Raw genomic sequence first — 72,089 nt, 5'->3', positions numbered from 1 at the left:
GGTTTCTTTCCTTCCCACCTCCAAACCGCCTTGGGATTTAGTGGAGGCTTCGGCCAGCCCACTAAGGGCTGGTCCACGTCCTCCCATAGCTCATGAGACCCTTTGGGGTGGGTGGGCCCACCTGGTGGCCCCCGGAACCCAGTCATCACTCCCGATAGAGTGCCGGAAATGCCCAAAACTTTTCCGGAGTTCAAAACCCACTTTTCTATAAATCAATATTTACCTCTGGACCATTACGGAGCTTCTCATGATGTCCGGGATCTCATCCGGGGCTCGGAACAACTTTCGGTTACCAAACACACATAACTCAATAATACCGAAACGTCACCGAACCTTAAGTGTGTAGGCCCTGCGGGTTCGAGAACTATGCAGACATGACCTGAGACACTCCCCGGACAATAACCAATAGCGGGACCTGGATGTATATATTGGCACCTACATATTCTACGAATATCTCTATCGGTTAAACCTCTATGTCAAGGATTCACTTAATCCCGTATGTTGTTCCCTTTGTCCTTCAGTATGTTACTTGCCCGAGATTCGATTGTGGGTATCTCCATACCTAGTTCAATCTCGTTACCGGCAAGTCTCTTTACTCGTTCCGTAATACAAGATCCCGTAACTAACTCCTTAGTCACATTGCTTGCAAGGCTTGTTGTGATGTTGTATTACTCAGTGGGCCCTGAGATAGCTCTCCGTCACACGGAGTGACAAATCCCAGTCTTGATCCATGCCAACCCAACAGACAACTTTGGAGATACATGTAGAGCAACTTTATAGTCACCCAGTAACGTTGTGATGTTTTATACATACAAGGTATTCCTCCATTGTCCGGGAGTTGCATGATCTCATGGTCATATGAACAGATACATTGACATGCAGAAAACAGTAGCAATAAACTAATATGATCATATGCTACGTTTACAGTTTGGGTCTTGTCCAGCACATCATTCTCATAATGATGTGATCCCGTTATCAAGTGACAACACTTGCCTATGGCTAGGAAACATTGACCATCTTTGATCAACGAGCTAGTCAAATAGAGGCTCACTAGGGACAGTGTGTTGTCTATGTAACCACACATGTATTTAAGTTTCCAATCAATACAATTCTAGAATGCATAATAAACGATTATCATGAACAAGGAAATATAATAATAACCAATTTATTATTTCCTCTAGGGCATATTTCCAACAAGTCTTCACCGAGTCCTAGTGAGCTAAAGAATTTACGAACAAAATCTTCAAAATGACTTATCAAAATTTTCCGTTGTTGCTGCTCAAACCGCTCCCACTACCCACGCGTGGATAACCACGATCTCCCAATAACTCCACCTCTTAATATGTGGGTGACACATGTCGAGCAGAGAGGAAGAGTCAGGGGCAGTTTGGTCCAAAATCTTTGGGTCGGAACATTTTCACCTTGGTTATAAATACCCCTTTCACTCCCCTTAGTTACTCTCTTCCTCTCAATCTCACTTCTCACCTCTCGAAGCCCAGACCTAGCGCCACCGTTGGAAATCATCATCGCCGGTGAGGAAGAGCTTCACTGCCTCGACCTCCTAGTCGCCATACTCACGTAGGCCGTGGACATCCTCCCTCCTCCGTCGTCGTAGTTGTCTTATGTCGCCAAGTTAAGGCGGTGAAGATCTAACCCGATGAACGTATCCCCCACTTCTTCATGTTCATAGTGTTCTTAGGCAAGGGTAATTAAGATATAATTTTACTGCCCTTCTAGATCTTTGTGTTTCCACAAAATCTTCAAAAAGTGTTTATTCATCAACAAATTCATCATATGAACACTTCATATGATTAGATCACTTGATCAATTTCACTGAGTTCTATTATTATTCAAATGATTTCTCAATTGTGTGAATTCATATACGCACAACTCTAGAACCTACGTCAAGAATAGTTAGTGAAATTCTTCAACACATATTTGGTCAAATTCCTCAACTTGATTTACTTTTGAAAAATCTTCTGAGAATGCATATGACCTCTTCAAATTCTTCGGACCTATACTTTCTTCACAGGTACAAAATGTGTGCTGATGAATCTCTAGGTTCTCATCAACTTAACTCATTTGCAACATTTCTTGAAGAAAATTTGCACACCTCGTGAGAGCCCTCAAAAGTTCAAATTCCTGAAGTGGAGAAAATGGCTGAAGGGAAGAAACATCAGAAGGGTGGAAAAAAAACAGAGACAATCACCCTTTTGAAATCCGTGAAGAAATATATGATGAATATTGCACACCAGATGAAGAAGTATATAGGAAGGAAACCAAGGAAATCACAAAGATGCGCATACAGAAAATTGAGAGGAGATGGGACAAAGAATGGAAGGAGTACAGATATGTGACTCGTAATTACGTGAAGAAATTCACAATGAAACCTCCAGGCCCAAGACCTCCTCTTGCTGAAGGCCAAGTCTCTAATCCCATTAGCCTTGTCACTGGTGAGGAATTTCCTACCGAATGGGCTAAACATCAGGAAAAAATGCACATGACTGCAAAAGATGCCATGAGGAGATTCAATTTGGAGACTGTTGCTGCAGTTGTTGTTGCCACCTCATGTGTTGCTTAAGCATTTGGCACAGAAACATATCCACAGCAAGCTTTGGTGAAGAAATGGGTTGTGAAGACAAAATCTTCAAATTCACATTCCTCGCAGCAAATTGCTCAACCACCTCCAACTGTGGCTGCAATGTCCTTAGTGACTTCAATAGAGTCCTCAACACAAGTGAATCTGGAAACAAGTCAGCGAACTATGGGAACTGCAATTCCTTCAGGACCCTCGACTTCTGGCTCTACACACACTTCTTCAAGTGCAACCATGAAGAAAAACATGACCGCTCGACGAGGGAAAAGAACAAGCCCTAACAAGGTGGCCTTCAACATTCCCTCTGGATCTGAGGAAGAAGAGGTTGATGATGAAGAATTAGCTCAAATCATCACAAACAAACAAGAGAGGGTTGCTCAAGCTAAAGGCACAAATATTTCTCTGATGTTGGATCCCAAGGTGGTGTTAGACTTCACCGACCTATGGTATCAAAATCCTCGGACTCCGATTGACGATTTGCAGCTTCCACATGGGCCAAGCCATGTGTTAACTGCATTCATTGCCGAAGAAAAATGGAAAGTTGAGAATGCCAAAAGGGCCAGAAAGGAACACACTCAGAAGGAGAGGTTTCTGAAGAACAACATCTTCTCCTTGACCCTAGACCAGCTTGTTTCCCTCCAGACTCGGATCAAAAACCTGAGTGAAGAATACAGTCGCTATCACGCCGATTGGAAAGGAGCAAAGGTCAGACTCGTCAATGTGGCGACCAAAGCCATCGCGGATCACAACACGAGGGTTGCATCTCCAACGCAAACACTAATTCCTCAAGTCAGCTCCTCCGCACACCCGCCTGAAGAAACTATCGGGGCTGAAGAAATTCAATTGCCTGAAAAAATTGCCCATGAAGAACCTGCCAGGCCAGTTGAAGAAACTGTTGCGCCTGAAGTAAATGCTCCGGCTAGGAAGACTGCATCAGTCGTGCCTGAAGAATCTTCTCCAACAACAAAATCTTCAAAAGTGAAGAATCCCACTCGTCCTTGTTCATCAGAAGTGAAGAAAACAAAGGCCACTGAAAAGGAAGCCGCTAATAAGCGGAAGGCGTCAACAAGCACACATTCCTCAGAAGCCAAAGGCTTGAGGACTTTGTCAAGTTCCTCAAGTGCACTAATTGATGCTACTTCAATCAGCATGGTACCCTCTTACGAGATAGTGCCATTTGACATTGAACATGACATCCCAGAAGGGGATGAAGAAATGAATATAATTGATCTGCTGCTTCCACAGAGCAAATTGATGAAGAAATTGAAGTGGAACCAAATACTTCAATTCCTCAAGCATCATCACCTTCGTCTTAGCAAAGAACATAGGCGGGCGTTGAAGAAATGGATGAAGACATGGACATTAGCTGCCAAACACCAGTTATCAACGATGATTATTGGGAAGAAGCTCATCCCAACTCACCGCTAGCCACTCCACTTCCTGAAATCCTGAGTCCCCAGTTGTTACTGAAGAAATTCATATTGGATCTCATGATAACCACACTCCAATGAAATCTATCTCGGAGGAAGAAACAACTGCATCAGCTGAAGAAACTGTGAATCAAACCGCCATTAAGGATATTTCTACACATGTCATTGACGAATCTGCAAAGCACATTCCTCACTCTAAAGAAATTGTGGCTGAAGAAACTGCTCGTCAAGGTCAGGGTACTGCTGCCGAGCCTCATGTTCAGAATCCTCAGTCAACAGTAGTTATGGCTCGAGTTACTCAGTCTGAAGAAGAACTTCAAAGACATGTGGGAAGATACAAGACAAATCTTCAACCCAAGACTCCTCAACCCTTCAGAGGTACAAACAGACCCAAATTCCTCAAGGAGACTTTATTTGATGCACATCATTTATTATTTGGTGTGAATTCGTATGACTCTGCGAGGATAAGGCACAACATGTTCTCGACTGCCACTCAAATGAACTTCTATGGTGTTGTGCTCTTTGGTAAGAACAAGCTTTTTCACCATCAACAAATTCCTCATGGAGACATGGAGTTCATTCCCTCCTCACGACAGTCCTAAATGTTCTTCATCATGCTAGCCTACTATCATTCTCCATGTATATATGCGACAGGAAAGAAGAGCTAATTCTTAAATTCTATGCCACTTTGCATCTTTCTGATGAAGCACAAGACATAAACACTTGGGTTCTTGACTAGACGATGAAAGACACACATTACACTGCTCCTGCAATGGAATTGCTTCGTGTGGTCCCAGTTGGAATCCGTTAGAAGGAGCCAGACACATCTATGTTGAACCTGAGTTACCCAATCACCTCATGCAAGTGTTGATGAAGCCTTTGGCTCCTAGCAAGCCACCAAGGACAACATACCTTGTCAATGATCTGTTGTATGTGCCAAGGACTGTGTACCGCATCTTGACCAAAACCCTTAGCCCTATCAAGGGTCACAACACTGAAGAAGAAGATGTTGTGGGAATCATGAAGAATTTGCTATTCAACATCATTCATGGGATTACCATAAATCTTCATGATTTCTTCATGAGAACTTTGTCCAATATTATTATGTCACCTTTTGAAGTGAAGCCTTATGCATCGTGGATTATGAAATTCATTAGGGAGAGATGATCAATACCTTACAAAGAAGATCTCCAGAATCACTTCAGCTATCTGCCCCCACTTAAAGTCATCAAGAAATCCTTTGAGATGATTGAAGGCAAGGGCAAAACTGTCATTGATGAAGGATCTCGTCCCCTTGATGGACAATTTCACAAGGCATCATCCTACTCAACCAATGATGACACCGCATCACAAGGCTCTGTTGCAAAAGCCTCAGGTAAAATTCCTCGTGAGTCTACCCGTGCATGAAGACTGACTGTGAGCTGCTGCTAAGTCTTCATCAAAAGGTCGATCACAATCACAAGTGGGTAAAGCGTCACTTTGGTACCATTGTGCTTGATATGTGTGTGGCGCATAATGCGGTGAGGAAGAATCATTATTATCTTCAAGAAATCTTCGACTGTACATGGGCCATTCCGTCTCATCTCAAGACTCCTGAAGAACTTAGAGAAATGAATTTTAGCAAGAATTTGATTGGTCGTGGCCACCCAAGAAGAAATTCAAGAAAGTTCAAGTTCCTCTGTTGGTGACTAGTTCATTTTCTTCATCGTGCTCAACGGATGAAGCTGAGGATCTTGACGACACTGTTGTTGGCCATACAACAACAAACGACCCCGACAAAGCCGACGCCCCTCCTCCACCAACAAGTTAAATTCTTTAGGGGGGTTAGTCCTCAGATTCGTCCCTTTTGATCACTTGATGACAAAGGGGTAGAAATCTGAGTTAGTCTCCAAGCGGGTCTATCTTACGGGCTATATTTTTTTTAAGTTGCAACTCTCGTTTTCCTGAAGTGTTTGGTTGTATGAGTTGTAAACTTAAGTCCGGTGGTGGTTTGACACTTTTGAAATGTTTTCTTCGCATGTTTATTCCTCACGTTGATTAAAGCACGCATGCTGAGTTTAGTCAGACACCACTTTACATCATGCATTTCAATTTCCTCATGATATATGTTAAATACATGCATGGATTACAAGATATAGGGGGAGATCTCCATGGTATAAACCTACAATGTGCATTTCCAGTCCAAAGCAAATTCTTAAAATATGCACATCTTCACGGGAAGTTTCTCTATATCTTGAAATCAGCTTCCTCAAACTCTGTACTTACTTCATACAGAGGCGGACCACGATTTTTTTAAGGTGGGGCGAAGTCTCACTAAGATTTTCTTATGCAAATCAAAAGAGTTAATACACATTAACAATGCACACTACAAACGAATACCATGGCGACGGCGGTCCTGGCGACGAACTAGCCACCGCCGTCGCCCCAGAACCCGCATGCCGCCGTCGCGCCACTTCGTAGGGTTTGCATTCTGTTGCATGGTTCTGCATTACATCGTATGGGTCGAGTGCATCGCGTGGTTGTGGCTGTGAATCGCGTTGCGTCGTGTGGTTGTGGTCGTTGTCTTCTCCATTGCGTCACGTGCGTGCCTCTGCTTGGGTTAATTAGCTCTGCCTCACCGTTGGCCCATTAGTATTATTATTTTTCTGCAAATCAAGGTATGGCAGGTGCCATACCCTGCCCAATGGGGAGCTCCGCCGGTGACTTCATATATTTATCCTTGTTGAAAACTTAACCTATTTGTCATCAAACACCAAAAAGGGGGAGATCATAAGTGCATCTAGTGCCCCTTAGTGATTTTGGTGTATTGAAGACTTATAGGTTAAGAGACTAATATGTTTGTGAGTGTATACATCGCTCAGGAGTTTGAGTTATTCGAAGAATATCAACCGCTAAAAATGAATGTCTTTGGTTGAAGACTTTGATAATTCCTCGAAGACTTTGAAAGCGAGGAAATTGGTATGTCCTTGAAGATATTGATGCGAGGACTTTGAAGCGCAAAGACTTTTGTTTTTGTAGTTTCATTTCCTTTCTTTTGAGTCATAGGAACACTGTACTTTTAAAGGGGTCCAACAAAAACTAAGGAAAAGTTTCCAAGTGATTATCATCTGAAAGCCTACACACACCCAATCCGTTGAGTGAAGCCTTTGGAAATCTTTTACAGTTTAGTCAATCTCCTTAGTGGCAGATACGAAGATCTTCTGGTGTCTGAGGAAATTACTCTAACCAAGGATTTAGGTTTGCGCTAGTGCAAAGTACCTACAAGTGAGGAATATGAGAGACATCGGGACCTTCACAGTTTGAAAGTTCCGACTGTTGTTGCGTTGCACGCCAGTTGTCCCCAAACCTTACCCACATAACGGTCATATCATTGGGTCTTTTATGTCACATCATGTCAGGATTGCTCCGAGGCTATAAATAGTCGCCCCCCATAACCACTAGCTGGTTGGTTGCTCCGCGAGAGAAGATGACACTTGTCATTTGAGAGGAACCCATTCCTCTAAGACTCGGAGATAAAATCATCAGCGAGGAAAAACCCTGAACATCCAAACCAAAGCCCCAAAACCCAAAGTGATTGAGCATCACTGAAGAGATTGTTCCTGTGTGGAATCGACGCTTGTTACCATCGAAGATTGTGCATCTTCCTGACGGTTAGGCGTCACTAGTCTAGAGCATCCAACAATAAATTATGGATTGTTGGGTGATCGAATTTGTGAGGGTTTGGTAGTCTGTCCTGAAGACTTACCACGAGTGTTGGGTGAGGACTGCGTGTCCTTAGCTCAAGGATAATAGGGTAAGGGCTAAGTGTTCTGGGACTGTGTTTCCTTTGGTTTAAATACCAAGCCGCTCCAAACCAGGCATACGACTGTCACAACAGTTGGAACTAGGTCATCAAATCACTGTCTTCACCAAGTACCTGGTTTTATTTCCTCAACCCTTTTATTCACAAATTTATGTGTTGATGAAATTGACCGCTACTGTTCGAAGAATTTGAACTGAAGACTTTCACAATTTCCTCAACTCAAATTCTTCACTTCACTTGTTCTTCACCTGTGTATCCTGATCATGCTATTCGCACTAAGTATCTACTTCATTTAATCATGAAGACTATCCTTTTGTTGTATTGCGCTTACACGTGAGTACTTATTTCGCTGCAAGTTGTTTGTGATTGAGCAATTTCCTCACAAGGAAATTCCTCAGTGACGAATTCATAAAAATCGCCTATTCACCCCCCCTTTGTCGCTATAACGCACTTTGAAAAATTATATTCAGCTTGTAAACCTTGTAGCCTTCAAATTTCGCCAACACTCCATTAGTTAGATCTTGAAGTGTCTTAGGGCTCACACAATGTGTCACAGATTGCAATGAGTTGAAAAACCCAAGGTCGAGCGCATTCAACTCAGGACTGTTGGCAGGTTGTTCTTTTATTTTGACGTCCATTCTAGTTCTTCAAACAATTTATAAGAATTCCGGGTCAGTAGGCCATATGTGGGGCTTAGCATTGTCTTGTTGTATATAGATTGTCTACCTAGCATCACTTTCAGGCCAAACAACTTATATTGCTCGCAATACTTTCTCTATCAAGAACTCCCTCATCACCTTCCCATCGACTTTTATTGACATTGTCTCTATTGTACCTCTAGGTCTGTTGTCACTTCTCCTCTCAGTAGGAGCTTCTTTCACGAATGGCCAAATACCAATTTTTCAGAGACCATCACATTTCCTTCATCATCCCACCTTGGCCTAGTAATTTTCATCAAGAACATGGTCTTTCTAATATAAGTCATGCTTTGTATAGTTCTTGCAGGCTCTTCCTCCTCATCTAGTAGATAACAATTCTTGTTTTTCTTTGCCATATAAAACCATTTCTCGTCAATATGCACAATGTTGTGCATAGTTTTGAATTTTGGCCTTGTTGTTTCTATTGTTGTCTCATCGAGCCTTAACAAGCAAAATTTTATCCTATCAATCTTATTCTTGTCGTTCAGAACATTTTTCCTGGAATTTGTATGTCTATTTATTTGCTTCAGCTTGAACTTCCTGTAGAGTGTGCTAGGGAATCATCCGAGCTAGAGATCTTATAGCCGATCTCTTCTTCAGTGGTATTGTTGGGTTTTGTAGGTTGATGTTCTTTGGCTTTCTTCCACATGTTCCCTTCTCCTGATTGGAAACATCCACCTCCAAACCATCTCCAATTTGCTTCATCGCCTTTTGCCGTACTCTCTGTATACTCCTCAAATTTACCTTCATAAATTGTACAATGTCTTTCTTATCATTTCTCTTGAACTTTCCTCCTCTACTCATACAAAATGTATGCAATGCTAGATAAGCAGCCTAATTTTCCTGGTCACTTAGAGTTTTCCTTTTTTTAACTCCTTGCTCAATAACCACAACAACGAACAAAAAATATTAGTCCCACTGAAATGATCAAATGATCAAATGAAATACTACAACAAGAAAATACTCCAAATATATGATCAAATTATCAAAGTTAAATGATGAAATGATGAAATGATCAAAGTTAAGTATCATATGATCAAATGAAATGATCAAAGTTAAATGATGAAATGATCGAATGATCAATTCAGTCTGGTTAACTTTAACTAAAAATATTTAACTGGAAATATTTAGTTAACTTCAGTTAACTTTAACTTGATATTTTTATTATTCGCTTAATGCAAACTGGAAATATCCAGTTAATGCAAACCAAAAATATTCAGTTAATGAAACTGGAAATATTCAGTTTGATTGCCCGTGTTTCTCTATAGTTTGTTATTTCTTGCTAGGTTTCTTTCCTACTGATTGGTGGAGTATTGAACATGTTCAATACTCCTCATAAAATCGAGTTAACTGTTTCCAAATATTTCTCTTTTAGTTAACTTGCAGTATTTTCTGTTACCGTGTAATGGAGTATTGGAGTATTGGAGTAATGAAAATGTTTTAATTATTTTTAGTCATGATAACTGTTTCACTTAATTTTTTGTCATGAAAATGAATTCAGTTAACTTGGAGTATTTTCTTCAAGTGTTAACTTGGATTAGTTCACTACTGTTTCCGTTAAATTGGAGTAGTTCGTTGCTGATTCAATTTACAAATGAACTATTGATTGTTCATGAGAGGAGTACTCAAGCTCACCAACTGCATTTTGACACGGATCGATGCCATCTTCTTATTTTTCTTCCATGTTCATATCATCTTGGAGTATGCCTTCTTCTTCAGCTAGAGTACAATTGAGATCAAAATCCATGCATTTCCCTGACTATGTCTCTATCCTTTTCCAGCTGCTACCTCTTCTGGAGCATGGAGTTGGACCTGCTGGAGCTCGAGCCTATTCAGGTACTGCCACAATGTAAGTTCATGCAACATCAAGAACTATAATACTCCAACATCATGCAACCGTACTCCTGTCATGAAAATGATCTTGCATGATGTTGTAAAAGAGATTTTGTCCCTGTATCACTGCATCATGCAACTGTACTCTACATCATGTTATTTTGTTAATGATATTGCCCATGGAGTCGTAATGCATTGAATTTTTTCATGCTCCAACATCATCAAACATCATGCAACTACTCCAACATCATGCTCGAGTACTGGTTATTTTCCATGCTATATTTTGTTGATACAACATCAACATCATGCAACTAAATTGCCCGTTTCTGGACCTATTGAACGAGCATGATCTAGAGCCCATGGTAATCTGCAGTACCTAGAGTTGGAGTTGGCAAGGCCCTGGGAGGGTGGAGGCGATCTACAATAGCGTGTTGGCCAAGAAACCTCCAAGGACAGGGGTGGCTCGTCGTTGGCCAGGCCCCCTCTAGCATAGGCGAGTGACCTTGGGATGACGACGAGAGGGTGGGTGTGCTGGCCCAGGACGATGAGGGGGTCTGCTGGGCGAGACGAGAGAGGGTCTATTGGGTGGATCGAGAGGTGGGGACAATGGAGGTGGGCGATGGAGGTGGGGCGGATCTAGAAGACGGTCTGGGAGACTTTTAAATTTTGCTCGCTTCTTGTAATGATTCGCTTTGCTCGCCCCCTCAACCCAGGAGGGACAAACATGTCTTTTGGGCGATTTTAGGGGGTTGTCAGACAACTCCTTAGCATCATATAATTCAGGACGAAGGGACTATACCTTTTCATCCTCAACTCTTTGCTTATAAGCTCTGAATATTTTTTTCTTGCTTAGAACTCTTCTTTGCTCTTCTCTTCCTTTCCACTATTCTTTTGAGCCTCAACCAAATATATGAGACAAGTATCACAAGATATGCATGGGAGCAAGCAATTGCACTAGATGATATTTCAAATGATGTAACAATATTATATCGTATCACTATGTGTCGGTGTCAAAACCGACAGATCTAGGGTAGGGGGTCCCGAACTGTGGACCTTGGATCCATGGGTTGCGGGAAGAGAGGGGAGACAACAGTTTACCCACATTTGGGCCCTCCTATGGAGGTAATACCCAATGTCCTTCTTGATTGTATTGATGAAGATGATTACATAGTTGATCTACCTCGACATCCTATGCGCTTAACCCTAGATGATTCAGCCTCCTCTCTACGGACAGGGGTCCCTCATTTATATAGACACCAGGGTCCATAGGGTTTACAAGATACATACTATAATCAGAAATATATGAGCCGACCTTGTCCTTCTAAGCTTGGAGTCCACGTCAATCCTCGGTGCCTTCATTCCTTCGTACGAAGTCATCAACCATCCAGACTCTGATGATCCGGTCCATGGGTCGGCGCCCCGAGGACCCCCTTAGTCCAGGACTCCCTCAGTAGCCCCCGAACTAGCCTTCCATGCCCTTATGTAGAGTCTTCGGCAGCTTCTCACATGCTTGGTAATCAGCTTGAAAGGCGAGTTCCTTTCCCGATTTGTAACACGATGAAGTAGTCTTCGGCAAATTTTTGAATATCGAAGTGTCACGGGACCCATAACCTTCGATCATGTCTGTGAACTTTAATATCCTATCGAGCATCATGTGTCTTAAAGTTGGCATGCATTCCAGTGATTCAGCAGAACTGTCACTTACATACGTGGGGGGAAGGTGTCCTTCTTCACAAGTAAACAAGGGCCCAGGTCCAAGGCCATACCTCCATTCCTCCCCCCATAAGTGAAGCCAAGGAAACCCTAGAATCCTAGCATCCAGATTGATGGCGAGTTCCTCCTCTCATCCCTTCGACCCTCAACTGGGTGACTGGGCCGGTTGCTCCGTTTCTCAGCTTCGGTTGCGGGACCTTGAAATCCAAGGATATCTTCCCTCCTCCGACCTCGCACTCACGCGTGCCAGCTTAACCGCCTACAATGGTGAGGCCTTCGCAAAAAATCCCCCATTCCACAAAAAGGCGAAAGGGTCTGCTTTACCTCCTTCCTACTTTGTGGACTGGGATTTCCCATACATCCTTTTTTGATAGGTTTGTTGGAGTTTTAAGGTTGCAGCTCCACAACCTATCCCCGGGTTCCATCCTACACATCTCAGGTTCTATAGCCCTCTGCGAGATGTTCTTAGGCTGTGAACCTCATTTCGATTTACGGAGTAAGTACTTTTGCATTATTCCCCGGACTAATGGAGCCTCCATCCGAGAAGTAGGCGGCGTCGAGGTGTGGTGCATAGCGGCCACCGGATACCCAGTCGGTGCATCGAATGAAGAGACCGACGAATGGTCTTTGGAGTGGTTCTATATCAATGACGCACCTTTATTAGAGCCAGTTAGGCGAGGACTTCCCGAATACTCAGCAGCTCCCTTGAAGAAGAGATTCAGCTCGCGTCCGAATAGTAAGTCCGAAGAAGAGAGCTCGGAAGTGCGGTGCCTAGTCGCCAAGGTAAAAATACTAGCTCACGATGGTCTGACCACCGTACAAATGATGGCCACAGCTATCACTAGGTGTGTTCAACCACTCGAGTAGCGCATTCATCCTTTATGGGAGTACAGCGGGACAGATGACTCGACACGTTGCAAGCGGAAAGGTCCGGACCACCGTGATGACTTGGCGACCATTCTGGTTGACTTTTTCAAGGGGGAAAAGGAAGACTTCGCCTGTCTCGCCTTCCAAGAAAGCTTCGCATCGTACAACCCCATCCCATGGGTAAGTACAGACACATCTGTGACTACCTTTCCTGACCGTGTCAGCAATAAACGTAAAAACTCATGATCCTTTGTTATAGGATTGGAAACGCAAGATCGATACAGTGAGTTGCCCTGCTCCCGAGCCCAAGAACTACACTGGAGACGACGACCCTCAATCCCACGAAGATCAAGAAGTCTCAATCATCTTTGAAGATGGGGTATTTTATGAGGAGAGTCTCAACGGACATGTAGTGGCCCTTTTGGCCGATAACCCAAGATCTGTTCCAGCTTCGACGAGCAATCGAAAGGTGGCCACTCGCCATGGGACTGCTCCACAACGTCGTCGGAGCACTAGCCGAACAGCATCCCGCGTTCCCCCAACTGAGGTCATGTCGACTGAGGAACAACTTCCCGCACAAGCGGCGGTAGGCAATATTGCATCCGTCCTTTCATCCAGGTCCCGATATCCACCAGTTATTTTACCATAAGAGTGGCTTCCTTGGTGTATTTACAATACCTTTTTGTTGGTAACTCCAGGAAACAAACGCGAACCTCCTTTTCTAGAAATGGGGCTCAGGGATAGGAGGACGAGCCGAACCCACAATCTTCACCCAACGCGGGGGCTCCGAACACTTGCCCGGTGCCCGGTCCTACCGAAGATGTTTGAGCGACAAATTCCAAAATCGATAGTGCTATGAACCACCGACATTGCAAGGAGTCATTACGACACCCTGTCTTCTCCGAGCAGCAGTTTAATGCTCTCAATTCGGCGGATGCCTATATTGGCGCTCCACGGAATAGTATGAAAGAAGTAGCTTTGCGAATGTTGGCCCAACTACACGTTTTTACCGCTCTTTTGGTAATTTGAACCCAAGTTCAAGTCTAGTATCCCCCGAGGCTTAATTTGGTCGGAACGGTCGAGTTAAGGCTCGACCTGACTATTGCTTTTGTTTTTTCCAGACTTTGAAGGAGGAAAATAACAAATTGTGCGAAAACGTGCGGCGAATGCAAACTGAACTTCAAGCAAGTAAGGCAGAGCTCGAGGATGTAAAGAAGTTTACAAGTGAAGCTCATGGTAAGGTTAAAATGGTTGATGGTGTAATGTACTACAAAAGGCCGATTACTCATCAGAGGACCTTGTGATGTATGAGGCAAATCCATAAACCATACGCAGAGGGATCTAGACGCAGCTCATGAATCTCGAAGATATGCCAAATCCCATCTTGAAGTTGGTCGTCGAGTATTACCAAAGTGTCGTAAAGAAAACAACCAGCTCACGGAGGAGAAGACAAATTAAGCCAAGGAAATTGAAGCTTTAAAAGCTCAACTGGCGCAGAGCAATGAAGAGAAGCAACAGCTAAAGAGCGGTTTATTTGGTAAGCAAGGAATCCCTCACATGTTTGTTTCATACATCATTTAAATGACGACGGATACTGAAAGACTTCCGTTGGTTCATTTTGCTTTTAATAGGTCTTTTGACCGAGCGTCCTATGACAGGAGCTGATTCCATTGGCGATAACATGCTACAAGAGCTTTCTGTTGTTCATGAGCAGGCTCGAAAAGCCATGCAGAATATGATCCGAGCTCTATGGCCGGACCAGACTCCTCCGCAAGGGATGGACGAACTATCTGAACTCTTCAAAAGAGCCCAGAGCCGTTTCGATCTATGGAAAACTTTAGCCTGTCGAGAAGGAGCTCGGGAAGCATGGGCCATGGTGAATACCCGCTTCACTCGTCTTGATACCAAGCACATGGCCCAAGTTGGTCCGGCAGGCCCTCATGGCACGGGGGTTCCTATACATCTAGTGTACGATCAAGTGATGCCGGTTGACCGCTTATCGCATGAAGACTGCACTCTGGACACTATAATAGAGGACCTCGACCAACCGAGGGTGTAACCATGTGTAATGTTTTATATTATGCGTGCCAAGACACTTCCCATCAAATTTTGTAACATTTGTCATAATCGGCCATCGGCTTCTACCTCCCGTGGTGTAAAAGAACTCGGGAGTGTTTCGTACTTTATTCCTGATGATATTAGGAATCAATCTTCGAGAACAAGGAAATCTGGCCACATGGTACGAATATACAAATACGGTATGAGGGGAGTATGTTATATCATGATGAAACATAAGAAACATCTTCCGGAAAAAATAGTTCCTTTATGGGTTCCTTTTTCCGGGTTGGTACATAACCTATAAGTGTTTAATATGTGTCTCCGATTAGCTAGGGTGTGCAATAGCTAGTACTGCCAATCGTTTGGCCCCGTTCGCTCCAGACCAAGTTATATATTAAGAACGCTAGCTTTCGGCTTCACCCGTCTAAGGTATGAATCCACGCAAACTGGTCGTATCAGTCACATAGGTGCTCCCTTTACTCTCTAGCCGAATAGATCGGTAACGTAGGGAATAAGCATAGGGGCGAGGCAACCCAACTTTGCAAAGATCTTAAGTCCAATTGATGCATAACATGGCGTGAATTTACTATAAGTCGAGGTTTATGCCGGATAGTTATGTTTAAACATGTATGGTTGCTTCATTACGAATCCCCCAGGTGTTGTGCTGGGATATATGAATTTACATGAGTATTCAAAAAAACACAGTGTTTGGTTAAGCCGAACTCACCTAGGGGTAATCTTAGGAAGATACTACAAAGAAAGAAGAAACAAAAAATGTTTGAAAAAGAAAGGGAAAGGAAGAGAAAAAATGCTAGCCTAGCCGTAGAAACGCCGAATGAGCCGCGTTCCATGGGTTTGGCTCGAGCCGATTGTCTCCTGGATTGCGCAGACGATGAGCCCCTCCCGTTACACTGCATTGATTATGAAGGGGCCTTCCCATTCTGTGTGAAGTTTATGCTTCTGTTTTTCTAGGAGGCGAAGCACTAGTTCACCCGCGTTGTACGCCTTGGCCCAAACTTCTCTGCTTTGATAGCATTGAGTTGCTGCTCGTAGAATGTTGATCGAGCCCTTCTAGGGCGTCCTGTTGGAAATATGCCCTAGAGGCAATAATAAAGTTGTTATTATTATATTTATAGTTCATGATAATTGTCTATTATCCATGCTATAAATGTATTAACCAGAAACCATAATACATGTGTGAATATATAGATCACAATGTGTCCCTAGTGAGCCTCGTTGTCTAGCTCGTTGATCAATAGATGATCATGGTTTCTTGATCATGGCCATTGGATGTCATTGATAACGGGATCACATCATTGGGAATGATGTGATGGACAAGACCCAATCCTAAGCATAGCACTAGATCGTGTTGTTCGTGTGCTAAAGCTTTTTAGTGTCAAGTATCGTTTCCTTACACCATGAGATTGTGCAACTCCCGAATACCATAGGAGTGCTTTGGGGTACCAAACATCACAACGTAACTGGGTGATTATAAAGGTGCACTACAGGTATCTCCGAAAGTGTTTGTTGGGTTGTACGAATCGAGACTGGGATTTGTCACTCCATGTGACGGAGAGGTATCTCTGAGCCCACTCGGTAATCCATCATCATATTGAGCTCAGTGTGACTAAGGAGTTAGACACGGGATGATGTGTTACGGAACGATTAAAGAGACTTGTCGGTAACGCGATTGAACAAGGTATAGGGATACCGATGATCAAATCTCGGGCAAGTATCATACCGGTAGACAAAGGGAACTGCATACGGGATTGATTGAATCCCTGACATCGTGGTTCCTCTGATGAGATCATCGAGGAACATGCGGGAACCAACATGGATATCCAGACCCCACTATTGTTTATTGACCGGAGAGGTGTCTGGGTCATGTCTGCATGTCTCCCGAACCCGCAGGATCTACACACTTAAGGTTCGATGACGCTAGGGTTATAGGGAAATAGTGTACGTGATCACCGAAGGTTGTTCGCAGTCCCGGATGAGATCCCGGATGTCACAAGGAGTTCTGGAATGGTCCGAGGTAAATAATTATATATAGGAAGTAAGGATTTGGTCACCAGAATTGTTTTGGGCGACACTGGTAAAGTACCGGGACCAGCGGAAGTGTTCCGGGGGTCCACCCGCAAGGGCCACCAGCCCCAAGTTGCTACATGGGATAAGAGTGCGTGGGAACCAGCCCATATGTGGGCTGGTGCGCCTCCACAACCAGCCCAAGGTGCGCAAGGGGTGGAGAGAGGGGAAACCCTAGGCGTGGGAGGCCACCTTGGGCCTCAAAGGCGCACCCTAGGGCCCTCCACCCTTGGCCGCTGCCCTCCTTGGCCTCTAGGGTTGCCGCACCCTTTAGGGTTGGCACCTCCACCCTCTCCTCCTATAAATAGTGGAGGGTTTGGGGCTGATTTGAGACAACAATTGCCTCTCTCTTGGCACAGCCCTACACCTCCTCCTCCTCCTCCTCCATAGTGCTTGGCGAAGCTCTGTCGGAGTACCACGTAGCTCCAGTGTCACCACGCCGTTGTGCTACTGGAGCTCTCCCTCAACCTCTCCTCCATCCTTGCTGGATCAAGGCGTTGGAGACGTCACCGGGTTGCACGTGTGTTGAACGCGGAGGCGTTGACGTTCGGCGCATAGATCGGAATCCACCGCGATCTGAATTGCTGTGAGTACGACTCCGTCAACCGTGTTCTAGCAACGCTTCCGCTTAGCAATCTTCAAAGGTATGAAGATGCTCTACAACCTCTCTCGTTGTTGGTTTCTCCATAGATAGATCCTTGTATTGCGTAGGATTTTTTTTTAAATTACTACGATCCCCAACACGTCCAGATCGTCGTGCCGATCTAGCTCGGCTTCCTTTCCCTCTTACATACGCACACGAGGTGCATCATCGAAGATATCACACGGAAGGACCGCTTCGTCCCCGTATACCATAAAAAATGTCGTGTATCGTGTGGAACATTTTGGAGTGGTACGCATGCCCCAGAGCACGAAATCGAGTTCCTCCACCCAATGGCAGTCTGATCCTATAAGAGAGCGTACCATGCGTGGTTTAATACCACCCATGATGAGTTCGTTGGCTCATTCGACTTGGCGATTGGTTTTGTGGTTGGTATACTGAGGCGTAATCGAGCTTGATGCCTAGATTTGCACACCAATCCTTCACGTCCTGGGCGGTGAAATTCGACCCATTGTTAGTTATTATGATGTGCGGGACACCATAATGGTGCACGCCACGAGATATAAAATCGATGGTGGGTTTGGCCTTGGCAGAACTGACCGGCTTTGCCTCGATCCACTTGGTGAACTTATCGACCATTACTAGGAGATATTTCTTTTTCTTGGTCCCCCCTTTAAGTGGGCCGACCATGTCCACACCCCAGACCACGGAGGTCCAGGTGATCGGAATCGTCTGAACGGCTGCAAGAGGCATATGAATTTGATTCGCAAATAGTTGGCATCCCGTGTATCATTGGACGAGTGTGTGGGTGTCCTCTCGGGATGTGGGCCAGAAGAAACCAGCTTGGAAGGCCTTGCTGACCAAGGCCCGGGCTGCTGCATGACGGCCACCCATGCGGAGTGTGCCTTGGCTAATAATTGTTTCCCCTCTTCTTCTGACATGCACCGTTGAAGTATTCTGATGGTGCTCTTTTTATATAGCTCGCCCTCATGGACCTTATAGGCTTTAGATCGGCGGATAATGTATCGTGCCTCAGTTTGGTCCTCGGGGAGCTCCTTGCATAATAGGTAGGCAAGGAATGGTTCAATCCATGTAGCGATTACTACCATGACTTCATGTGTCGAGGGTATTTCCTCAATGGAAGGTCTGCCCATGACTTCTTCATCTGGATATGCTATGGCGGGGGGATGGTTTGCTCCACCCTGTTGGTTGTTTTGCTCCCCAAATCGTCCTTCCATACCACGGATGGCTTAAAGAGCCTTTCCAGGCATATGTTATTGGGGACGAGGTCGCGTGTTCCGCCTAAACGGGCGAGGGCATCTGTGGCTCAGTTATTATCCCTTGAGACGTGGTGGAATTCTAGCCCCTCGAATCATGCTGAGGTTTTGAGGATGACATCTCTATATACTGCCATCTTTGGGTTTTTGGCATCGAATTCGCCGTTAATTTGTGATATGGCGAGGTTGGAGTCTCCTCGTACCTCAAGCCGTTGTATGCCCATTGAGACCGCCATCCGAAGACCATGCAACAGGTCTTCGTATTCGGCTGCATTATTGGAGTCGGCGTACATAATCTACAACATGTATTGCACATTGTCTCTGGTAGGAGATGTGAGGATTACTCCGGCTCTTAGGCCGGCCAGGGTTTTGGATCCGTCGAAGTACATGATCCAATGAGCATAGGTGTTGTATTATTTGGGTAGTTCGGCCTCCATCCATTCCATGATAAAGTCAGCCAACACTTGAAATTTGATGGCTCTCCGTGGCTTATAGGTGATCTCGAACGACAAAAGTTTGATGGCCCAATTAGCAATCCGTCCAGTGGCATCCTTGTTGTTGATTATGTCGTTCAGGGGTACTTTTGATGTCACCATGATTGTGCACTCCTGAAAGTAATGTCTGAGTTTGCGCAACGCCATGAACACTGTGTAAGCGATTTTCTAGTAGTGTGGGTATCTGATCTTGCATGGGGTAAGCACCTCAGATACATAGTAGATGGGTTTTTGTACCCGTAACTAGTGACCTTCAGATTCTCGTTCTATGACGAGGACCGCGCTGACCACCTGGTTAGTGGTTGCTATGTATAACAACATCGGTTCCCCTAGGTAAGGCGCAACGAGTATAGGGTTGCTCGCCAGTAGCGTTTTGATTTCCTCCAAGGCAGTCGTGGCCTCCTTGGTCCGTTGGAAGTTTTTAGTCTTCTTCAGCAACCTGTAGAGTGGGAGGGCCTTCTCGCCGATGCGAGAGATGAACCGGCTTAAAGCCGCCACGCACCGTGCCAATTTTTGGATGTGCGGTAGCTCTGTCGGGATAGCTAGTTCGGACAGTGCTCGTATTTTTGCCAGATTGGCCTCGATTCCGCGTTGCGACACAATAAACCCAAGGAGTTTACCGGCTGGGACTCCGAAGACGCATTTGTCCGGATTAAGCCTTATGTCGTATGCCCGTTGGCTGGCAAATGTTTCTCGTAGGTCCTCTACCAGTTGGATAATGTGGCGGGTCTTGACGACTACATCGTCCATGTATGCCTCCATGGTTTTGCCAATTTGTTTCTCCAGACATGTGCGCTGGTAAGTGGCGCCTGTATTTTTAACCCAGAGGGCATTGTTTTGAAGCAGAACGACCCATATGGGGTTATCAAAGCAGTTGCCGCCTGGTCGGTTTCCTTCATTTTGATCTGGTGGTATCCGGAGTAGGCATCGAGAAAACACACGGAGTCGTGTCCGGCTGTTGCATCGATGATCTGATCTATTTGAGGTAACGGGAAGGGGTCCTTTTGGCAAGCTTTATTAAGGTCTTGAAAATTGACGCATAGCCGCCAAGACTATCTTTCTTTGGTACCATGACCAAATTTGCCAGCCAGTCGGGGTGTTTAATGTTTGTGATGAATCCGGCCTCCAATAACTTGGCCAATTCACATTTAGGTTCAGAAAATCGTCGGAGGGCTTGCTTGACCGACTTAAATCCTCATATTATGTTCAGGCTATGTTCGACCAGCCCCGTGGGGATCCCTGGCATGTATGAAGGGTGCCAGGCAAATATGTCCCAGTTCTCACGTAGGAAGGCGCGTAGTGCCTCGTCTAATGCGGGTTCCACGTGGGCTCCAATGGATTTTGTTTTATTGGACTCTGTTGGGTGTACCTAGAATTTTATAGTTTCGTCTGCTGGTTTGAAATATGTAGATTTTGGTCATTTGTCGAGGATTACGTCGTCTTTGTCCAGTGCGGCCTGCAGGCTGTTAGTTCTTCTGCGGCCAGGGTTTCGGCCAATACCTCCAAGGCTAGGGATGCCGTCTTGTTTTCGGCCTGGAGCGGCCTGTGAGAATCACTTTCTATCGTGATTATACCATTTGGCCCTGGCATTTTTAGCCTCATATACCTGTAATGTGGTATTGCCTGGAATCTTGTGAAGGCCTCCCATCCCAGCAGGGCATGGTAGCCACTACGGAATGGCACGATGTGGAATAGGAGCTCCTCGGGTCGATAGTTATTGGGGGTACTGAATACGACGTCGAGTGTAACGCATCCTATGAAGTGTGCTTCTTTGCCGGGGACTATGCCTCGGAAGGTGGTTGAGATTTGGCTGATCCGAGATCGGTCGAACTGCATTTTGTCCAGCGTGCCTTCATAAATGAGGTTAAGGCCACTCACCCGTCCATGAGTACTTTGCTCAATCTGGAACCGTCTACAATGGGGCTTAGAACTAGGGCGGCGGGTGCTCGGCCGGTGTTTGTTGTCGGCTCACCATCTTGGTCGAAGGTGATAGGTATATTCGACCAGGGGTTTGCTTCCACTACATGGTTGATTTGATTGAGCTCTCGAAAGGCTCTCTTTCGCCGATTTGCCAAGGAGAATGTTTCATAGATCGTTAGGATCTCTGCACTCGTACTCAGTAGTACCTGATACGTCTCCAACGTATCTATAAGTTTTGATGGTTTCATGCTATTATCTTGTCAAACTTTGGATGTTTTGTATGCCTTTTATATCTTTTTTGGGACTAACTTATTAACTCAGTGCCAAGTGCCAGTTCCTGTTTTTTCGGATTTTTGACCGTTTTCAGAGGAGGATTTTAAATGGAGTCCAAACGGAACGAAACTTCCAAAAAGATTTTTTTTTCGAAACAGAAGACAATCGGGGGACTTGAGAACAAAGGCAGGGGCCACGAGGGACCCCACAAGCCCCCTAGCCGCGACTAGGGGGCCCACGCCTCCCAGGCTTGTGGGCTCCCTGGGCCTCCTCTGCCCTAGGTCTTTCGCCTATATATTCCCAAAAATTCCAGAAAAAATTAGGAGATCATCGAAAGAACTTTTCCACCGCCGCAAGCTTCTGTCTCCGCAAGATCCCATCTCGGCACATTCTGGTGCCCTGCTGGAGGGCGGATTCGGATACAGAGGGCTTCTTCATCAACACCATGACCTCTCCATGATGCGTGAGTAGTTCACCATAGACCTACAGGTCCATAGCTAGTAGATAGAAGGCTTCTTCTCTCTCTTGGATATTCAATACAAATTTTTCCATGATCTTCATGGAGATCTATCCGATGTAATCTTCTTTTGCGATGTGTTTGTCGAGATCCGATGAATTGTGGATTTATGATAAGATTATCTATGAATCTTATTTGAGTTTCTTCTGATCTCTTATATGCATGATTTCATATCCTTGTAATTCTCTTCGAGTTGCGGGCTTTGTTTGGCCAACTTGATCTATGATTCATGCACTGGGAGAAGTGCTTGGTTTTGGGTTCATACCGTGGGGTGACCTCACCCAGTGACAGAAGGGGTAGCGACACACGCATCGTGTTGTTGCCATCAAGGGTAAAAAGATGGGGTTTTCATCATTGGTTTGAGTTTATCCCTCTACATCATGTCATCTTGCTTAAGGTGTTACTCTTTTCGTCATGAACTCAATACACTAGATGCATGTTGGATAGCGGTCGATGTGTAGAGTAATAGTAGTTGATGCAGAAAGTATCGGTCTACTTGTCTCGGATGTGATGCCTATATGTATGATCATTGCATTAGATATCGTCATGACTTTGCGTGGTTCTATCAATTGCTCAACAGTAATTTGTTCACCCAGCGTAATATTTGCTATTTTGAGAGAAGCCTCTAGTGAACACTATGGCCCCCGGGTCTACTTCACACCATATTTTCAGCCTTACTCTTTTACTTCGTTGCACTTTCCGCCTTCAGGTCTCAGTTTGCAATCAATCTTGAAGGGATTGACAACCCCTTTATAGCGTTGGGTGCAAGCTCTTTTGTGTTTCCACAGGTACTCTGGACTTGACGAGACTCTCCTACTGGATTGATACCATGGTTCTCAAACTAAGGGAAATACTTACTGCTCCTGTGTTGCATCACCCTTTCCTCTTCAAGGGAAAAAACCAACGCAAGCTCAAGAGGCAGCAGAAGGATTTCTGGCGCCATTGCCGGGGAAGGATTTCTGTTGTCGTAGCAGAAGAATTTCTGGCGCCGTTGCCGGGGAGGATCAGGTCAAGAACTCATCCAAGTAAGTGTCGCAAACTCATATCTTGCATTTACTTTTTTGCCTCTCGTTTTCCTCTCCCCCACTTCTGAAAAACAAAAATTTACAAAAAAAATATTTGCCCTTTTCTTCGTTTGCCTTTCCTTTGCTTGTGAGCTATGTGCCTTCAATATGCTTGCATCTTCGCTTGGTGAAAATCTAGTGATATGGATCCTCATCCACTTGCTAATCTCTTTAAGAGATCCAATTATGTTGATCCAATTGCTAGTGAGTTGAGTGCACTCGACTATCTTTATGGAGTTTTGCTTGAGATGCGTGAATCTGAAAATCGCGATGAAGAAATTTATGAAGTGATTTACGAGGGCTACTTGAACGGAAAGCATGATTGCAATGGTTTCACTATAAATCCTATTAGTGACAATCATGCTAAAAATATGCAAACCCCTAAGCTTGGGGATGCTAGTTTTGCTATGTCCACTACTTGTTGCAATGATCATGATTGGGGTAATGATTTTTCTTATGATCTTGAAAATTTGTTTAAGCCTCATGATGAATATGATGTTTGCAATAATATTGAAAGTGGGTTTGGAGAAGTCATGACTTTAGTTGATGATAATCCCACTATTTTTGAAGAGCGTCAACTTTGCATGCATGTGGATCATGAAAAGAATATCCTTTGTGATAGCTATGTTGTTTAATTTGATTATGATCCCACATGTAATTGCTAAGAGAGAGGAAAATATTGTGGTAGAAACTTTCATGTCACCAAATTACCTCTCGTTATGTTGAGATTGCTATTGTCTCTTTCTTCTTCCTTGCATTTGGTAACTATTGGTTGTCTAGACAATCTATTTTCCTATAAAATGCCCATGCATAGGAAGTATGTTAGACTTAGATGTGATTTTCACATGCTTTATGATGCTCTCGTTGTGCTTCAATCCTTGTCTTTTGTGTGAGCATCATTGAATTATCAATGCCTAGCTAAGGGCGTTAAACAATAGCGCTCGTTGGGAGGCAACCTAATGAATTTATCTTTGCTTTTTTGCTTTCTGTTTTTTTTGCGTCCACACCATCATAATTCTGTTATGATTGGTTTTTGTGTTTCTTTTTGTGTTTGAGCCAAGCAAAACCTTTATGACTAGTCTTGGTGATGGTTGTTTGATCCTGCTGGAAAAAGACAGAAACTTTTCACTCACAAGATTATTTTTCATTTTTATTCAGAAAGAGCTTTTGAATAGATTCTTTTTTCTTGTGGTTGATATGCCTTTTTCCCAGGAAGTCGTAATTTTTCAGAATTTTTGAGGTACCATAAGTATACGAAGTAAACAGATTTCTACAAACTGGTCTGTTTTTGACAGATTCTGTTTTTGTTGAGTTGGTTGCTTGTTTTGATGAAACTATGGAGAGTATCGGGGGGTACTAGCCATGGAAAAGTGAGAATACAGTAATCTAACACCAATATAAATAGAAATCAAGATTTCTACAGTACCTAAAGAGGTGGTAGTTTGTTTTCTTGTGCTAATGTTATCACGAGTTTCTGTTTAAGTTTTGTGTTGTGAAGTTTTCAAGTTTTGGGTGATGTTCTCATGGACAAAGGGATAAAGAGTGGAAAGAGCTCAAGCTTGGGGATTCCCAAGGCATCCCAAGCCAAATTCGAGGACACCAAAAAGCCTAAGCTTGGGTATGCCCCGGGAAGGCATCCCCTTTTTCGTCTTCAATCCATCGATAACATTACTTGGAGCTATATTTTTATTCACCACATGATATGTGTTTTGCGTAGAGCGTCTTGTATCGTAGGAGTCTTTTCTTTTTGTTGTGTCACAATCATCCTTGCTGCACACCTTTTGAGATAGACATGTACTCATTGTGAATTTGCTAGAATGCTCATCGTGCTTCACTTATATCTTTTGAGCTAGACAATTTTGCTCTATGTGCTTCACTTAGATCTTTTAGAGCACGGCGGTGTGTGACTTGGTAGTTGGCTTGTGCTATGAAAGTAGTCCCAAAGGTGATAGGTACCCAAATAGGATACAAAAACCTCCATCTTCATGTGCATTGAGTAGAAAGAGAAGTCTTGATTTCTCTCAATTAGTTTCGAGACGTGGATTTGGTAATATTAAGAGTTATGTTAGTAGGGTGTTGTGAATCTAGAAATACTTGTGTTGAAGTTAGTGATTCCCGTAGCATGCACGTATGGTGAACCGCTATGTTAGGAAGTCGGAGCATAACTGATCTATTGATTGTCATCCTTTGTGTTGAGGTCGAGATCGCGCGATGGTTAACACCTACCAACCCTTCCCCTAGGAGTATGCGTTTAGCACTTTGTTTTGATTACTAAGAAAAACTTTCGCAACAAGTATGTGAGTTCTTCATGACTAATGTGAGTCCATGGTATAGATGCACTTTCACCTTCCACCATTGCTAGCCTCTCTAGTGCCACGCAACTTTCGCCAGTACACAAACCCACCATATGCCTTCCTCAAAACAGCCACCATACCTACCTACTACGGCATTTTCATAGCCATTCTGAGATATATTGCCATGCAACTCCCACCGTTCCGTCTCATGACTTGTGTCGTCACTCTCATATTGCCATTGCATGATCGTAAGATAGCTAGCGAGATGTTTCAACGTCATACGCCAAGCTAGATCGTTGCACATCCCGGTATACTGCCGGAGGCATTTTCTATAGAGTCATCATCATTTTGAACTTTGAGCTGTGAGTAAATAAAACTGTGATGATCATCATTATTAGAGCATTGTCCCATGTGAGGAAATAAAATAAAAAAGGCCAAAGAGCCCAAAAAAAGAGGCCCAAGAGCCCAATTAAAAAAAGGAAAGAAAATAGAGAAGGGACAATGCTACTATCTTTTTCCACACTTGTGCTTCATAATAGCACTATGTTCTTCATGATTGAGAGCCTCTCATTTCGTCACCACCATATTCTAGTGGGAATGTTTATTATATAACTTGGCTTGTATATTCCAATGATGGGCTTCCTCAAATTGCCCTAGGTCTTCGTGAGCAAGCAAGTTGGATGCACACCCACTAGTTCTCCTTTTGAGCTTTCACATACTTATAGCTCTAGTGCATCCTTTGTATGGCAATCCCTGCTCATTCAAATTGATATCTATTAATGGGAATCTCCATAGCCCTTTGATACGCCGAGTCAATGTGATCATCTCCTCCTCTTTTGTCTCACAACCACCACCACACTCTATTCCACCTACAGTGCTATATCCATGGCTCACGCTCATGTATTGTGTGATAGTTATAAAAAGTTTGAGAAAGTAAGAGTGCGAAAACAATTACTTGGCCAATACCGGGATTGTGCATGATTTAAATTAGTTGTGTGAGGATGATGGAGCATAGCCAGACTATATGATTTTGTAGGGATAACTTTCCTTGGCATTGTTATTTTGAAAGTTCATGATCACCTTGCTAGTTTGCTTGAAGTATTATTGTTTTCATGTCAATAGCAAACTATTGTTTTGAATCTTACGGATATGGACATTCATGTCACACGAAAGAAGTTACAAAGGACAACTATGCTAGGTAGCATTCCACATCAAAAATTCAGTCTTTATCACTTCCCTACTCGAGGACGAGCAGGAGTTAAGCTTGGGGATGCTTGATACATCTCCAACGTATCTATAATTTTTGATGGTTTCATGTTATTATCTTGTCAAAATTTGGATGTTTTGTATGCCTTTTATATCTTTTTTGGGACTAACTTATTAACTCAATGCCAAGTGCCAGTTCTTATTTTTTTTCGTGTTTTTGACCCGTTTTAGAGGAGGATTTTAAACGAAGTCCAAATGGAACGAAATTTCCTAAAAGATTTTTTCCGAAATAGAAGACGATCGGGGGACTTGAGAACCAAGGCAGGGGCCCACCAGGGACCCCACAAGCCCCCTAGCCGTGGTCAGGGGGCCCGCGCCTCCCAGGCTTGTGGGCTCCCTGGGCCTCCTCTGCCCTAGGTCTTTCGCCTATATATTCCCAAAAATTCCAGAAAAAATCAAGAGATCATCGAAAGTACTTTTCCGCCGCCGTAAGTTTCTGTCTCCGCAAGATCCCATCTCGGGCACGTTCTGTTGCCCTGCCGGAGGGGGGATTCGGATACGGAGGGCTTCTTCATCAACACCATGACCTCTCCGATGATGCGTGAGTAGTTCACCATAGACCTATGGGTCCATAGCTAGTAGCTAGATGGCTTGTTCTCTCTCTTGGATCTTCAATACAAAGTTCTCCATGATCTTCATGGAGGTCTATCCGATGTAATCTTCTTTTGCAGTGTGTTTGTCGAGATCCGATGAATTGTGGATTTATGATCAGATTACCTATGAATCTTATTTGAGTTTCTTCTGATCTCTTATATGCATGATTTCATATCCTTGTAATTCTCTTCGAGTTGTGGGTTTTGTTTGGACAACTTGATCTATGATTCATGCAATGGGAGAAGTGCTTGGTTTTGGGTTCATACCGTGCGGTGAGCTCACCCAGTGACAGAAGGGGTAGCGAGGCACGCATCGTGTTGTTGCCATCAAGGGTAAAAAGATGGGGGTTTCATCATTGGTTTGAGTTTATCCCTCTACATCATGTCATCTTGCTTAAGGCGTTACTCTGTTTGTCATGAACTCAATACACTAGATGCATGCTGGATAGCGGTTGATGTGTGGAGTAATAGTAGTAGATGCAGAAAGTATCGGTCTACTTATCTCGGACGTGATGCCTATATGTATGATCATTGCCTTAGATATTGTCATGACTTTGCGCGGTTTTTCAATTGCTCGACAGTAATTTGTTCAACCACCGTAATATTTGCTATTTTGAGAGAAGCCTCTAGTGAACACTATGCCCCCCGAGTCTACTTCACACCATATTTTCAGCCTTACTCTTTTACTTTGTTGCACTTCCCGCCTTCAGATCTCACTTTGCAATCAATCTTGACGAGATTCTCCTATAGCGTTGGGTGCAAGCTCTTTTGTGTCTGCGCAGGTACTTTGGACTTGACGAGATTCTCCTACTGGATTGATACCTTGGTTCTCAAACTGAGGGAAATACTTATTGCTCATGTGCTGCATCACCCTTTCCTCTTCAAGGGAAAAACCAACGCAAGCTCAAGAGGCAGCAGAAGGATTTCTGGCGCCATTGCCGGGGAAGGATTTCTGTTGCCGTAGCAGTACCCCAGTTTCTCTTTGACATGATGTCTAGAGGATATCTTCCCTGCTTTTAGCGACTTGCCGGACAACCCAACAAGCTCGAAGGTTGTGTGTGGAAAGGGTGTCGGGTGGGACAAACTGTATGGGGCATGTATTCTCTAGTAGTGTGCCGAGGATTGACTTGCCTCTTTGTCTAGACTTATTTCTGTTTTCCACGTGCGGGGAGGTGACTTTTCCCATAAACGACGGTGACTGCCTCATTGAGGTGACTTTTCCCATAAACGACGGTGACTGCCTCATCCGAATTCGCCGACCATGCTCGATGTAATTGGGCTCGACGTGCATCATGTGCATTTGCAAGGTGCTCTCCATGGCGTAGTATTTGAGTACCATGTTCGATATCTCCGTGAAGGTTTGAACCCGGTGATGGGCTAGGGCGTTAAGAATGCCTTCGTCCCAACAATGTGTCTTGAAGGTACTTATTATCTCGTGGTCGCGACTTCCTTCCCTCTTTTGAAGGAGGAGGAATCTTGCCGAAAAGTGGTGTACTGACTCGCTCGATCTTTGAGTGACCGTGGACGGGCTGGAGCCGGGGCCTGTTTTCGGAGGATGTTGAGGCTGGGTGGCGGGTGGGCTTGAATTTTGATTCCCATTGACTGTGCCCTTGACGGTTTGATCGCCGTGTCCTTGACGGGGATGCGTTCCGAACCATCCACCGGCTTGGAGTTGTTCCCGGAGCCGGACGGGGGTTCTGGGTTGTCGAGATGGTGGTCGGTGACTGGGATGAGTACCATTCTCAGCTCTGATGGTCGGTGTGAGGAGTCCTCGACTGGGCGTTCGACCGTACAAATCATATGTGTGATGGGCGGGATGTGGATTTCCCTGTCGTCGGGTCTGATCCCGATCTGATCATAGATCATGCCCGGATCGTTAGTCATGCCCAAGGCTTGGATCAGGTCGAGGAATTTATACAATGCTAAGGTTTCAGCGGCGGTTGCGCCGCCTGTATGCTCGGGGGCTACTAGTGTCCCTAATCCCTCGGCGCTGCACGGGGTCGCCTTCGGGGAGAGCTCGGCTAAAGCAAGTTCGGACGCCCCGACCCTGTGAGGCTTTAAGGCCGGATCACGGATGAGCTTTGTCTTGATAATTGGATTCATGGCCTCGAAGGACAAAACGTCGAGGTCTGCGTGCTCCTTCAATGGAGCGAAAAGCCCTGTTAACACAAGGTCTCCCCGGGGGTCGGCGGTGAACCCTAGGCTCCCGAACCTGACTTCCTGACCCGGGAGGGGGGGGCGTTTCCGATCTGACCGAGGTGGCCGGCTAAACCGACGTGCAGAACGATGCTTCCGAACGCGAAGATATGCCCGGGGACGAACAAGTCTATGTTACGGACCTCCTCGCTGATCACCAGACGTGCCATTGAACCTTTTGGCGATCCTATAGTGGAACTTTCAATGAAAGCTCCAATGTCAGTGTCAAAACCGGCAGATCTCGGGTAGGGGGTCCCAAACTATAGACCTTGGATCGATGCGTTGCAGGAAGAGAGGGGAGACAACAATTTACCCAGGTTTGGGCCCTCCTATGGAGGTAATACCCTACGTCCTTCTTGATTGCATTGATGAAGATGATTACAGAGTTGATCTACCTCAAGATCGTATGTGCTAACCCTAGATGATTCAGCCTCCTCTCTACGGACAAGGGTCCCTGGTTTATATAGACACCAGGGTCCCTAGGGTTTACAATATACCGACTATAATCGGGAATAGATGAACCGACCTAGTACTTCTAAGCTTGGAGTCCACGTCAATCCTTGGTGCCTTCCTTCCTTCGTACAAAGTCATCAACCATCCAGACTCTGATGATCAGGTCCATGGGCCGGCACCCCGAGTACCCCTTAGTCCAGGACTCCCTCACTATGGTGCACAATTTTTTGCTAAGCCCGACAATACTCGGATAGCTAATCTCGATAGGTATGAAGGTGTTTGCAAAGATGGTGGGCTATCAAGGTGTAATGGCAAGGAAGGAAATGTTTGTGACGGAGTAGGTACCTTTGTTACACTTATCCTTTCGCGAAGTTGGGGATAATCGTTGAAGATGGTCTCAAGAAATGGATGGCCGTCATCGATGGAGGAAGTCGTTGGTTGATGTAGTCAATGGGACGATACACGTCGTCCATGACTGATGAAGAAGTAACCACCTCTAAGTAGCTGAAACACCTTAGGAGACTTAAATCACAACTCAAGCAACCACAAATGTAATGGGAACCAAAATGGGTCATGTTGCGGAAGACTATGATGGTATTGCGAATGATATGGTGGAGGGCCTAGGTAAACTTGCCAAAAGTTGTTTTTATGGATTCAAATGGTGGTTTAACTAGTTTTGTGGGATGATGGATGTTGATAGCTACAAAACGATCTAAAGAACACTAAAATCGGAGTCCACATGAAATAGTTATGGCCAAAACGGTGAAACATAGGAGGCTAGAACCTACAAGGGCCGGGCATCTGGGGTTAGGCCGGAAATCCGGGCACTGAGTCCAGAACAACGTCGGTTTTGGTGTTCTAGGAGCCGGATGTCCAGCCGGGGGCTCAGATGTCCGGCACGACAAATTCGAGAACTCGATTTGGGGCTCTAAAACTCGATTTGGGGCGGAAATTCTTGTTTCGAAGCATAAAATGGAAGGAAAAAAGAATGAATAGGTCTAGGGAACATAATAGGAGGTAGACCCACTTGTCAAACACAATATCCACGGATCAAAATCAACAAAAACTCACTAGGATCAACAAATTGCAAGATTTTTTTGGGCTCTTTTTGTGGGGATTTTCAAAATTGGGAAGAAAAAATCGATCTAAAGCAAGAAAAGTGAGGGGGTATGGCTCCATTTTCGTGACAACCTATGCTCTAATCCAAGGTGACGTAGGGCAAAGCCCTAATTAGTGTAATTTGTCCCGATGTTCATGTATTGAAGGTGGATTTGAGGAAGAACACAAAGAGCACGAATAACACGAGGGGAAAACGTAGGGAAACAAAAGAAAAATACTCTATTGGACAAGATCCACACTAAATACTCCTCGAACCAGAAGCAACACATGGGATGCATCAAGATCCAAAAGCAACTAGGGAAATAAGAATACAAGGATAGTTCATCCAAATCTCTAGAAGAGATGAGCTTTCATGATTCACTTGGGAAACCCTTCTCCCTTAGGAGGCCTTATGATGTATGATAATATCCCACCCCTTAGGAGGAAACCCACAAGGGGTGTTACATGAGCTAAGCTCTAGTTTTGATTGGAATCTCAACTAACCCTGGAAATAAGGAGGAGGAGGTCTATTTATAGTGCTAGGGCAAAGGGTAAGTAGGAGAGGGATACATGGGCCTCGGGCCGTGACCATGAGTGCGCATGAAGGTGCCGGATGTCCAGCCTCTCGTGAGGCGTTGGATGTCCACGTGAAGGCTCGGATGTCCGGCCTGAAACTTGGCTGTTTTCGTTGCGGTTATGTCTCCTCAAGTCGGATTTCAGGCCATAGGTCGGGTGCCTAGCTCCCGAAGCTTGTGTCGCGCGAGGGTCGGCTTGGACGTGTCGGGTGGCCGGATGTCCGGCCGCTGTAGTTTAAACAACCTGTCTTCTTTCGTCGTTGCTTCCACGCTTCCTTCGCGGATTATGTGGTCGTTGCTTTGCGTTTGCACTCCTCCTCGTCATTTGATGTCCGACAATACCTATGCATGCACACAAGCAAAGTGTCAAACAATATACCATTCTTAAAGTGATCAAGTGAGCATGTGTAAAGGAGATGATTCATATTTATGTATGTGAAGTAGATGTCGCATGTATCACCTGCCAAACAGATTCTTGACATAATGATGTCCTTAAGATGCTCCACATCAAAGAATGGTTGTATGGTCTGTAGGATATTATTGTGGGAGAATACTATTCTTTCAAAATACTTCTATGGCCCGGTAGCGATGGAACATTGATATCCGCTTAGCCGATTTAAATAAAAATTTAAGATAAAATCTGCGTCTGTTTGTATCGCGGTGTTGGCCTTAACTAGCAAAATGGCCCATGCGTTGTCACAGAAGAAAAAAAACATAATCTTCAATGATGATGATCACATTATGTTCACATATCATCGCTTGATTTAGAAATTTTGCACACAAATGCAAGAAAAATGTTTCTTCTTTTTAAATTTATTCACAAGTTGAAGCAATCTTTACATTTTCAAAAATCTTGGTAACTCAAAGATTTATTCTGAATTTCAAGATTTTTTTAAGAAAACATACAATAATAATCCGATGCATCCAATAGTTAATTCTTCAAAATTCACACAAGTATATTGTCACATAGACTTAGAAAGCATTAATGTTTAACTACATACATTAGATCTTTCGTCAACAATTTTATAAATATGGGAACAATTTTAAAATCGAGAACATTTTTTACAATTTACAAACATTTACTAAAAATCATGAATATTTTTTATATTTCGAACGGGTTTAAATATTTTCTTTTGAATTGGCGACCAATTCAAGAAAAGACGAACATAATTTTTTATGTTGGAGGATTTTATTTTAAATTCACAAACATTTTTTAAAACGCATGAAGTTTTCTGAATAAACAAACATTTTTATAAATCAGTAATATATTTATTAAATTCATGGACATTGTTTTGGAATTTGCAAAAAAAAAATCCGGCGCTTTTTTTGAATCCTATTTTTAATTCAAAATAAAAAATCGTCAGCAATTTAATTCAAAATTCCTAGTTTTTAGTATGCAAAAGTTTTTGTAATTCTAAATTATTTAAATTATAAATAAAAAAATGGAACGAAACATTTTAAATAAAAAAAGAAACTATCAAATCAGGCATTAGCTATTTTTAAAATATTAGGACATTTTTTAAATGCATTAACATATTTTGAATTAGAAAACATTTTGTTAAATGCCTTTAATAATTTTTAATACATGAACTTGTATGTGAGATCATGGACTTTTCTTATTGTACAAATATTTTTCTAAAATTGCAAACATTTTATTGTATATGCGAGAATTTTTTACAAAACTCCGAGTAGTTTTTGAAGTCACAAACATTTTAATTTTTGAAATGTGTTGATTTATAATTTCTGTTTATTAAAATTTTAAGGATTATTTAAATTTCTAAATTATTTAAAAAAATGGAACTGAAAATAAATAAATAAATGGAACTAAAAGCAGGCGCCTGTGCATGGGCCGGCCCATACGGTGTGTTAGATATTCTTTCAGCATGCAGAGCGTAATATATGACTTTTTACATGGACCGGCCCAGTCCAAGATTTTTTGCTTTATGAAACGTTTTCTATTAATTACTGGTGACATGGTCGATAATTTATGCAAAATTTAGGAGTAATTTTTAAGACGGAGGAACAGAAACCGTATTTTCTTTATTATTAGGGAGAGATGAGATAGACTGTGCCGTTTTTCTCTTATAGGAATTCGCTGGTTCGAGAGGCCCGGTAGGCCAACCTCACGTAGGGATGGCACCCGCAGGGTATGGGTACGGGTGGAGCCTCCCCATACCCTTACCCGTCCCGTCTGATATTATCCATCACCCTTACCCATACCCGTCAATGGGTATAATTTTTTCCTATACCCGTTACCCGACAGGGTAGACGGGTACCCGCGGATAAAATTACCCGTATTTGCAAAACATCAACTAAAAACTTATAGTTATAAACTGCATTGTATCATATAGTTTACAAAGATAGATTATAACTACAACACATACTTATAAAACAACATCATATAGTCATAAACAACAACACATAGGCATACACTTTCAGTTTATAAATTATTGACATCGTGTATATTGTAGAGATAATTTTGAGTTTACATAGATTTTATATATGGGTACATGGGTATATGGGTATGGGTTATATGATCCCATACCCATACCCGCTCTATTCGATGGGTTTTAGATTTTTCTATTTATATACTCATAGGTAATTTTTTGTCCCATATCCTTACCCTAATAGGGTTTTTACCCGCAGGGTACGTGGGTAATGGGTATCCATTGCCCATCCCTAACCTCACGAGACGACGTCGTCGCTGTCACCGCGTAGTTTCGGACGCAAAATGAGAGCAGTGCCGTTGCCCCGTCGTCCCGTGCCCAACCAAACCAATCCCGATTACCCAAAGGCAACGAACCCACCGCGGCGGCCAGGCGCCTCCGTCCTCAATTCCCAGCGCAACCAAGAGAAACACGGAGACGGACGCCGGGGCACGCGCGCCGGGGAGGCCACCATGGACATGGACAGCGTGGAGTGCCTCTCCCTCCCCGACGCCTCCATGGACGTGGACGACGTCAACAGCCACCAGCAGTACCACCACCACAACAGTATCCCGATCCATCCCGTGCACCTCGCCGCTAGCGGGGGCGTCGGGGGACGCGCGTTCGCGAAGATGAATGCCGGGGCCGCGGCCGCTGCCGGGGGAGTGGGTGCTACAGCGGGCGCCGCCGGTGGGCCACCGGCGACCAGCGTACACGAATTGCTCGAATGTCCTGTCTGCATCAACTCCATGTTCCCGCCCATCCACCAGGTAGGTGCTCTCTGTGGCACTCCGCGTTCCCTGATTTCGGGATGGCTTGTCTACGCTTCTCGATTTGAGATGAGTATGCGTGTGGGTTTGAGTCTAGAATGGGATCCGGTGGCTGTGAGGGTATTCAGGTGCACAAAGGTTGGTCTATATTCTAATTTTAATGGAATCGAATTAGACTTCGTATTCTAGCGGAATCGTTTAGCTGGAATTTGGGATTTTGCTCCCTGTAGGGATTGGGTGATTGTGACTCGAAATGGGCACATATGGATTCGACGCTTCCTAGACTGTAATTTCTTCTTGTTAGGTGTTGTGTTGATTTGCGCCCTTCGATGCACATATTGAATTGACACATATCTTCTGTTTAGGATCTGAGTCGAGCTATTAGTATGTGGAGTCTTTCCCTATCTACGAATTAATTGTATTATTTAGGAGATAATTTGTTTTGTTTGTTGAACAATTTTTTCGGTTTTATTTACCGTTCAGTTTTTTTAATCTACAGTTTAGCTTGTTGTTGCCGATCATTTGTCCTGTTGCTGCTTTTAGTAACCTTTGGTACTTCTAGTTACTTGGACTGGATGCAACTGAGAGAAATTATTGATCCAGTCTGGCTTAGATAGTACGTAGAGGATTCTTCTTTTGGACCACTATCGTATTTTGATGAAATTGCCCTTGGCAGTTACAAAAGTCGAAGTAAGCCTTCATGATCAACAAGTTAGAGGAAGGAGATCACATGAAAGAATAAGTCGAAGATGAAGACAAAGGAGCAAAGAAGCCAAGCCAAGCAAGAAGGCCTTTCAACGGTAGAGGGAATCTTTCCCTAAACGGGCCTCCACCCCTCCTAGCCCAACTAGGAGCACACGGGCCAAAGGATGGAAAATTACCTAGTTCTACCCTTCCACCTCCTTACTTAAAGGGCAGCCTTGGTTATTTGTCAAAGACACCTAGCTATAAGCCCCCCATGGGCATCTAAGATCACTCACACCACTTGAATAAACTCAAGAGGAGGGTCACTCTTCCCTTCCAAGCTCCTTCATGGGAGCAAAGAAGGTTGTGACTCGAAGTTTGGGGGACCTTAAAGGTCTGGACTAGTTGGGAGTCGTGGGACTCCGGAAGCGGCGACACTAAGTGTTCCTTGCGTCGGGCACCACTCTCGACGACCCTTCCATAGGATGTATCTTGTGCTTCCATAAGGCGACTGAACCTATTTAAAAAACGTCGTTGTGTTACTTTGCCGAGTGTACGGCGACCTTCGCTATAAGGCCGTTGTATGCAACCCTTCCCACTAATTTCTAACCACGTTGGTAAGGATACCCTTAGTCGAAAGTTGATTCTTGAACATCAGAAGTGGTAATTTGTAGGATTGAGTTACGAGCGTGCGCGCGGGGGGTCGGCGGGGGGGTGGGGTGTGAATGGAAGATTTTAACAATTTCTTTGGAAAACAAACTTCTCCAAAGAATAACAAGAGTAAACAGAACTACTCAAGTACTGAATATAGGAGTAGCTGAACTAATGGAGTCAATAACTTTGAAATATGCGAGGTAGTATAGTAGTACTCTAGAGACAGAAGCATGCTAGCTAGAAGAATAACTAAGGGTGTGTTTGGTTGGAGAACCAAGTGGAATGTTTTGTAATGGTTACATTCCACTGGAATGGAACGGTTCCGTTCTTGTGTTTGGTAGAGATAATGAAATAGAATGAAATGGTTCCGTCTTGGTGTTTGGTTGAGCAGATCATATCACGTAAGTCAGCCAAGTATAGAACGAAAGACAGGGTTACATGCATCGTATCTGGCCAGGTTTGGGATCTGTCATTGCAAAGGTGTGGCCACTAATCCAACCCCGTCGCCTGCCAAATCGTGCTACCACCTGCAGGCCGTACCCAAGCTTCAGCCACAACCACCCAGGCGACAAGGAGGGAGGCGTGCCGTTGTGGGAAGTGGAGGCGGATTGCGCTCCATCGTGCGTCGCGTGCCATGACTGCCCCGCAGACGGTTACGGCTTGCGTCGCCTCGTTCCCCCAACCAGCCGTTCCGCGTGTGCCGCGGGTCAAGAGAGCAATGATGGCAGGCGCTGAGCGAAGGCTTTACGTCAATTCACTCGGAGCGGTTCCCGAAGCGTTGCGGGAAGGAAGAGTTCCATGACATGACGGGTGCCACGCGTCGAGCCTGGCCTGCAGGCAATTAGGGCCCGCGTCGCTTCGCCCCCACCGGCGGAGCCGTGCACAACGCGGGCCCGGGGGCTATTGTCGGGCCTCTGGGACCGGGGGTACCCAGGCCCGTCGGCCCGCGACCCCAGGCGCGACGCAACTGGGTAAGCCTGGTTAGGCCCATCGGCAAGCTCGGCAAGGAAGACCCTCGCAAGGGCCCCTGCCCCGCGTGGCAAGCGTCTAGGGATCATCGCCGAGGAACACGAGGGGTTGCCCGTTGCAAGGTCGCGTCCTGAGACCACCCCTGAGGCTCTCTTGAGGCGAGCTCGTTGAGGGCGACATGGCAGGGCCCCACAGCCCTGCGCCTCCGCATGGGTGATGCGGGCTGCGCAGGAGGCGCAGGAGCGGTGCCAGCGGGCACGGATAGGGAGGATTTCCACTTCCGTGCTAAGGAAGCGGGGCCAGTAGGCGGGCTCCCAAAGCAACTCCCAAAGGTTTCCCGATCCGTGCAAGAAGACTATGGCTGGGGGCTCGGCAGGACGGAGGTCACTCCGAGCCCGCCAGCGCGTCATGAAGGAAGGCTTTTGCAGGTGAAGCCCGCCTTTGTCAGGGCGGACCGCAGTCCTGTCCCCTTTCTAATGGCCGTAGTGGCAACCCTTCCCGCCAATGTGTTTTCAGGGGAAGATGACCAAGACCAGTATAAAAGAGAGGTCCGGCCTCTGTAGTAGGGGACTGATCTCATTCCCATCGTCTTCACTAGGGCAAGAAACCACCTTTGTACCGTCTTCAACCTCAAGTTATCCAGACAAGCAGGAGTAGGGTTTTACACCGCAAGGTGGCCCGAACCTGGGTAAACTGCTCGCGTGTTCTTGTTCGCTTTCCTTGGATCGAGCCGCCGGAGAGTCGCCGTGAGGTAGAACAGAGCAGGAGGGCAAGCGCACCCCAGAGTTCGAATCTTTTCTTGGGTCTGCGGAGCCCCGATTCCGACAGAGAGCTTGTCACAGTTGGGCATGTGGGTGTTACCACGAAGGCACACCAATACCACGAAGGTTCACCCTATTATCCTTGAGACAACACCGTGAAGGCGTTTCTCAACCACTGGTGGTAGATCTTTAGGCGGCCTCTAAACCTTCACAAACTTTTGGGGTAAATCACAACAATTGATTTCTCAACGAAGAACTCCTACCTCGTAGGAGTCTCCAACTTCCAAGTGTAACAAGACAAGAGCAAAGGATTCGAATCAAGCCCAAACACATAAATGATTGTTCAAAGTGTGGGGAATGAGTGGATCTTGCTATGGAATGCTTTTCCTTTGAATGTCTCCAAGGATTTCTCCAAGAATCGAAGGTTTTGGGTTTGGGAGAGTAGGTGAGGAAGTGTGGCGATTGTGAATGATTTTGTGTGTGAACTTAACACCATTTGCTTCATGCCGAGTTGGAATTCGTATAGAGGATACTGGTGCATCTTCTTCTTTGGAAGCTGAAGCATCTACTTCAAGAGGTTTGACTTCCTCGATGCCCACCATCTTTATAGTTTCAACTAGTGAAAGTTCATATAGTACATGTGGCGGTTGCTCTTTCTAAGAGCCGTTTAATTCTTCAAACTGCACATCTATAGTTTCTTCAACCTTTCATGAGTGTTTGTTGAAGACTCTTTAGGCATGCGAGCTTGTGCCATAACCGAGTAAAAAATCCCTTCTGTGCTTTAGGTGCAAAAATTGAATTGTGATGCTTATCAAGAATAAAGCATGGTGCACTGCCACATTTGGCCTTTTATCAGTGATGGCTCGTATTACGTTCTTATGAGGAACTTGTGAAGATAAACTCAGTTGGCGATGTGACAAGCATTGTTGATGGCATCATCCCCAAAACGAATTGGTGTCTTGAATTCATCAAGCATGATGTGAGCTGTCTCGATGAGTCGTGTTCTTGCCTTCTACAACTCCATTTGTCCGCGGAGTGTAGGGTGCAGATAACTCATGTGTGATGGCATACTCATCGAGGAATTCACCAATTTGGTGTTCTTGAATTCCATGCCATTGTCACTTCTCACATGCTTGAGGATGACTTCATTGTCATTTTGAGCTCTTCATGCGAATCTTTTAAAGTATTCCTGGGTCTTGACTTTATTTTCAAGAAAATAGACCCAGGTGAATTGAGCAAAAACATTGACAATAACGAGTTCATAGGAGTTACCACTAAAACCTTTCTGGTGTTGAAGCAATGCAAGTTGACGAGTTGTGGTCATCACTGTCTTTTAGGATACTTAGACTTCACCTGCTTGACAGCCTCGCATGCGCTGCACAAGCGATCTTTATTGAACTTGACATTACCAATATCTTCAATGTGCTTGTGTTTGACCAGCTTCTTCAAATTCTTCATACATGCATGACCAAATCTTCGGTGCCACAACCAACCTTTTGTTGCTTTTGCAAGCAAACAAGTTGCAACTGTTGGGCCTTTTGAGAAAACAAGATATAAATTGTCTTTCTTAACACTTTCGAAGACACAAGGCATAATTGGTAGCCATGAAGACTTCACAACCAGTCTTAGAAAATAGCACAATCAAGTCAATGTCAGTTAGCTTAGAGACTGACATAAGATTGTATCCAAGGTATTGCACTAGCATCATATTATCAATATGGTTATCCTTTAAGATAGTGATTTTAGCTAACCCAATTACCTTTCCTCTGGTGTTGTCACCAAATGTAATGCTTAGTTGAGTTGAAATACTTAAGAGTGGAATCAGCAAACATGCTTTTGTCTCCGGCCATGTGATCCATTGTCCATCACCCATTCAGTTCCTCCGGAGACATGGCCCTTAGAGGACTTAGCGATGAACCACATGACAACAACGTCATCATGGTTGTCTTGAGTGTCGAAGATGGATCAACTTCGAGGCGATGAAACACATGTTGTACCAGCCATGCCGGACTCAGATTCCTTAGCAGAAGAGGCAACTTCAGAGGCATCTCCAGAGTCTGATCCCTCGGCTCTAGAATCCATCTCCTTGCCAAGATTGGTTCGAGCTCTGTGCAAATTCTTCTTGTGCAATGAGGATTTGGACTTGGAGTGTGAGGAGGAATTCTCATTCTTCTTTGATGGATGCTTCTTGTTTGATTTTTCATCTTTGTTTCTTGCCTCTTCTTTCCACAGAGTACAATTAGCGATGTAGTGTCTGGTTTGCACTAGAAGCATGTGCGTTTCTTGTGGTCATGTTATGACCGGCACTACTTATAGCCGGAGTGGGCCTGTTTAGTTAGGGGCTTAGCCCAAGTTATCTTATTTTTATTAGCAGTAAGGTTATATAAACAGTTGTAAGACACCCTTTTGGAATTAAGCAATAAGACATATTCTATTGCCCGACTCGGAATCCCTAACCCTAGCCGTCGCCTCTTCCATCGCCGCCGCCTCTCCACCGCGCGAGCCGGCGCCCTCGCCCTCGCCAGCCTCCCTCCTACCCCTACAGCCTCCGGCCAAGCCCCGGTAGGATCCCAGCTCCTACCAGTTTGGTATCAGGAAGCTTCAGTTCGATCATGTCCTCGCCGCCGCCCTCCCCATCCCTTCCGCTGCCGACCTCCACCACGGCCCCGCTCGCCACCACGACCGGCGCCCCGCACGTGCCCGTGCCGGTCACCTCCGCCGCATCGCTTCCCGCTGTCCTCACCCCGGAGGAGCTCACAGGAGCGATCCGCGACCTCGCCACCGCCGTGCAGGGGATCCGCCTCTACCTGGCCATTCCCTACGGGACACCGTCGGCCGCGCCACCACCCGCCGCTAACGGGCCGCTGCTGCTTCCGTGGCAGCCGCCGCACCAGGCGGCATTTGCCGCGCCTGTCGGGCCGCTGTAGTCGGCGCTGCAGCTACTGCAACCACTAGCCACCACCTTCGGTCCGGGCTCGACTCCGGCCTCTACGGCGGCCCCCGCTCCGGCCGCGACGCGACCCTTCTGCCGGCTCATCCCGGCCGAGCAGCTCGAGCGCCGTCGACAGGGGCTTTGCTATAACTGCGACGAGCCCTACGTGCCGGGCCACGTTTCCCCGCGCCTCTTCTACTTGGAGACATCCGACTACGTCGAGGAGGACACCACCACCGACGGGGTCGGCGACCTGGCCGCCCCAGTTGCGGCGGAGGCCCCACCGGCGCCCGCTTCCGCGACGGCTCTCGTGGTCTCCCCGCATGCTCTCGCGGGCATCCGAGACGAGCGGACTATGCTCTTGCCGATGACGATGAACGGTGAGCGCTTGGTGGCCCTCCTGGATACCGGCTCCACGCATAACTTCCTGCTCGAGTCGACCATGCGCCGCTTAGCGCTCCAGCCGACGGGCGGGGAGCACCTTCGGGTCACCGTGGCTAACGGCGACCGCCTCCGGTGTCATGGGATTGCGCGGGACGTGCCCATCACCATCGGCGACGAGCACTTCACCATCACGTGCGCCAACATTGAATTGGGCTGCTTCGACTTCATCCTCGGCGTCGACTTCTTGCGGACCCTCGGTCCCATCCTCTGGGACTTCGACGCCATGACGATGACCTTCTGGCGCCAGGGTCACCGCATCCGGTGGGTGGGCGTTGGTGGCGCCTCCCCAGCGATGCCGCAGCTCCACCTGGCAGCGACTGCTATAGGGCCCGAGCACCCATTGTTGGATCATCTCTTGCAGCAGCACCGCGACCTCTTCGACGAGCCCACGGGTCTTCCACCAGCCTGGGTGTATGACCAGGCACGGCGCCGGTTGCAATGCGCCCCTACCGCTACCCCCAGTTGCAGAAGGACGAGCTGGAGCGGTAGTGTGCGCTAATGCTCGCCTTGGGCATCATTCGGATTTCCACGTCGCCGTTTTCAGCGCCGGTCCTCCTCGTCCGCAAGTCGGACGGCACGTGGCGCTTCTGCATCGACTACCGCGCCCTGAACACCCTGACGCTCAAGGACAAATTTCCTATCCAGTCATGGACGAGCTACATGGGGCGCGCTTCTTCACCAAGCCCGACCTCCGTTCGGGCTACCACCAGGTGCGGATGCACCTGGACGATATCTCGAAGACAACATTTCGGACTCATCACGGTCACTTTGAGTTCTTGGTGATTCCTTTTGGCCTCTCCAACGCTCCGGCGACCTTTCAGGCCTTGATGAACGACGTCTTCCGCCCTACTTGTGTCGGTTTGTGCTCGTTTTCTTTGATGACATTCTTATCTACAGCGCCTCTTGGGTGGAGCACCTTCAGCATGTCGCCATCGTCTTTAACGAGCTTCGGGCGCATCATCTTTATCTTAAGCGCTCGAAGTGCTCGTTCGGCACGCCTTTCGTCGCCTACCTCGGCCATGTCATCTCGGCCGAGGGTGTTGCTATGGACGCTGACAAGGTGGCGGCTGTCGCGGCCTGGCCGACGCCACACTCACCGCGGGCTCTCCGCGGCTTCCTGGGCCTCGCGGGGTACTACCGGAAATTTATCCGGGAGTTTGGCCTCATCGCGTCCCCGCTCACGAGCCTGTTGCGACGCGACGCCTTCGCCTGGGATGCGGAGGCAACGGAGGCGTTTGAGGCTCTCAAGCAGGCCCTCACGACGGGTCTCGTCCTCCAGATGCCCGACTTCGACCGACTATTCATGGTGGACTGTGACGCCTCCGGTGTGGGTTTCGGCGCCGTCCTTCATCAGGGTGACGGCCCGCTGGCGTTCTTCAGCAGGCCCTTCGCCGCGCGTCATCATAAGCTCGCGGCCTATGAGAGGGAGCTGATTGGCTTGGTGCAGGCCGTGCGCCACTGGCGGCCATATCTTTGGGGACGACTGTTCTGGATTCGCACGGATCACTACAACCTCAAGTTCTTATTGGACCAGAGGTTGCCTGCCGTGTTGCAGCACCAGTGGATCAACAAGCTCTTTGGCTTCGACGTCACTGTTGAGTATCGTTCGAGCCGCCTTAACACCGTGGCCGACGCCCTGTCCCGCCGCGACGCCGACGACTCCGCCGGGGCGGCTCATTGCATCCGCTCGGGGCCCTCCTTCGCCCTCCTCGACGACATCCGCAGGGCTACCGTTGACGCGCCGGACGCTCAGCTCCTTCGGCAGCGCCTCGACGCCGGTGACCTGGCAGATCCGTGGCGTTTGGCGGATGGCTTGCTCCTGCATGGGCGTCGCCTCTTCGTGCCCGATCACGGCGATCTCCGTGACCAGGTTCTGATGCTGGCGCACTCGGCAGGCCAGGGGGGGTGCAAAAGACCCTCCATCGTCTCCGCGCAGATTTCTACATTCCCAGCGATCGGGCCTTGGTCCGGGACTAGGTGCGGTCGTGTGTTACGTGCCAGCGTAACAAGACGGAGACACTGCGTCCGACTGGGCTACTACAACCGCTGGAGGTGCCCTCTCAGGTCTGGGGCCGATATCTCCATGGACTTCATTGAGGGCCTCCCAAAGGTGGGCGGCAAGTCCGTCATCCTCACGGTGGTCGACCGCTTCTCCAAGTACGCTCACTTCATCGCGCTTGCCATCCCTACACGGCTGCCTCCGTGGCTTGTGCCTTCTTCAACGACATTGTCCGCCTCCATGGGTTTCCGTCTTTGATCGTCAGCGACCGGGACCCGGTGTTCACGGGGCATGTCTGGCGTGATCTCTTCCGTCTGGCGGGCATGAAGCTCCGCCTGAGTACGGCCTTCCATCCTCAGACGGACGACCAATCCGAGGTGGTCAACAAGGTGATTGCCATGTATTTGCGTTGTGTTATAGGTGATCGTCCCCGTGCTTGGGTGGATTGGCTCGCGTGGGCGGAGTACTGCTACAACACCTCTTATCACTCCGCCCTGCGTGCCACGCCTTTCGAGGTGGTCTATGGCCGACCGCCTCCGCCCATCCTGCCGGTTGACCCTGAGACGGCTCGGACCGAGGCGGCAAGCGATCTTCATCGCAGCAGGGACGATATGCTTGCGGAGGTGCGCCAACGCCTTCTCCAGGCCCATCAGCTGTCCAAACGGTACTATGACGACCATCACCGAGAGGTAGAGTTTGCGGTGGGCGATTGGGTGTGGTTGCGCCTCCTTCACCGCTCCACGCAGTCCCTGGACCCGCGCGCTAAGCGCAAGCTGGGCCCTCGCTACGCGGGGCCATTTTCTGTGGTGGAGCGCATAGGCAAGGTGGCCTACGGCCTACAACTTCCGGCCGGTGCCCGCATCCATGACGTATTTCATGTGAGATTGCTGAAGCCTTTCCACGGAGCTCCCCAGCGGCCACACCGACGCTACCTCCGACCTCCGATGGATGACTTCTTCCAGGTCCGGCCAAGGTGTTGCAGGTCCAGCAGCGTCGCGGAGTGTGGCATTTATTGATCCAGTGGCAAGGCCTTCCGGAGGAGGATGCTACTTGGGAGCAGCTCGAGGAGTTCCGCCGACAGTTTCCAGACTTCCATCTCGAGGACGAGCTATTTGCGCAGGCGGGGAGAGATGTTATGACCGGCACTACTTATAGCTGGACGAGGCCCAATGGCCCGTTTAGTTAGGGGCTTAGCCCAAGTTATCTTATTTTTATTAGCAGTAAGGTTTTATAAACAGTTGTAAGACACCCTTTTGGAACTAAGCAATAAGACATATTCTATTGCCCGGCTCCCAGAGGAGCCGGAATCCCTAACCCTAGCCGCCGCCTCTCCACTGCGCGAGACGGCCCTCGCGCCGGCTGCGCGCCCTCGCCCTCGCCAACCTCCCTCCTACCCCACCGTGGAGAGGAGCTCACAGGAGCGATCCACACTTTGAGAACTTGTAGTGGCCTCCATTCTTGAAGTTGTTGAACTTCTTCACCAACAAAACGAGGTCTTTGTCGAAGTCATTAGGATCAACTGACCCCTCGGAGGTCGCTTCTTCTTCATCAGACAAGGTGTTTGTAGTAGCCTTTGAAGCGTGACTTTTCCATGAGTTAAAGCCATACACATATCTTTTCTCTTCTGGCAGTTCATGCGTGTTGAGTCTTTTTAACACATCTGCAGGAGCGAGGTTTTTGGATCACTAGAACCAGAGTTTCAAAGGAGCCATCCAGAGACCATAGCACTTTCTTTGCTATGTCATGATTAGTGACGTCAACAATACCGAGACCTGAAGTTCATTTGTGATCGTCATCAGTCTCGAGTAAGTTTCTTGAATACTTTCTCCATCATTTTTTGTGAAGCATTTGAGTCTGCTTCCAAAATATCCAAATCAGTTTCTCAAAGAGTAGAAACATCTTCGTTGTCCTTCTCAAGAATGTCCCAAATTTGCTTCGCAGTCTTCAGGGAGCTAATGCGGCCAAATTGCTCTTTTGAGAGGCAGCCACATATGAGATCTTGAACTTGAGCATCAAGCTGCCTATTTCTTTGGTCTTCCAGCAGTAGGATTGGTAGGTTGACAAAGTAAACAGAACTACACAAGTATTGAGTGGAGAAGTAACTGAATTAAAACAGTTAATAACTTAGAAGCTCGCAGAGCCGAAACTGTAAGCTAGAGACAGAAATATACCAACTTGTAACGCCCAACATGCGGCGCTAGCCCGATCAAGTGATGAATTCTTGATAAGGGTAGAAACGCACATCGAAGCGCTTAACAAGGTGGACATCATTACAAATACATGTACTGAATAGAAGAGTATCAAACATTTATTGGCGTACACTCACCACAATAAATGAAGCTACAACATGAATAATACAATCCAACAACACATTGCAATCATCATACCATAAGGCAGGGTCCGAGTACGGACAAAAGCCAATCCAAATAAAAGGAAAACGACGTCCACCCTGCTACTCCTAGGATGCCAACCAGGAGCCCATCCTATGTGTTGAAAGAGAATATAGGGATTGGTGGAATAGTTGTTGTATTGCTTGAGCCTCGTGGGCATATATATAGGAGTACATGATCATCTTGGAGTACAAGTCAAGGCAGGAACAAATCCTAGTCTATCTATGTTCCCTAAACAATCACTATACTCAACATCCCCTGCAGTCACAACGGTAGCGACGCAGACGGTGAGACTGGAGAAGAATCCGAAGGTAAGCCGATGGTCCTCCCCCCACAGCCGTAACGGTCGACGTATTGCGGAAGTTGAGGCTGGGGTGGAAACCGACGAGGTTGCTCAAGCAAGGCGGTAGCCCTTTGTGCGTTTGTCGAGGTAGCCGAGAGCGTAGGGTGGTGTAGCCGTAGTTGAGGTAGCCGTGCGAAGAATGCCGTGGTCGATGTCGAGTCGGGGTAGCCGGTGTCTAAGGAAGTCGCCGTGAAGCCGCGGGCGCAAGGAGGCGCCGAGTCAGTCATGGGCGCAGTGGTGTCGAAGTAATGATGCGCCGGGAAGGAGACGTAGTTGACGATGCGTCGCGCCGGGTTTGCCAAGCCCGGGGACACTTTGTGGACGAAGGCACGCATCGGTGTTGCCAGCACCGGGCATGCGTAGACGGACGAAGACGATGTTGACGATGCGTCGCTCCAGGTTTGCCAGGCCCGGGAACACACCGAGGACGAAGGCACGCGGCGGTGTTGCTAGCACCGGGCATGCGTAGACAGGGACCTAAGTTAAAGACCCTTCCGAGTGAATAACAATCTATTCACTCGGATGCTTAGCTGCGAACCAGTCTTCGCCTAAGTATAGAAACTACTCCGAGTGAACAACAATCCTCTCACTCGGGGCTTAACCGCGAACATGTTTCGCCTAAGTTAAGAACCGTTCCGAGTGAATAGCAACCTATTCACTCGGATGCTTAGCTGCGAATCAGCCTTCGCCTAAGTGTAGAATATACTCCGAGTGAAGAGCAATCCTTTCACTCGGGGGCTTAGCCGCGAATCAATCGCGTAAGTTAAAAACCTTTTCGGATGAATAACAACCTATTCACTCAAGAACATTCAAAAACCAAACGAGCTCAGCCAAATGCAGATAAATTCAAAGAAATCCAGCACGGATTAAAGTCATCCATGCAGACGGAAAGTACTCGGGTTCAACACCCGAACGAAGTTTTAACGATACTGTAACACTCGGCATACCGAGGCGAATTAAAGTTTGGCAGTGATCATAGTTTCATCCCAAGGCTCACCAGGACTTGCAGGCTGAACGAAGGTATCAAGGTCGATCCCATCAGCAATACGAGTCGTTGCGTTGATGAAGGTCTCCATGAAATCTTCAAATGGAGCTTCTTCGTATTCGCCACCTAAAGTGCCTTCAACTTGTCTTCTCTTGCTTTTTACAATGGACTCGGACGAGCGAAAGGGTCACATCGGCTCCGCATCGCGCAGCAGACTTCTTCCACGTCTGCACCCTGTCGGGAATCTGGCCCAAGCGGCTCATTGCAGACTCCAGATCAGTCTGGAAAGTGTCTTCAGGCCACAACTCCTTGTCAATCTTCCCCACCGCAGCTCGCAGTCGGGCAATGTACCCCTGGACCTTCAAGAGGCGAGCGTTGAGACGAAACATATCCAGATACGGCTCCACCTCTTCGGTCTCCTTGTCAAAATCCAGGCAGAATTCTGTGCGAGGGAAAATGAAAAGCCAGTCACAATTCATTCGGTAAAGTTCGTAATGATTCACTTGGTGAAGGAAGCATACCAGTAAGCGTCGCGAGCATCTTGGTCAGGAAGTCCTTTAGAAACTTTTCCATGCCATTCCCCCTTTTCGCCATTTGCTCAAGCTTTCCCCCCCATTCGAGTCGTTCTTTCTTCAACTTCGCATTTTCTCCTTCCAACTTACCGACGTCCAAGAGCCTCGGACCTTTCCTTAACCTCTGCAAGGACCTTGTCCTTGTCTTCGAGTGTCTTCTTCAAGGCATCAAAGTCATTGGTCTTCACCTCCAAATCCAGCTGAAGCTGGTTCTTCTCTGATTCCAAGTTGGCATACTTGGATCCAATCTCACAGGCTTTCTGGAAAACATCAAGGAAATAATTCAGTCGACACTAGTATTTTTCTGCTTCCGAGTGGAGAAGTACAGTTAAGTCGACCAAATAGCGGCCCGCCGCACCCACCCAAGTTCTTAAGACTAATGCCCTTCGTAAATGATCGACATTAGTCTCGGGGACTACACCCAGTGGGTGCACTTAGCGTGCCCCCACTGGATATAAACTGTTAGGGAAATATGCAACTTGTATTCCCATGAGGCCATAGACCGAAATATATACATGTACAGGTGTGGACTATATGCAGAACACCCCTTATACAATGGGATAAATACGAAGGGGTACATGGCTATATTATATATACTCTAACACCCCCCTCAAACTCATGGTGGATGAACAACACTGAGTTTGGAGAGATAGAAGCCATGTTGCGCTCTAGTCTGGGCCTTCGTCAGGAAATCTGCCAACTGTAACTCGGAAGGCACATACTAAAGAGCAATAACCCGATCCTGCACACCAGCACACACATAAAAAGCCTGAACACCAATGTGCTTGGTGAGCTCATACTTCACAGGATCGCGCGCAATGCTGATAGCACCTGTACTGTCAGATAAGAGCATAGTAGGTGTAGTGACAGAAACACCAAAATCCTGAAGTAACCAACGTAACCAAGTCACCTTTGCCGTCAAAAGAGCCATCGCTCGCAACTCAGCCTCTGCACTCGAACGTGAAACCGCGGTCTGTTTCTTCGTCTTCCAGGCAATGAGAGAACCACCAAGAAAAACACAGTAAGCAGAAAGTGAACGGCGATCTGAAGGATCACTAGCCAACGTAGCATCCGAATAGGCCTGAAGCTGTAAAGAACTGGAGCGAGGAAAGAATAGACGGTGAGAGATCAACACGAAGGAGGTGACTATAGTGAACCGAGGTGGGAGCGGAGACAAACTGACTCAGAGTATGAACCGGATAAGAGATATCCGGACGAGTGACATCTAGATAGACAAGACTGCCAACAAGATGATGATAACGCGTCGGGTCAGGCAGGGGGTCACCATCAGTATCACGAAGGTGAACATTGAGCTCCATGGGAGTCTCAACAATGCGGTCGTCAGTAAGAGCAGCACGAGCAAGAAGATCCGGGATATACTTTTCCTGGGATATAAAAAAGCCATCAGAGGTAGAAGAGACTTCAATCCCAAGAAAGTAACGAAGAGTAACGAAGAGGTCCAAGATCATACATAAGAAACTACTCACTAAGACGGGCCTTTACAAAGGCAATATACTCGGGGTCATCACCAGTGATGATCATGTCATCAACATAGAGAAGAAGAAGAGTTCGACCACGAGGAGAAAGATGGACAAATAATGCTGGATCATGAGCACTGGCTGAAAAACCAGCATCAGTTACCACAGAGGCAAATCGCTCAAACCAGGCCCGGGGGGCTTGCTTAAGGCCATAGAGAGAGCGACGAAGACGACATACCATGCCATCAGGAACAGAATACCCAGGTGGTGGCTGCATGTACACCTCCTCACGCAGCTCACCATTAAGAAAGACATACTTAACATCAAGCTGAGATACAGACCAGTGGCGTGCAGAGGCCACGGCAAGAAGTGTACAAATAGTGGTCATATGGGCCACATGAGCAAAAGTCTCGTCGTAATCACGACCATGCTCCTGCTGAAAGCCACGAGCCACAAGACGAGCTTTATAAGCTCAAGAGAACCATCGGAGTGAGTCTTAACCTTGTAGACCCACTTACAAGTGATGGGACAGACACCAGGGGGAAGGGAAACAAGATCCCATGTACCAGTGCATTCAAGAGCAGCAATCTCCTCTGCCATCGCAAACTACCATTCAGGATGAACAACAGCCTGACGATAGGAAGTCGGCTCAAGAACAACAGCACCAACGGTGGGAAATCCAAGGCGATCAACATGAGGACGAGGACGAGAACGCAAGGCATAGGGAGGCTGAGATGAGGATGACGACACATCCGCAGAGGCATCCACATGACGTGAACGACGAGTGTAACACTGAGGAAAAGATGGAACAATGCAAGGAGGGATCGCCAAGGTAGAATCGGGGGTGAAGACGAAGAAGACACCGGAGATGAAGTTGCAGAATCCGGTGACATGCTAGGGGAGGAAACCGTGGGAGATGGTGGTGGCAAATCGGCAAGAGGTGGAGAAGCAGAGGTAGTAGAACGAATAGACAAAGGCTCGATGGGGGTGAGAGGTGTATCAGGAAAAGTGAGGAAAGAAATATCCTCCACTGAAAAAGTCGAGGAAGATGGGCATGGGTAGAAGGGACGAGACTCATCAAAAGTCACATCTCGAGAGATACGCATCGGACGACCGATGCCAACAACGATAACCCTTATGCTCATCAACAGACTGAGCGGTCAGTTTGGTGCCTTTGCGAGGGGCAAGAAGAACATAGCAAACATAACCAAACAAGCGAAGCATCGAATAATCAGGAGAACGATCAAAAAGACGCTCGAAAGGAACACCACCCTGTAGAGCAGCGGAAGGTTGTAGATTGATGAGATAGGTGGATGTGGAGACGGCCTCAGCCCAAAAATGAGGCGGGAGAGAGGCAACAATCATCAATGCACGAGCCGTCTCAAGAAGATGACGATGCTTTCGCTCAGCCATGCCATTCTGAGCGTGAGCACCAGGACAAGAGAACTGAGAAAGAGTCCCTTGCTCAGCAAGAACACCCCGCAACATCTTAGAAATATACTCGCCAGCGGAGTCAGCATGAAATACACGAATGGGCGAAGAGAAGAGTGTGAACCATGGCAGCAAAACGCTTATAAATAGACAACACCTCACTACGAGAAGTCATGAAATAAATCCATGTGTAATGAGAGAAATCATCTATGAAAATAATATAGTATTTATGACCCCCTTTCGAAGCGAAGGGAGCCGGACCCCATACATCAGAATGGACTAAATCAGAAGGACGCTTAGACACTGACTCACTATGCGAATATGGTAACTGAATCTGCTTGCCAAGACGACAACCCTGACATTGTAAAGAGACATCTTCCGAGACAGACCCCAGAAGACCTCGACGAACTAAAGACGACAAACGAGAACCACAAAGATGACCAAGTCGATGATGCCACTGCTGGAAGGAACCGGTAGCAGAGGCGACCGAAGCGGAGGAACTGATGATAGTGGTGGCAGCGGAAGGAACATGAAGCCAGTCTAAGTCCCAAAGACCCCGAGAATCACGGCGGCGAGGGTCAGCCCCAACCATAGTGTGCGTGCGACGGTCCTGGACAGAACAAGAGTCAACGTCAAGAATGACGCGACAACCTGAATCAGTAAGTTGACCAGCAGAAAACAGATTCATGGTAAGTCGAGGAACATGAGCAACATCAGGGACAAAATAAGGAGTGGTAAGATTGCCTCTACTAACGACAGAAAGAGGAGTACCATCAGCAGTGAGGACATGAACAGGAGAATCAAGCTGTCGAAGAGAGGACAAAGTGGAAGAATGAGAAGACATATGAAAAGAAGCTCGAGAGTCCAGAACCCATGGGGATGTACCTGTCTGTGTAGAAGGTGGCTGCTCAGTGCGAGAAGCATCAGTCACAGAACCAACAGTACCATTGAGGTAGAACCTGAAGCAGCGAGCAGACGCTTAAGTCTCAGAATATCCTGCTCAGTCAAAGCGGTGGCTGAAGATGTCGAGGTAGTAGACGAAGTCCCTGAAGATGATGATCACGCCTGACGCAGGTGTTTCCTTTTCCGGCACTGAGACTCAACATGACCATCCAGGTTGCAGTAGCCGCAATGTGGACGGGGGCGCCCGAGCTGCCAGGAGGAGTGGACAAGAGCGGCGGAGCACTCGAGCGAGACGAAGTCGGTGCAGCATGTGGCGTAGCAGGGGCTCGAGCAGCGAGCACAGATGGAATCTCTAGTAAACCAGCACCACGCAAGCGAGTCTCCTCAGCACGAATCTTAGAAAGTGCCTCCATGAGAGAAATACGGCCACGAGCAAACAACTGAGCACGCCGGGGCTCAAACTCCTTACGGAGCCGAGACAAAAACTCGTAGACACGATGAAACTCCAAATTGGCCTGTACAGCCTGGCAACATGGGCAAGTACGACAACCAGCACTGCGGAGAGAATCAAGCTAGCGCCAGATAGCAGAACTTTGTGCATAGAAATCATCAACAGTGAAGTCACCATGCTGAAGAGCATGCTCCTGACGAACCACAGAGAGGTATAAGGCATCACCAGAGGGCTTATAATGCTGACGAAGACGGGTCCACATCTCAAAGACAGTAGGAAGACCCAGAAACTCAGAGGCAAACTGGGGCAGAACACTAGCAGTGAGAACAGCTGCAGCACGAGCATCATCATCAAGCCACTGGGTGTAAACAGACAGAGCACCATGATACGCCTGAAGAGCCTCCTCATAAATCAAAACCTGCTCATCATAAGTACGAACAACGGCCTCATCAGCAAGCTTAGCTGCATCCTGCGCAGCCTGATTAGCATCTGCAGGAAGAACCGGTGGCGTTGGCGGAGTGGGGGCCACAGGAGAAACCGGACGTGGCGGACAGGACCTCGCCAAAAATAACGGCCCATAGACGGATGCCACGCATGTGAATGCGCATGAAGCCAATGAACTCGGTGTAGTTAGTGCCATAAAAAATCACTGGACAACGAGGAACAACAATGTAGCCTGATGCAGAGCAGAGATCACGAGAACCAGCGGTGAGATGCGGGATCGAGCCTACATGGTCTGGCGGAGGAGCCGCGGGATCGAGGGCGAGTCAACCGTAGCAAGGTTCGGCGAGATCAAGCAGTTGGCAGCGAGAGGCGGGATCGAGCCTGCAGGATCTGGCGGAGGATCTGTGGGATCGAACGAGACGGTGGGATCCAGCAGGGGCTGTGGGAACAAAGGCGGCAGAGAATCGACGAGATCCGGCGACTTCGGTGGAGGACGGCGGGATTCGGCAGAGACATCGGGATCCGGCGACTTCGGTGGAGGGGCTTCGATCTGGAGCTTCGAGGGAGACGCAAGCACTGCGGCTTCGAGCGAGATCAGGCACCCAGCAACAGTCTTCGAGCCAGAGAGAGAGGGCCCGACGGCTGTGCTCCTCGATCCAGACAAGGAGAAAAAGCAGCGGCGACGAGAAGATCAATAGCACGAGTTGCAGCGTGCAAAAAAAAGACCTAGCTCTAATACCATGTTAGGGAAATATGCAACTTGTATTCCCATGAGGCCATAGTCTGAAATATATATATGTACAGGTGTGGACTATATGCAGAGAACCCCTTATACAATGGGATAAATACGAAGGGGTACATGGCTATATTATATATACTCTAACATAAACCACTCGACGAGATCCGTCTGGGCTGAGCCACGAAAAAGAAGCAGAGCGTGTTTTCCAATTAGACCCCTGCCGAGGCAAGCACTCGACGACGGTCTCGGGGACTACACCCAGTGGGTGCACTCAGCGTGCCCCCACTGGATACAAAACCACCCGACCAGGTCCGGCCTAGCCGAGTCAAAAACGGAGAATAACCCTTCAAATCAGACCCTTGCCGATGTAAGCATTCGACAGCGGTCTCGGGGACTACACCCAGTGGGTTGACTCAGCGTGCCCCCACTAGAATAGAGATAAACAACCACACAACGTGCCCCCAGTGGGTGTAAAAGCAAGATTGACAAGACTCAATCCGAAAGCAAGATTGACAAGACTCAGTCGGAAAATGAACTTACAATTGCACTTACTCGGATGTTCCCTTGAAGCACCGAACCGACATTGTATGCCAACTTACTGGCCTCATACGCCTCTCTGGTCCGCTGCATCATCAGTCCGGCTTGAACCATAGCTTCTTTCGCGGCTCCAGTTTGATCCTCCGGGACATGTTGCATGGAATATGCAAGCGTTGAAGGAGTCGGTATCGTAGCACTGGTAATGAGAGTTACCGAAGGAGGCGCAGTCGGCACAGTTGTCATAACAGTTGAACCAGTTGGAGGAGCTGTAATCAGAGCAGTCGAACTGGCTGGAGGAACACTCGACATGGGTGCTGCAGGCATGGCCTGAGTTTGTTCCGCAGCCGTACGTTGCGGTTCTCGCTCATCATCCAAGAGGATGACGTCTGTGGGTGTCAATCGACAGTGTCGGTTAGTTCAGTCGACGAATTCAATCTAGAAAGCAGAATAAAACAAAGACTTATCATACCTTGTTGAGGAACAGGCATGTCCACAACGTCCAAGTCCATGGGATCTTTTTCATCCCCAACAGGCGTCGTCACCGAGGTAGCAGCTCTGGCAAGTAAATTTCACTCGGTCGTCAGAGGCACAGAAAGTCACAATGACAAAACAAAGAAAGAGACGAATACTCACGTTGAAGCAACTGGCACAGCAATCCTCATCCGAGGCAGGGCCTTCAGAGGCTTAGGAGCATCAGGCTTAGGTTGCTTGGCAGCTTTTTCTGCAGAGTCAGTCGCAACAACCCTGTCGCGCTTCACGTTCCTGCTGCTGGATGCTAAGGTCTTGCTTGGAGCAGTCGTTGGATCATGGCGATGCTTGGACCGTGATTCGGGGCGTGGAGGAGACTGATTTTCTTCCTCGCTGTCACCCGAATCATCTTTACTCTCCTCGCCGACTTCAGCATAGTCGCTGTCAACACTGCCGCCTTCGCTCTCCCCTCCGATGTCAAACTGATCCCCGTTAGGTACGGGAGAATGCAGGTTTGGCCACTCCTACCAGGAACAAAAGCAACAGAATCAGTCGGTCAAAGATCCAGCCATTTGACAAAGACATGAAAGTAATCATAAAGGATATAACTCACTAGGTTCCGTGGTTTGTTCTCAGCAGAGTAAGGTGCGACCCGCTTGGCTCCTATGGGATTGTCGCAGGGTCCAGTGATGCTCTTGAGCCACTGGGCTACGGTTTCTTCCGAAACCTCCTCCGGGTGCGACCGAGTGGAGTCCTCAGGGCCCGAGTAGTGCCACATGGCGCGATCCCTCACCTGAAGAGGCTGAATGCGCCAACAAGGAATATCTCGAGCAGATCCATTCCTGTCACTCCGCTACAGACCAACTTAACCACCTCGTTCACCAACATCCCCACCTCAGTCTTCTCATCCTCGAACACGTTTATCGTCCTAGGAGCAGTCGGTCGCTCCAAGGTGAACGGAGGAAGGCCAGTCGACATGTTTGGAGACGCAATGTCATTGCAGTAGAACCAGGTCGACTGCCAGTTTCGAACTGACTCGGGAAGCGTCATCTGGGGATACGTACTCCTACTCCTTTTTTGGATCCCCAAACCACCGCATAACTGGATCACGTGAGTCCTACTGTCACTCGGGTTTGCTTTCTTCACTGCTTGGGAGCGCACAGAGAAGATGTGTTTGAACAGTCCCTAGTGAGGAGGACAGCCCAGGAAGCATTCGCATAGCGTGACGAATGCGGAGAGATACGCGATGGCATTGGGAGGAAGATGGTGAAGTTGCGCTCCAAAATAGTAGAGAAAACCGTGGATAAAAGGATGTGGGGGTAGAGAGAAACCTCGCTCAACGTGAGTTAGGAGGTGGACTCGTTCCCCTTCAGGCCTCGTTTGGTTAAGGGGGATTGGGGAGGTTTTGAGAGGAAAATCCCCGGGGGCCCAGAAACCCTACAGATCCTCGGGCGCCCATTTGGTAGGAGGGGTTTGCTTAGCCCAATCCCCTCCGTTCCCCTTCAATCCCTTCCTATCCATGTGTTTCAAAACCCTCTTCGGGGGACTAGTGGAAGCAAAAACCCGGGGATTTGAGAGGATTGGGTGGAACAAAGGGATTCATCCAATCCCCTGAAATCCCTCCCTCTCAAAACCTCCCCAATCCCCCTTAACCAAACGAGGCCTCATGGGGCTCCGGCTCAACCTCTCCTTCTGGCAGCCTCCAAGACTTCTCAGCCACCATCCCATGCTCAACAAGCTCCAGAACGTCCTCCTTCCGTACAGTGGAGGGGAGGAAGTCTCCCTGGATCCACCCTGGCGGCAGCGCAGATCGGCCGCCTGGCTTCCTTGATTTCCCACCCTCCTTGGCGCGCTCGAGCTGAGTTGTCTTGCCCTTCGTCATTGCTGCAGCGACGGAGACGAACCAAAGAAGCGCCTGTGAGATGGAGGTGGAGGGGTAGCAGGAAAGAATCAGAGGAAGGCACTGTCTCAACCCTAATGCCGGCCAGATTTATAATCGCCCAAGTGAGTCACTGACTGGTGGACCCCCCAGATCTCTGCCTATCCCGATAATAGAGGAAATGTGACGCGTGGCGATAATGACGACGCGATAATCGAGGCATCGTTGCCCCACTTGCCCTGGTTGTTGCGTCATCATCGCGCAGCGCGCGGAACCCAAAATTTTGAATCCCGTGAAATCCGGACCTGACAAAGTGATCCATCACATCTCAAGATCTCGTTAGTCACTCGGATTTGTTAGGAATATGCAGCTTGTATTCCCATGAGGCCATAGGCCGATATATATACATGTACAGATGTGGAACATATGCAGGAAACCCCTTATACAACGGGATAAATACAAAGGAGTACATGACTTATATTGTAACTCTAACACCCCCCCCCCCCTCAAACTCATGGTGGATGAACAACACTGAGTTTGGAGAGATAAAAGCCATGTTGTGCTCTAGTTTGGGCCTTCGTCAGGAAATCCGCCAACTGTAACTCGGAAGGCAAATACGGAAGAGCAATAACATGATCCTGCACACCAGCGCGCACATAGAAGCATCAACACCAATATGCTTGGTGAGCTCATGCTTCACAGGATCACGCGCAATGCTAATAGCACATGTACTGTCAGATAAGAGCAGAGTCGGTGTAGTGACAGAAACACCAAAATCCTGAAGTAACCACCGTAACCAAGTCACCTCTGCCGTCAAAAGAGCCATCGCTCGCAACTCAGCCTCTGCACTCGAATGGGAAACTGCAATCTGTTTCTTCGTCTTCCAGGCAATGAGAGAACCACCAAGAAAAACACAGTAAGCAGAAAGTGAACGACGATCTGAAGGATCACTAGCCCACGTAGCATCCGAATATGCCTGAAGCTGTAAAGAAATGGAGTGAGGAAAGAATAGACGGTGAAAGATCGTGCCCCGAAGATATCGGAGAACACGAAGGAGATGACTATAGTGAACCGATGTGGGAGAGGAGACGAACTGACTCAGAATATGAACCGGATAAGAGATATCCGGACGAGTGACAGCTAGATAGACAACAAGATGACGATAACACGTCGGGTCAGGCAGGGGATTACCATAAGTAGCACGGAGGTGAACATTGAGCTCCATAGGAGTCTCAACAATGCGGTCGTCAGTAAGAGCATCACGAGCAAGAAGATCCTGGATATACTTTTCCTGGGATATAAAAAAGCCATCAGAGGTAGAAGAGACTTCAATCCCAAGAAAGTAGCGAAGAGGTCCAAGATCAGACATAAGAAACTGCTCACTAAGACGGGCCTTTACAAAGGCAATATACTCGGGGTCATCCCCAATGATGATCATGTCATCAACATAGAGAAGAAGAGTCCGACCACGAGGAGAAAGGTGAATAAACAATGCTGGATCATGAGCACTCGCTGAAAAACCAGCGCCAGTCACCACATAGTCAAAACGCTCAAACCAGACGCGAGGGGCTTGCTTAAGGCCATAGAGAGAGCGACGAAGACGACATACCATGCCATCAGGAACAAATACCACGAGGAGAAAGGTGAATAAACAATGCTGGATCATGAGCACTCGCTGAAAAACCAGTGGCAGTCACCACATAGTCAAAACGCTCAAACCAGACGCGAGGGGCTTGCTTAAGGCCATAGAGAGAGCGACGAAGACGACATACCATGCCATCAGGAACAAATACCACGAGGAGAAAGGTGAATAAACAATGCTGGATCATGAGCACTCGCTGAAAAACCAGCGGCAATCACCACATAGTCAAAACGCTCAAACCAGACGCGAGGGGCTTGCTTAAGGCCATAGAGAGAGCGACGAAGACGACATACCATGCCATCAGGAACAAAATACCCAGGTGGTGGCTGCATGTACACCTCCTCACGTAGCTCACCATTAAGAAAGGCATTCTTAACATCAAGCTGAGATATAGACCAGTGGCGTGCAGAGGCCACGGCAAGAAGTGTACGAACTGTGGTCATATAGGCCACAGATGCAAAAGTCTTGTCATAATCACGACCATGCTCCTGCTGAAAACCACGAGCCACAAGACGAGCTTTGTGATGCTCAAGAGAACCATCGGAGCGAGTCTTAACCATGTACACCCACTTACAAGTGATGTTACGGACTCCGGGAGGAAGTGAAACAAGATCCCACGTACCAGTGCGTTCAAGAGTAGCAATCTCCTCTGCCATTGCAAACTGCCATTCAGGATGAACAATAGCCTGATGATAGGAAGTCGGCTCAAGAACAGCAGCACCAACGGTTGGAAATTCAAGGCGATCAACAGGCGGACGAGGGCGAGAACGCAAGGCATAGGGAGGCTGAGATGAGGATGATGACACATCCACAGAGGCATCCACATGACGTGAACGACGAGTGTAACACTGAGGAAAAAATGGAACAATGCAAGGGGGGATCGCCAAGGTAGAATCGAGGGGTGAAGATGTAGAAGTCACCGGAGATGAAGGTGCAGAATCCGGTGACATACCAGGAGAGGAAACCGTGGGAGATGGTGGTAGCAAATCGACAAGAGGTGGAGAACGAGAGGGAGCGGAACGAATAGGCAAAGGCTCTATGGGGGTGAGAGGTGTATCAGGAAAAGTGAGGAAAGAGATATCCTCTACTAAAAAGGTCGAGGAAGATGGGCGTGGGTAGAAGGGACGAGACTCGTCAAAAGTCACATCCCGAGAGATACGCATCCGACGACCGATAGGATTCCGACAACGATAGCCCTTATTCTCATCATTGTAGCCTAAGAAGACACAGTCAACAGACTGAGCGGTCAGTTTGGTGCGTTCGCGAGGGGCAAGAACATAGCAAACACAACCAAACAGGCGAAGCATCGAATAATCGGTAGAACGATAAAAAATACGCTCGAAAGGAACACCACCCTGTAGAGCAGCAGAAGGTTGTAGATTGATGAGATAGGTGGAGGTGGAGACGGCCTCAGCCCAGAAATGAGGCGGGAGAGAGGTAGCAATCATCATCGCACGAGCCGTCTCAAGAAGGTGATGATGCTTGCGCTCAGCCACACCATTCTGAGCACGAGCACCAGAACAAGAGAACTGAGCAAGTGTACCCTGCTCAGCGAGAAATCCACGCAACATCTTGGAGATATACTCTCCAGCAGAGTCAGCACGGAACACACAAATAGGCGTAGAGAACTGAGTGTGAACCATGGCAGCAAAACGCTTATAGATAGATAATACCTCACTACGAGAAGACATAAAATAGATCCACGTGTATCGAGAGAAATCATCTATAAAGATAATATAGTAGCGATGGCCTCCCTTCGAGGAAAAGGGAGCTGGACCCCAAACATTCGAGTGAACAAGGTCAAAAGGACGCTGAGACGCAGTCTCGTTATGAGGATAAGGTAACTGAACCTGTTTACCAAGCCGGCACCCCTGACAGTCTAAAGACACACCACCGGAGACGGATCCAAGAAGACCACGTCGAGCTAAGGATGAGAGACGGGAGCCACATAAATAACCCAGACGATGATGCCACTGTTGAAAAGAGCTGGTAGACAAGGCAACAGAGGAGAGACTGGCTGCGGTGGCAGCGGATGGAAGGTGAAGCCAGTCAAGCTCCAAGAGACCCTGAGAGTCACGACGCCGGGGGCCAGAATTGAACATGAATCAAAGTCAAGAATGACCCGACAATCAGAGTCAACAATCTGGCCACTAGAAAGGAGCTGCATGGTAAGCCCAGGAACATGAGCAACATCGGGAACATGAAAAGATGAAGTGCTAAGAATGCCTCGGCCAGTAACCGGGAGAGAAGTACCATCAGCAGTAAGAGCATGAACAGGAGAATCAAGAGGTCGAGTAGATGACAGAGTGGATGAATCATGAGTCATATGAAAAGATGCTCCAGTATCAAGAACCCACGGAGATGTACCTGCGTGTGTAGAAGGTGGTCTCACAATGCCAGAAGAGTCCGTAGCAGAACCAACAGAACCTGTCGATGAAGAAACAAAAGATGAAGCTAGCAGACATCGAAATCGTCCAATCTCCTGCTCAGTCAGGGGCGCAACTGAAGATGTCGATGTAGACACACCCGACGGGGAGAGTCGAAGGCAAGCAGCAGGGCGCGAAGTCGCGCAATCTCGTCCTCGGTGAAGTACACAACTGAAGTAGGCGGCGTAATGGCATGAGGAGAGAAACGACCACCATCACCTGTGGAAGCCGCTAAATATGGTAGTGTAGCATGTCCAATATCGTCGGCAAAGACCGGTGGAGAAGACGAGGCCGTGTGCAGACAAGCACCAAGCGTCAAGGGAAGACGCGTGGACGAAGAGCAGTCCATGGAGTCATAGGCCCCAGGACAACCGGTGAAAATCGCGAGAGGTGTCGGGGAAGAGCGACATGCACCGATGAAAGTCGCGAGAGGAGTCGGTGTAGAGCGACAATCACCATATGTAGAGCTCGTAGGAGCAACAGAAGAACTACCAGCACAACCGTCAGGAGTCACGGGAAGCAAGGGACTGCAACGTTGCATGCTGGTGTAGACCATTTTTTTTTGAGATAGCGAGGACCAGCAGCTGTAGCTAGCCGAGTCGGATCGGGATCGGGACGGGATCGAGGCCTGTCGATCTGGAGAACGAGAGCGCCCTGGAGATCGATCCGCAGCAGGGGACGGGCCGGCGGATCTAGGGAGCAGGAGGGACCCGTGGAGGCCTGCAGGAGATCGAGGCGACTGGAGGCGGCGGCGGATCGAGACCTGCGGGAGGCTGCCGGATCCGGCGACTTGAAGCTTGAGTGGTGACGGGCAAACGGGACCTGCGGGAGGACGGGACCTGCGGGCAGCTTTGAGCTGGATCGGGAGCCTGCGTGAGAACGGGACCTGCGGGGAGCCTGCGGGAGAACCGCGAACAGGGTGAGCAGAGACCTCGAGCGGGGACCGACAGGAGGAGATCAAGGCAGAGGCTTCGATCGGGGAGAGACGGATCAATAGCACGAGTTGCAGCGTGCAAAAAATTGACCTAGCTCTAATACCATGTTAGGAATATGCAACTTGTATTCCCATGAGGCCATAGGCCGATATATATACATGTACATGTGTGGAACATATGCAGGAAACCCCTTATACAACGGGATAAATACAAAGGGGTACATGACTTATAATATAACTCTAACAGGATTAACTTCAAGTACTTAAATTCACTCGGACGTGCTTCGCAACAGAATCAATCAAGGTGAATGACGAAGACTTCAGTCGACACGAAGTTCTATCAAACCCAGAAGTATGTTCAAGATCAGCATGGCTCGACAGAATCCGCATCGACCCCTTCCTCACTTGAACCCCAATCCATTCGGGGGCTAATGATGGGGATATATACCTAGGGTAGGGTCACAGGCCTGACCTAAGTGTCCTACCCAAGGGTACCTCATTATTAACTGGAAGGTCACGAAGAAGATTCCGACTGGATAGCCATGGCGTCTAAAGTCACTCGGAAGATGTTCCCCTTCACTCGACAACCAACTTTCACTCGGAAGACACCAGTCGACGCAGAAGACCAGAAGCCACTCCAGGGAGGCCAACATGCGAGCGTTCGGCTGATCATCATGAATAGCATTAATTACATACATACGTTATCGGTAACGTACACCTTTAAACTCTATTGATCGAACCATTAGATGCTGGGGCCTTGATTAGGGGTAGCGCACTCTATATAAGCCACCCCTCCCCTCTGGCACAAGGGTTCGCATCCCCTGTAACACACATTCCACACCGCAGGAGCTCCCGAGCACTGAGACGTAGGGCTGTTACCTCTACGAGAGGGGCCTGAACTCATACATCTTGCGTACAAGCTTGCCGTAGCTAGGACTCTGCCCTCTCCATTCGTACCCTACACCTCTACTGTCAGGTTCATTCCCACGGCAACATCTTCATTGATATCCCCATCCTTCTGCAGCATTGACCCCAAATATTGAAAGGTGTCCTTCTGAGGCACCACCTGTCCATCAAGGCTAACCTCCTCCTCCGTGTGCATAGCAGTACTGAAACCACACCTCATGTACTCGGTTTTAGTTCTATTAAGTCTAAAATCTTTTGATTCCAAGGTTTGTCTCCATAGGTCTAACTTCCTGTTGACCCTTGTTGACCCCTTTGTGATTATCATCGATTAGCACCACATCATCCGCATAGAGCATACATCATGGGATATCTCCTTGTATATCCCTTGTGACCTCATCCATCACCTAGGCAAAAAGATAAGGGCTCAAAGCTGACCCCTGGTGCAGTTCTATTTTGATCGGGAAGTCATCAGTGTTGCCATCACTTGTTTGAACACTTGTCACAATATTATCGTACATGTCCTTGATGAGGGTAATGTACTTTGTTGGGACTTTGTGTTTCTCCAAGGCCCACCACATGACATTCTGCGATATCTTATCATAGGCCTTCTTCAAGTCAATGAAGACCATATGCAGGTCCTTCTTTTGCTCCCTGTATCTCTCCATAAGTTGTCGTACCAAGAAAAGGGCTTCCATGGTTGACCTCCCACACATGAAACCTAACTAATTTTCGGTCACGTTTGTCATTCTTCTTAAGCGGTGCTCATCAGCTTAATTCCAAGGTAATTAGTACAACTCTGAACATCGTTCTTGTTCTTAAAGGTTGGTACTAATATACTCTGCCTTCATTTTTCTTGCATCTTGTTTGCCTGAAAAATGAGGTTAAAAAGCTTGGTTAGCCATACTATCGCTATGTCCCCGAGGTCTCTCCACATCTCAATGGGGATACAATCAGGGCCCATCGCCTTCCTCCTTTCAATCTTTTTAAAGCCTCCTTGACCTCCGACTCTTGGATTTGCCGCATAAAACACCCGCTAGTATCATCAAAGGAGTCGTCCAGTTTAATGGTAGAGCTCTCACTTGTGAAAGTACTCCCGCCATCTATGCTTAATCTCCTCGCTCTTCACTAGGAGCTGATCTGCTCCGTCCTTGATGCATTTGATTTGGTCAACATCCCTTGTCTTCCTCTCTTGGATCTTGGCCATCTTATAGATGTCCCTTTAGCCTTCCTTCGTGTCTAACTGCTGGTAGAGATCCTCATACGCCCGACCCCTTGCTTCACTCATAGCTTGCTTTGCGGCCTTCTTTGCCATCTTGTACTTCTCTATGTTGTCCGCACTCCTATCCAGGTATAGGCGTCTGAAACAATCTTTCTTCTCCTTAATTGCCTTTTGGACATCATCATTCTACCACCAGGTATCTTTAGCTTCACTTCTACTTCCCTTGGACACTCCAAACTCCTCCCGAGGCCACCTTATGAATGTAAGTTGCCACCTTGATCCACATGTCTGCATCACCTCCTTCCTCCTAAGGGCCCTCGTTAATGACCCTCTCCTTGAACGCCTGAGCTACCCCCCCCCCCCCCCCCCTTGAGCTTCCACACTTCGTTCTACCGACTTTTGCACGCTTTTCCCGTTGGACACGAATCCGAAAGCGGAAGTCAGCAACCACAAGCTTATGCCGAGGGATAACACTTTCTCTATGTATCACCTTAGAATCTAGGCACACACGCCTGTCTTCTCTTCTCGAGAGGATGAAATCAATCTGACTAGAGTGTTGACCACTACTAAAAGTCACTAGATGTGATTCTCTCTTCTTAAAGAGGGTGTTAGCTACGATCATGTCGTAGGCTAGCGCAAAGCTTAAGACATCTTCCCCTTCTTGATTCCTAATGCCATAGCCAAAGCCCCCATGCATCCCTTCAAAACCTTTGTTAGATGTGCCAACGGGCCATTGAGATCTCCTATGAAGAGCCTCTCGCCAATCGGTACAGCTAATCATGTCCTCCAGGCCTTCCAAAAACTCCCTCTTGGTGTTCTCACTGTGGCCTACTTGCGGGGCATACGCGGTGATAACGTTGAGAACTAAGTCCCCAACTATCAGCTTGACCAGGACAATCTAGTCCCCATGTCTCTTGACGTCTACCACTCCATACTTGAGGCTCTTGTTGATCAAGATGCATACTCCATTTATGTTTGCAGCCATCCCCATGTACCACAGCTTGAAGCCGGTACCCTCCACCTCCTTCGCCTTCTGTTCCCTCCATTTGGTCTCTTGGACACAAAGGATTCAGTCTCCAGAGGGCATTCCACAATTTTAAGGGGTCATAACTCTCGGTTAAACCAAATCCCCAAGGATTTCACCTGTGCAACTGCAAGCTCACAAACACATTAGTTCCTTCACCTTTTTTTGCCGCTTAATCATTGAAAACTCTCAAGGGGCACTAGAGGCACTTACAATCTCCCCGTTTTTTGACGATTCGATGGTAATCACAGTTAAAGCTTCAACAAAGATACGAGTTGAAAGTAAAAACATGAGGATTTGAATTCCATAATATAGAGAGTAAAGCTCTCCCTGAGAATGTGCCCTAATTGAAGAATTTGCGCTGAATGCAAGTGCGCATGGCAGGGAGGAACTTCCCTTATACGCTGGAATCCGAAGGAGTGCATTGTGTACATTTGTAGTAAGAAGAATATGACTATGCAAAACTAGACATACCCTTCTATGCCACTATTCTCTGCAACAAGGATATGCTGTTTAGTTGCACTTACAAAATTTATAGAACACAACAGTCGAAGGGAGATATCAATGGAAGTGAAGTAATGGTATGCAAATACTCTCAGCTCATTTTTAACCTATATCCAGATTTGGGACCCCGGATTCATATTCTCCAATGGGATAGTTTACCAAACATAATGGTTGCGCAATCTAACATGTTTGCTTTTTGGTTGACTCAATTCTGCACTCCGTACTGACATGAATGAAGCATATGGAGAGCTGCGGCTTCCACATGCTGAATTTTCTTTTCTCAAGGACCATGATCCAAGAACATTTCTAACATCGAAAACTTGAAAAGCCAGGTGTTGCCTATATTTCATCACAGTTGTTCCACTTATTTGAGTTATCTTGAAAATTGAAGTTTATTGTTGTTACCTCTTCAGCTGTATCATCTGGGACAATCAGTTGTAGTAATTGTAGTGCTAACATGCCATTTCAGCTTGGAGATAAATTCCTGCCTCAAAATAGTAATTAGACTGGCTGTTTCGATGATTCTGTGTCTTCCGTTGTCGGTTAGTCAAATTATCTGGACATGAGCGAACTACTGTGGCATCTAGTTGAGACATTATCTTTGTCATTTTATTCAAAGCTAGAGAGAGGAGACTGGCTTTATATTAGATATTCTACATAATTATCTGTACTGATGCCAATCACCTCTATTTCCGTAGGTGTTTCTCATTGCTTCTGTTTGAATGGAACTTACATCACTCCTGAACACAGTTGCAAGTTATAGTTGGGAAACAGGGTGAATCATCTTTTAAGAACACGAGTTCTCTAAGACAAAAGTGAAAGAAGGGAATAATTAGTGATGTGGACAGAATATGAGTAACATCACTATAATGATGTATCACCTCTTCCGAATTTTAAGACGTTTTAGATATCTCAGTATGGAGTACATACGGGGACTGAAATGAGCGAACAAACACACTAAAACACGTTTATACATCCGATTCAAAAAAAAAGTTAGAACATCTTATAATTCGGAGCGGATGGAGTAATAACAAAATCACATTTCGGATTCTTTAAATCGGTTGGACTGAAGAGAGGACGAGAGGTGATAAGAAGTTCAGAAACTGAGAGAAATTTATTATCTAGTAAAGAGATCTAAATTTGCTTGCTAGGTAGCTACACTTTCATAGACTTCAGAAAGTCAAGAGTGACTTCTATGTGGCAACCATATATTTGCCAGTAGTCAGTGTTCTGAAAGATGGCCAGCTAAGCGGCCGCTGAGGCCTGTTACCGTTGTTCACCGCTAATTGGCGAATCAAGGCGAGGCAGAGCATGGTGATGCGATGGGGAACTTGTCAGTGGCTGAGGGGTGTCCTCTCCCATTGGATCGAGACTGTCCGCCGTGAATCTGGCTCCCCATAATCGACCTCGAGTTCTCCTGCCACTTGAGTGAGTACCGGTGTGGAGGACGAGCGTGATGCTAAGGTTGAAGTGCCGGTGGGGATCTCCGCGGAGTCACTGAAGGAGCATCTGTGGGTTTCAGCATCTCCTACCCTGTTTTATTTCCTTGCCGGAGTTGTTCTGAATGGCTGCTAGGGTTGGAAGGGTTGAGGGCTTGGCCATTTTGGGCCTTGACTAGCATAATGGGCCAGATAAGGTAGGTATTTCGTTTCCCTCCTTTCATCTGTTCTTTATCGCAGCCTGAGTTTTATCTGTTCCTTTGCATGTATCTCAATTCTTGATAGCAGGCCTGCACCTGCTTAGTTCCTGCTATTGAGCCTTCCTTTTTCTGGAACAACCTAGCGGACTTGAGCACTGCCAGAAATATAGCTCTTTGGCCCGTCCTGACTAATGTAGCTGCTTCCACCACCCTTATGATCGATGGTGGTTCATCCCAAAATGAAGGAAATATCATGAATCACCCCTTATGATTGATGGTGATTCATCCAAAAATGAAATATCACGAATCATCCCTTTACATGAAATTGTATTGCTGGTGCTTATGATTGGCTACCTTGTTTCTGTTCCATTGTAACATTCAAGTTGCCATGCCCATTATCTAAAAACCTTGCACATGTGCGATGTTGGCCACTATTTTCTCTTATCCATTGTAATAAGTTCATTATGTTGACTCTTTAAATTGAATTTTTGAACTCTCAACTTGGAATTTTTAATTCTTTTTTTTCATGTCACACATTGATCTAGCTGTATATGAACTGGCTGTATCCAGTTAGGAATCAGACAATTTTGAAGACTTTAAATGGTTAAGATTCAATAGCCTTTTCTGTAGATAGATGTAATGTTTTATGTGGCAGCAAGTGAGAATATTTTCTATCAAGCAATGCAACATTCGCTAAAAGAAGTAAAGCCATATGGTATTTCTCAGCTCAAATTCTGTATGATCTTTACGAGCTGTTCGGCAATCTTCCAGCTCCGTGAAATCTGAGGATCTGCGGAGCACCTCTTTCCCCGCTCTGTGATTTTTAACTGCTGCTCCTCCAACTCCGGGAGTGGAGTTGCAGAACGGAGGGCCTCCGAACAGGCCTTTAGTCTATGATCCTAGCCAGATAAAAATATAGTTACTCTATTGTTTAGTGGTGGCTATGCTTTGAAGTTTGAGTTGTTGGACAATCATATGTCAGAGAAAACATGCAAGTTTGTGCTCGAAGCATTTATTACAGGGTCACTAATAATCATGGAAACCCTTCTCACATGTTTTTATTGAAACCCATTCTTGGTGGTGCTAAAAATATTGTTCATCATCTGATGGCTATTATGTGTATAGTTTTGTAATTTGATTGTTTGCAGTACTTTGATGTTTCTACAGTGCCAAAATGGACATACTTTATGTTCGACATGCAAGGCTAGGGTGCACAACCGTTGCCCTACATGCAGACAAGAACTTGGTGATATCAGGTGCTTGGCATTGGAGAAAGTAGCAGAATCGCTAGAGCTTCCGTGTAAGTACTGCTCTTTAGGTTGTCCGGAGATCTTCCCATACTACAGCAAGATAAAACATGAAGGGCAGTGCAGCTTCAGGCCATATAACTGCCCCTATGCTGGTTCTGAATGTGCTGTGGCTGGTGATATCCCTTTTCTTGTTGCACATTTGAGGGATGACCACAAAGTCGATATGCACAGCGGTTGCACGTTCAACCATAGATATGTCAAGTCTAATCCACGAGAGGTTGAAAATGCCACCTGGATGCTAACAGTAAGTCTTGTGGTACTCATTTTTCGACATCTTTGTGCAATCCTTATGATCCGATCCGAGGTTTGGGATACTTTTCACAACCTTAACTGACTGATTTGATGTTTCCATTGAATCAGGTGTTCCATTGTTTTGGACAGTACTTCTGCCTGCACTTTGAAGCCTTCCAGCTTGGCATGGCACCAGTATACATGGCTTTCCTTCGTTTCATGGGGGATGAGAATGAAGCAAGGAACTACACCTACAGCCTCGAGGTCGGCGGTAACGGTAGGAAGATGGTATGGGAGGGCACCCCTAGAAGCATTCGTGACAGTCACCGGAAGGTCCGGGACAGTCATGATGGCCTCATCATCCAGAGGAACATGGCGCTGTTCTTCTCCGGTGGTGACAGGAAGGAGTTGAAGTTGAGGGTGACTGGACGGATTTGGAAAGAGCAGCCCAATCCGGATGAAACCTGTATACCCAACCTTTGTAGCTGAGCCGATCAACGTTCAGCGATGAAAATGGTTGTGCTATTTGGCTGGCTTGTAATTTATCCACTGGCATGTCCTCTTTGTTTTGATAGTCCAGTGAGAGTTCCAGTGCTGTATTACGTTGAGGCAATTCTGAGAGGTGTAAAATGTTCTTGTAAAGTACAGTAATTGTGTATAACTGAACCATGAAATACTACAAGATGGCTAACAGATGTCTGCCTTCGGTTCTCCTCTTGTTTACGTTCTGTTTCTTTCCTGTCCAAAGTGTAAATCGAATGCATGTAAAATAGATAGTGTAAATCGAATGGGAATGAAGCAACGTGATTACCTGAGGGCATCTACGGGAGCTCCTAATCAAACCCGGGTCTCCAGGGGGATCACCGGCGCAGCTAACCACTCCGTGAGTTATCGGTAAGTAGTAGGGGTCGGCAACCGGAGCCGACCTTCTACGGTTTTTCTTTGTTTTTTGTTTTGTTTTATTTTTGTTTTCTTTGATTTTTTCTTCTCCGGTTTGTTTTTTTGCTTTCTTTGTTTTTCATTCTGCATTTTTATACATGATCAATATTTTTCTAAATATTTGTTCAACATTTTTTACACATGATCAACATTTTTTCAAATACTTGTTCAACATTTTTATTTTATTGAAGATCTTTATATACGTGATTACATTTTGCAAATACTTGCTCAACATCTTTCAAATGCTTGTTCAACATTTTTATAAACAATATCAATATTTTTTTAAATACTTGTTCAATATTTTGAAGTATAGACAAAAGTAAAAAAAAAGAAAACAAAAAATGTAAAAAAATAGGGAAATAGAGGCTGTGGCCTCCCGTCCTCTTGGGGCGGCCCAGCTCGCTCGCCCTTCAGCAAGTCCAAAGCGAGACTCGCTGAAGGGGAGACATAGTTTGGCCCCCTAATCGGCGCCCACAGGAGCCTTCTGTGGGTTGCTTCTACAGTGGGCCCATCTAACAAAATTTTGTGGAATGCTACGGGACAAAGCTGTTCAAACGGACCAGACCATCCAGGATAACCCGCTGGGCTAGGCACGACACGGGCTAAACGGGTCGGGCCCAACATGTGACACGCCTTGGACCGTGTCTGGGCTCGAAGGCTGGGCACGCGGGCCAGCACGACACGACCTGTTTATTATTATTATTATTATTATTATTATTATTATTATTATTATTATTATTATGTTCAGATTTTTTTATGTATGTGTGTTAAAAACAGCCCAATAGGTCAAAATAGAACCCAACAAGCTAAAAATATGTAGCCTAGGACGGCTAAACGTGCCATGGGCCAGCCTGTTTACTAGTTGGGCCATGCCTGGGTGGAGGATACAACACGTAGGCCGACCTGGCCCGGCCCGTTTAATAATCGTGCCACGGCGGACCATGCTGTGTCGAGCCGACACGTTTGGCCCGCTCTGCTACATGATCCCTAACTGTTCGATAACAGTTCGGGATCGCTTATTCCTGGAAGCAACTATTCGAGTAGTACTATTTAGGTAGCCTCGAGGGTTACTCGAGGTGTGTTGTGAGCACATCACTTGGGGGCGCTCTCAGCCACCGTCATGTGTCGTGCACGACACTCCCTTCAAATTTTGTTTTTTATTTTCCTCTACGCGTTGTCGACTGTTAGATGATTATTTGGATTTTCTGTTTTCCCTGATTTTCCTAGGATTTGGAACAAAAACAAATTTTGGGAAAAAATTACACACAAAATGCCTTTTTGTTTTTCCTTTCCCTTCCGCGAGAGGCACAGATTTGCTTCCGCAAAAGACACGGGCGTGCTCTCAAAGAAGGAAAACACATTTTTTTTTGCTTTCGCAAGAGGCATGGATTTGCTTGCGCGAGAGAAACAAATCTGCTTTCTCGTGAGGTGTGGCTCTAAGAAAATAAAAATAAAACTTGTTTTTCCTTCCACGAGAGGTATGGATTTGCTTCTCGTGGAGGCATGGATTTGCTTCCGCGAAAAGGGAAAACACTTTTTTTCTTCCGCAAGAGGCACGGATTTGCTTTTGTGGAGGCATGTATTTGCTTCTGTGAAGGCATGGGTTTGCTTCCTCGAGAGTCACGGCCATTCCTCTCGGAAAAGTAAAAAAAACATGCTTCCGATTTGATTTTTCGTGCTGTTTTTTGTAAAAAATAAGTTCGTCAAAACCTATCAATATGGGTTCTATTTTTGAAGATCTTGATGCGAGAAATCCAATGATGAATACGGTTCGAGATTTGGACACGCGGTTTGAGAGATAGAACGTTTTGAATAAACGAATCTGCAAAAAAGGAAAACTCACAGGTTGCGACAGGTGGTGCACATGCAGTATGACACTTGTCACAACGTGGGATGGTGAGAGTGACCTTACCAAAGAGTCATCCTTAGCAAGTAATTTCGATTATTCCTTCGATACAGCGATGTGTTCATATAGGTCGCTAAGATCATATATAGCCGCAACTTGCAAATCCGGCCGCGAACACTCACCAGCTACATCTTGAATAATGCATTCTACAATCGCACACCTCAAATTGGAAACCTCAAATCCATATTAGTACATGCAATGTAAACATAATACAAGCGGAGCTCGTCCAGCTCCGCCGTGCCGATGTCCGGCGACCGGCTGCGCCCCTCATAGTGTCGGTCCGGTAGCCCACGAGGTAGAGTTGGACATAGGACACTAGCCCGCTTACGGGAGTCGAGCTCCCGCCGTTTCCCATGCCCTACTCTTCCTCGTCACAACCCTTGACCCGGGCGGTGTCGATGGACGTCATGTCGATGACGGATCCTTCTTGGGAGGAGATATGTCGACCACGACGCGGTTGCGGCGCTCGCACCCGTGCATTACACAGGGTGCCGGAGAGTGCGACTCCGCCTCTCCAACGTCCACCACCACGAGGGCCTTGGCCACCTCCCGTGCCTGCTGCCTCGCACGACCGGCACACTGCGCCATGTTAGTGTCCGAGGATACCCAAGGTGCACCCTCGACGCGTCAGTGGAGGGGTTGCATGTCTGCCACGCCGTTCGGACGCCAGACGGATCACATCGCCTCTGGTGAGGCAACGATGCTGGATCCACGCATCGGCTGTGCTGAAGTAATGTTTTCCCGACGCTACAAGTCGGAGTGCTACCGAAGGGCGACTGCCTCTCGAGAGCGGCAGGGCACAGGCTAGACAACCATCCCCTCCTCGGGGCCATGTGGGATGAGCTCGTGGTCGATGGATCTTGAGGTGAAGCACTCGGATCCGCTGCCCAACATGCGAGAGAAGGTCGAAGATCGCCGGAGGTGAGCTTAGGTGGCGGATGGGAGTGGAGTGAAGTGGCTAGAGTTTGGTCCGGCGAACGGATGAGGATGAATATTCAGTTGGTGACATGATTCTTCTTGGAACATATACAGTTCTCAAGCTAGCAATTCGGCATGATTTAGCGGCTGGCGTACCTACAACTTTGTCACACATTCATGTGAACACTTCTAATAATTCTGAACATGTACCTTTAAAATACAAATATTGATACGTAGCATCCTTATTTTTGGTTCAATTCGATTCTCTTGTAATGTTGTAATCGCACATGATTCACTAGGATGTATATGCACACTTGGAGGCACACCGGGCCTCTATGCCAGACTTAGTTTTCCTATCCTGAATGCATGTTGTGCTTTAATGTACATGTCATAGGAGAATGAATTATTGCAAAATTTAGCAAAATCAAGATACAATGGTTTGTGCAAGAAGGCAACATAAGGGATTGCACAAAATTTGAACAAAAAATTTCACGAGCGCAGCGTGCGCCACGCTTTTTCGGTGCTAGTT

The 72,089-nt window shown here is 47.0% G+C and overlaps 1 protein-coding gene across 1 annotated transcript; it reads left to right on the top strand.

The window, feature by feature from the left end:
* The first annotated feature begins 34,405 nt into the window (after positions 1-34,405).
* On the top strand, positions 34,406-68,509 carry LOC123428647 (E3 ubiquitin-protein ligase SINAT5-like). The gene is made up of 3 exons (XM_045112849.1): positions 34,406-34,899; positions 67,424-67,810; positions 67,927-68,509. The coding sequence occupies exons 1-3, from the start codon at positions 34,435-34,437 to the stop codon at positions 68,284-68,286; spliced, it is 1,212 nt and encodes a 403-aa protein (XP_044968784.1). The 5' UTR covers positions 34,406-34,434; the 3' UTR covers positions 68,287-68,509.
* Positions 68,510-72,089: the final 3,580 nt, after the last annotated feature.

This window comes from Hordeum vulgare, chromosome 1H (genome assembly GCF_904849725.1).
Source record: "Hordeum vulgare subsp. vulgare chromosome 1H, MorexV3_pseudomolecules_assembly, whole genome shotgun sequence".
Classification (NCBI taxonomy): Eukaryota; Viridiplantae; Streptophyta; class Magnoliopsida; order Poales; family Poaceae; genus Hordeum; species Hordeum vulgare.
Note: the sequence above shows the minus strand (reverse complement) of the source record. Positions and strands in the feature narration are given on the sequence as shown.

Coding starts and splice junctions, on each gene's coding strand:
- LOC123428647 (XM_045112849.1), top strand. CDS start 34,435: ATGAGAGCAGTGCCGTTGCCCCGTCGTCCCGTGCCCAACCAAACCAAT. Junction 34,900..67,423: donor TGTTCCCGCCCATCCACCAG/GTAGGTGCTCTC, acceptor ATGTTTCTACAG/TGCCAAAATGGACATACTTT. Junction 67,811..67,926: donor ATGCCACCTGGATGCTAACA/GTAAGTCTTGTG, acceptor CCATTGAATCAG/GTGTTCCATTGTTTTGGACA.